This window comes from Vigna unguiculata, chromosome 6 (assembly GCF_037176805.1).
Source record: "Vigna unguiculata cultivar grain cowpea cultivar isolate G323 ecotype 2 chromosome 6, ASM3717680v1, whole genome shotgun sequence".
Classification (NCBI taxonomy): Eukaryota; Viridiplantae; Streptophyta; class Magnoliopsida; order Fabales; family Fabaceae; genus Vigna; species Vigna unguiculata.
The window spans coordinates 10,346,023-10,406,970 of record NC_140797.1 but is presented as its reverse complement, the minus strand read 5'-3'; the positions used below and the strand labels follow the sequence as shown (position 1 = coordinate 10,406,970).

Genomic DNA, 60,948 nt, shown 5'->3' with positions numbered 1-60,948 from the left:
AGTTACATGAGGAAACACAAAGTATATCACATTATTGGTCGATTTTGACAAACATTGAGCTTGGGTAATTAAGAGCTTCGTGTGTTGTCCCAAAGGAGTACTCACAAGTTTAGATTCATGCATCCTAGACCTCTCAATAACCTTCAAATAACCATGCTAACACTTCAACTGAAAGATCCCTCTATATATGTCCATCCCAAGTATTCACCTTATCGGACCAAAATGTTTCATCTCAAACTTTAAGCTTAATTTTCCCCTAAGTTTTACTATATCTTTTTTACGCAATCTGGATATAAGAATATCATTTATATATAAGTATAAGAAAAATACACTCTTCATTCTTTTTTCAAAGTATTCACCTCATGGGACCAAAATGCTTCATCTCAAACTTTAAGCTTAATTTTTCTCTAAGTTTTGTTATATATGTTGTAAAATCAACAACAAACATAAAAGTTGTAGAACCAAAGAAAAAACAAAGAGAGTTTTTCTGCACTATGCGAGAAGGGAGAGACAAAGAGTCTACACAATATATGAGTGTAGTGGATTATGTTTCTACAAAGGATTTCTCTCTTATTTATAATAGAGAGATATAAACCTAGTTTCCCCCAAAATTTAATAAACAAATTTTACAAAACTTAACAACTAAGTTTTTTCAACAACCAAGTTTTCCAAATTTTCCGCAAAGTATGACTTTAGGAAAATCTCAGTTTCCAAGTTGTTTTTAGCTTGAGACTTTTGCCCTGCAGTTCTCCCAACTCCATTTAGAAAACTCATCAAATTTCACATTTTTAGAAGTAAGATTTTTTTTTTTTCTGTTAATGGATTGTGTATCCTATAATCTTTGGAGTTATTACAATACCTCAAAGAGATGCCAACTTTTGACTTATGGTCCAGCTTGTCACTTTTTACATTTGAAACAAAAGTATAACATACGTAACCCAAGATTTTGAGATGATTTATTGAAGACTTCCTTTCATATCTGATGAGATGCCTCGAGCTAAGGGACCTACAACAAGAGTCATGGCTAGGAGAATACAAGAGGAATGGGCCTTAAATGCGCATGCAAGGCCCAAGATGAACTTCACATGGGCCAAGGAAGATGTGAAGACCTAGCCTAAGACATTTTGCTTGTAAATACTAGATTAGGATTTTATTTTGGGCTTTGTATTTTGGGCCCAGAAGAATAGGGTTTTCTTTGGGCCATGTATTGGGCCTTTGAGGAAATTGGACTTTAGAAGTAATTTTGGACCAAAAAGGGGAATTGAGCCAAGAGTAGTGTGTCTACTCTAGAAAAGCCTAGAAGCTTCTCAAACTTGCTCTCCAAGGATGAGAGTTAGCTTCCCATGGCAAGACAAGTGTGACTTGCTTAGGTGGCAAGTCACACCTCCCACATGTTCCTTTTTGGCTCTAAAATTCAACTTTCTAGACTCCTTTTTCCCTCCACTTTTTAGAGACTCTTTGGTCTCATTTTAGCCTATAAATAGAAGGCTTAGGAGATGTATTTTTCAGCTTAAAATTGAGTAATGAATTGCTGCCCAAATTTGTGCACAAATCTCTTTTGAGCTCACCTTAGAGTAAACTGTTCTCTAGTTTACTCTAGTCTTCTTCCTTAGGAGTTGGCCTCACCTCTCTTAAGAATCCTTTCACCTACACCAAACCAAACACCTTAAGCTTCTTTCCTTCATGCTTCCGCATCCAACACCATTCATGGAGCCTCCATTCTTCATGCAAGCTTCAATGGAGACAAGAAAAAGCCATCAATACCATGCTTCAAAAGGTGTTTTTTCATTAAGGCTTCTACTTTACTTGGAAAAGCTTGAGAAACAGTTTGATTCCATTCTAAAGGAAAACTTTTCTCTATCATTTTAACATACACTATCTCACATCCAAAGGATTATATATGGTAACATCACATATTTTCATAGTGCAAAACAAGTTTCTTTTCAAGCATTTGTCCCGCACTCAAAGACTTTGACTTAAATCGGACACAAATAAAACATTTAAAATGTATTTAGTACATGAAGGAGTTTCAATAACAACCACTCCTTTGCCTTTGACATCTACACTTTCTTCATCGACAATTATGACTATGGAGAAATAGGACTAATCAAGTTCCTTGAAAAAACTTTCTATATATATATTTTTGTAAAGATATAAATATATCATACTATTGTAATTTATATCATTAAGACTTATAAACTAAGTTCTAATTATTATTATAATAAAATAATTTAACATATAAATATAATAATATTTTTAATTTATCCAATTAGTTAATCAATTAAAAACTTAGAAAATATTTCTATGATTAAATATGTTTTTAATATTTATTTATAGGTATATATAAATAAATTTTAAAATAATTAAAAAAAATGATAGACTGGCTCGGTAACCTGCATTGAGATAGGACGAAATGTAATTTTTAACCTATTTTTTGACAGATCAAAGACGAGACAGGTTAATCCATTTTTCCATCCGTATTTGAGTCACTATTGGGTTCTCTAGTAAAGGGGTGAATTAATTCCATTTTCCACCGCTTCCCATAATGTTTAAGCTCTCAAATATATCTCATTTTCAACCCACAAATCATAATTTTCTCCTATAGAAATAAGAAGTGGATGTAAAGAACTACTTCTTGATACTATCCTTTCTCATGAGTATATTTTTTTCCGATGTGTACATGGCTTTCTCGTTGGATTTGACTCTCTCACGAGCCCATAAAAATGAATGAGCTCTTGATACCACATAAAATAACAACAAACAAGGTTGTAGAATCAAAGAAAAAATAGAGAAGTGAGCTTTTATGCACTATGAAAAGGGAGAGCCAAAGAGTCTACAGAATATGAATGGAATGTAGTGACTCAATTTTCTACAAAGTATTTCTCTCTAATTTATAAGAGAGATATAAGTCTATGTTTCCTCCAAAACTTACTAAACAAGTTTTACAAAACTTAACCTCTAAGTTTTCTTAACAACCAAGTTTTCCAAATTTTTCAAGTATGACTTTAAGAAAATCTCATTTTCTAACAATATCATTTTTAAGCTAGCTGGGTATAAGAATATAATTTACATATAAGTATAAGAACAATGCACTCTTCATTTATTTATTTATTCTTTTCAAAATGTAGACACATTTCTCATAATTACGTAATTGAAATCGCGTCTGTTTCAGAAAATCATCAAATATTTTGTACCACTACCTTAAACTTTATTTCAATTCATACCATGATTTCTACAAGATACACGTCTTTCCTTAATTTTCAACAAATCTCCCAGGTTCTTGGATGTAAACTAATCTTAATACGGCTCTATAATAGAAAGTGTTTTATGCTTTCATTTGACATATGATCATGATTTAGAGTCAGTACATCTTCCTCCATTATATTTTTATGTGGGAATTATATTAAAAATAAAAATGAAACAATTAATTTTAAAAGTTCTGAAACATGAACATAAATGATTGAAAGTAATGAAATTTTAAAGAGCAGATTTAAGTAAGAGTTAATTTAAAAAACTAAATTCAAATAATCTTAAAAATAAAGTGTTTCAAAATTTAAAAAAAAAAAGTTTCAACTAAAGAATAAAGAAATATAAAATTCGAGATAAAAGCATAAAAAAACAAAGAAATACAAATTATAAATCATTGCCAAGACCATAGGAATATCTTGAATAATTTGAAAAATTGATACAAAAGACCCATAAACATATACATAAATAATCTTATTTTACTAGTTTTTTTTTCATTTTGACGTTGCATATATTAGTTAGTCCATTTAATTTGTGATATGTTTGGACGAGTTAATTTAGAAAGCTAATTCACTTATTTATAGAATTTAAATTTCTTCATACTAAAATGATTTGTTTGAGTAAAGTAATTAGAAAGAAATTTTAATTTAAATTATGAAAGGTATTTCAAATAAATAAGTACGGTAATTTCAAATACACTACAAAATATAAGAATCTCAAAATCTACTTTGTTTCATCGCACTCACACCACTCATTAAGATCGAGCCGAGTCAGCTCAAACTGAAGGATTAGTCGAGTTAGCTTATGCCAAAGGCTCAATCAAGTTAACTTGGACCAAAGATCGAGCCGAGTAGACCAAGACCGAAGGTCTTGCTAGGTTGGCTTAGACCACAAGTCTTGTCAGGTTAATTGTGCTGAAAGTCAAGACTAGTCAGGTCAGGCTAAAGGAAGAGACGATTTGACATGTGTCGAAGGTTGATTATATAAAGATTGAGTTGACCTGATCTAGGTCGAAGTTCGAGCTGAGTAGATCAAAATTGAGACCAAGATTAAACGTCTTAATAGGTTGGCTCAGACCAAGGTCTTGTCAGGTCAATTATGCTGGAAGTCGAAACTAATTAGGTTAGGTTAAATGAATAAACGATTTGACCCATGCTGAAGGTCGATTCAATTCGACCCAAGACAAAGGTCGAACTGGTTTTACCTAGGTCAAAGGTCGACCAAATTCAATCAGACCAGATTGAAGATCGCGCTGATTCTATCTAACTGAAAATCAAACTAATACATCCAAAGCAAAAGATCGAGTCAACTCGACTTGCCTGAAGCACGAGCCGAACCAAGTCACAACCCTAATGAACTTAACTACAAAATCACAACACTTAGAGACAAACATTGTCTCGAATATGTTAGCCAACCAAATAACTCATTTGCTTCGCACCATTACAGAATCAAACTAAATTATGGGTATATATTCACTACTATAGCTTTTGTGCTAGTACCTATCAAACTAGGCCACAAAATCATATTAACATAATATGATCATGCTTCCAACAATGAGTCACATTTTGTTCTTTTGATGTTTCACAATTACTTCTATATTTAAAAACTATACAAGAGGCTGATATTACCAATGTTTACCAAAATATTATTGATTTATTAATAAAATGGTAATAATTTGTTTTAGTTTATAATAAATTATTGTGGCCAGAGATGGTTTTACTTCTACTTCGAATGAGAATATATATATATATATATATATATATATATATATACGGACTATGATGCACTGATACTTTAACTTGGGTCACGTATCCGTATCTGACACGTATCGTGTCCGATACTTTAGGATACTTTAACGATACTTATCAATGAAGTATCTAATTTATAAAGTAGTTGTACACTACAATAAAATCTTTGAATAATGACCAATTTTAGTGACAAAAACTAATTAGTCACTATATAGTGACCAAATTGACAACTAAAATAGTTCCAAAAAATTATAATCGATCTCTAAATTGATAATTAAAATAGTTTCAATAATGAATTAATTTTTAAATTGGTCACGAACTTAACTACAAGGTTTTGACTACCAAAATAATTGGTCTCTAATTAGAAAATTTGAATTGACACATTAACAATCATATATCTACTATGTTTGTAAAAATTATTTTACATTTTTCATTATTCACATATCACGTATCTATCACGTATCGTATCATATTATTTTAAAAATAAACGTATCGATCGGATACGTGTCATATCTGATACACATATCGTATCTGTGCACCATAGTATACGGAGCTTGGGAGAGACAAGGAGGGGTCTTGACTCCAACTTTTTTTTATATATTAATTAATTATATATAATTTAAAAAATAGTTTTAAAACTTTGATATATTTTTGATAAATTTTATATATTTGGTATTCTAAAAATTTTTGTACATTTATATAAAAAATTTGGTATTTTCAATTTTTTTTTCATGGGTTTTAATTATAATCGATTTTTAATTATGGTTTGATTATCATAACTTCTTTTACTAATTACGTCTCGTAATTTTTTATTAGTTTCTAATATATTATTTTAAATTTTAATTCTTTTTAAATAGGTATATTAGTGAAAAATAAAATAATATATTCATTTTTTAAAGGTGATAAAAAAAAACTATTTTTAAAGATGAAGATATGGCACTATGATTATTCATCACATAATAATGCAATGAAAGATAGTAAAGACTTATTGAATCAATCTTAGAAGATGAATTTCTTATTGACAATATGGTATGTACACTAAGAAAGAATAGTTGAAAATTTAGTTTTGATTCTATCATTGATCAATTCAAAACTCTAAAAGAACAAACAGACAATTCTTTAAATTCATACAATATCTTTTATAATTATAATTATATTAAAATATGTATTTATTTTTATTACATTAGTGACAATAATTAAATATATAAATTTTATACATTAAGTATAACTTCTCATGCTTAACTTTAAAAGTATATTTTAGATATAAAAATTTGACCTACTTGACTCGCATTACTGAACCAAAATGACTTAGGTTCAAACCTCAATTCCTGAATTCAAAATGCAAAAAAAAAAGAAAGAAAAAAAAGCCAAAATTCAAAAAGAATACCAACTTAACTAAGATGTTAAGTTAGATAACGATATCTAATATGAATTTATTAAAAGAAAAAGTTTAACGAAGATGTCAAAGTACACTGAGTTTACTAAATAATAAAGAGCATCAACTTATCAAGAGTGGCAAAATGGATGACCCGTAGAAAGGGTGGGTTGAATTAAGAATTTGACCAGTTACCCGTATTAACCCGCCTATGTGGCCGGTCAGGTTCCAGGACGAGTAAGCCGCCGACTGACCCGTGACCCTTCAATATCAAGTAAAATGAACTAGTCCGTAACCCATATCAATGTTTTTTGTTTTTTTCTTCATCATGAATAATGAAATCCAAATTTTTAAGAGTTTATTTTCATGAATAAATATATAAATTTTATCTCTATATATCAATGTAGTGTTCTCCTTTTTGTCTTTTCTCTTCTAATCAATAATTTAGTAAGTAATCAAATTAAAAAAACAATTTATTTTTCTTTAATAAAAAAAGGACGGGCCAAATGGAATAACCCATTAGCCCGTCAACCTGACACATGACGAGACGGATTCCATTTTCTAATCCGTACTGTGTAAAGGAGCTGGTCGTCTTGACCTGTTTTCAACGGGCCAAACACGGGCCAAGTCAAAACGGGTCACGTTTTGCCACCCTTCCAGCTTATTCAATATCTGTCAAACCTCTAGAGAGATTAGTCCACAAAACTCTAGCCGAATGAGTTTGGAAAACCTCAGGTAGAACAAGAAAACACTAGAAATCCTACAAGACATTCTCATATTTCCTCTAATGAGATACTTTTCCACTCCATTTTTCAAAATTATCATTACAAAATTGAAACAAAATTTGAACTAGATCTATCCTTAGATGAGAGTGATAAAAGAACTACGTGGTTTGTTATTTACTGGGGCAAGCTGAGGAAGATTTGACTTTCCGTTTCTTAATTTCTGAGAGGACTATATCTCACTTTATTAAAAGAAAAGTGTATCTCTTGTGATCATCATCAATCACAAAAAGTGTGGAGCTGAATCATTCATTGCTTGTAATGAGGGTTGGTGCAAGCTATACCTATATATCCTTTTGGACTTGGGGCAACTCCAAGCTTCTCTAGGTGGATGCTGTGATGGATGTACTGGAAGAAGCACTTGAAGGGGTCCATGCATAAATGAGTAACCCCATGATAAGAATGGCGGCCCCTGCAACAAAGCCTGCTGGAAGAGAAGGCCCAACACCGAGGTATGGCAATGGCAGCGTGAACACATAGATCGCTATTGGAACTGCCACAACCCAAATTGAACCACTTCAGTTAAATTTTCCTTAGAATTTTCAATAACCAAGAATTTATAATAGATTGTAAAATTACAAAAAATGGGTAAAAAGAAAATAACACTTTCATATTTAAGCAAATCCCTCCTCTTCTAAAGCAAGAAAAATCGCCTATACCTCCAGACACCCACCATAGAAATCACTATACTCAACAAGCCTTTCTTCAAAATACACACACACACCCATGTATTCAAATTCAGGCCAATATAGTGAAAATCTTTGAAGTCAAAGACGGGAGCTACGAAAATAACTTATGACTTCCATAAGCTCCTTTTAGCTTATCTCCGTATTCCAGTATGTTTACTCAGTATCCCACGATGTTTACGGTCAAATTTATAGCATAAGTCCACATTTCAGAGAAACTATTTAAAATGGCACCCAATAATGTTATGCACCAAAATGCAGACTAAAACATGTGACTAACTCTTATAATCACTGTAGTTAAAATTGAAATTTAACTCAAAATTGTATGATCTTACAATTTACATGGTATTTCTAATTCAAAAGCCACACATGATTGTAACAACAAAATCGTTAGCATCGGCGAACAAAATCATAAAAGAGTAGCTGTATAGTGGCCACTATAGCATTATATAGTGTTGATTCCCAAATGTCCAATGAACAAATACATTGGGAATTTTTTAGAGACTATTTTTGAGATTTTAATTACCAAAGATGAAATCTATAGATGTAATAATTGTGAAAATGATAAAGAGAATTTGGATTTAGAAGATTGTGATAATTGATGATTCCTATCTACAAAACTTGTATTTGACTTTTGATGATAGACACCTATGACTTTTTATTGTAAATTATGAATAGTAGTTAATTTTGAGTAATTTTTATCATTTTTGAGAATTCATATGCATGTAGTCAACATTAATAGAGCTAGGTTTTGGCTAACTATTAACCGTTCCTTCTGACTTTGGTCAATATTTCAACATTGTACCCATGATTTCCTACTTGTAACGGGTTACAGTTGTCCATTTTTCTCCACTGAGACATTACTATTATTCACTTTATATGTCTCATGAATAATTTCCTCATTAATGTATATATATTTTGAAAGAAACAAATCAAATACCTGAAAATGTGGAGGCTAGACAAGAGACAACAGCTGAAGAGATCTTGATGAGATGAAGCAATGAGATATTGAAGCCCATGTTAACAACAATAAACAACAAGGGCAGCAGGGGCGCACCGTCACATCCTACAAACCAATTCGAATGCAAAATTACTTTCTGCAATTTTTTATTACTAGAATTACAAAAAAGAAACTAAAAATTGGATTTGAAACCTACCTGGCCCAGACCAGTTTACAATATCCATAATTATGTGAATGTAATAACATTTTATTTAATTAGCTACCATCTACCACTGTCAGCATTGATAATGACGACCAAACCCTAAGGCTTAACCCTATCAATAATCATATATATCAAAAGCTGCCAGACTTTCTATAAATTAGGTTTAAAAAAGTATTGGAACTTTTAACAAAAAAAAAAAAAAAACGAAGCACAAAGAAAAGGAGAAAAAATAATCTGACACTAATATGTTCCAATGAACAACAAGCCTTTTCCCACTTGGTGGATTTTGCTACATACATCAAATTATGCCATTACATTCTATAAAAAGCCAAATATTTGGAAAGGCATATAAATTATAATTCTGCTAATTGTTTCAATTAGTTCATTTGGTTTCTAATTACCCTTAGTTATTGGATTATTCACCATTTGATCAACTCTTTTTATTTTGGCTTCTTCCTGTATTTATTCTTCTCAGATGGCCATACCATCTTAGGTACTATCTCTCCTTAACATGTGTTTCTCCTACTTTCCTTCTAATACCTTCATTGAAATCATTCCCAATCTTATCATGTTCTTGTATGTCTACTCATCCATTCCAACGTCCTCATCTTTGGCTCTTGGCTGTATATCAAAATTTTCCTTCAGAGTTTGAGCGACACATTTTGATCACAAATAACCCTTGAAGCACTCCTAGATATTACTTTGTAATATAGATGCAAAACATCTAAACTGTGCATTTTGTGGTATGGTATAATATCCTATTCTTCAATTTTCAATCCTAACTCAACGTCTGCACATTCAACTTACAATCCAAGTACTTTGTCTTACATCTACTTAAACAGAGAATACGTGTAGGTTCCCCCAAGGACTATATGATCAGAAAAATGCATGCAAGCTACTACAACACTAGGTTTTGCTTAAGAATTTCACATAACAGCTGAAAAATGTATGAAAACCAAAAGACTAAGATATTTGAAGGGAAAATAATCTTTCCTTTTAACTTGAGGGTAGATCTAGGTCATCAATATTATTGATGAACTTTGATTCTAAGATAACACCATTTGAGAACCAAAAGAAAGTCTTCGGTTATCACCTTCTGTAAGAAATGACAGTATGGAAAAGAAAATAGCTACTTACCTCTTGACAGTGTCCCAACATTCAGAAAGCAGGCAGCGCCATCTTTAAGATAGTTTGATAGTTGACTAAAGGGGATGCCCCATAATTTTGATAAGAAGGGGAGGAGAAGGCATATGAACAGTGCCTACAGTCAGCATAGCATCATGTATTTAGGCATCCATTTTTAATTATATCCTAAATAGAAAAAAAAAATAGAAAATTTCATGACCATTGCAATGCACCTGGAATGCAGATCCGAATGAATTAACAACAAACATATCTAGAGAACCCCCCTGTTTCAGAAAACATTGGATATTGTTTACAACATTATCATATCAGAAAGTGTAACTACAATAATTAAAAAGCATACAAAAAGGGATGGTTTTCATCTCAGAACCTTGAATGACAAAAGGGTTTATCGTTTTAGTTCCCAATATAAATAAGTCTATCAGCCATGTGTATTTTGACTTCTGATTTGTAAGAAGTTTCAAAAAATTTAGCCAATAGTTTTCAGTTACTTTTGGGGAGTTTCTACGTGAATTTAGTGACATCGTTCTTTCTCTATTGAAGTTTGAGGCATATGTCTTATGTTACCCAGTGCGCCAGCAGTACTATTAGTCCAAAATAGCCATGTGCTATGCGTTCCATTTCCAAAGTCATATTTACATTACATATGAATGATTAATCAATGTACGCACCTTCAGTTTTCGAGTTGCGTTCAAAAAAATTATTTCCTACAGAGTATGAAAAAGTCATGAGTCACCATAAGGAAACAATTCAAAATCTCAGAACATGAAACAATCACTAAAATAGACAACCACCTTCAGAACAGTATCAGCTGCTTGGAATAAAAATGAAACTATCATTAGAAGACTCCAAAATATACCAGCCTCTTTCAATGAGTGTCCAGCACCAGATCCACTACAAAGTAAAAAAGGTCTAAAATCAGAAAACCAGAAGCATAAACACAGTTTACATTAATTGTGAGCAACCATTAATTGTGGCAGAATGTATGTGACCATTCAGATTTATATGTTGATTTATGTTCAATATCATTGTAGACCAAGTTCTCTTGCCTAAAGGTTCACGGTTGAAGAGTGCAGTTAAATGAGTCAACGTAACCTAGCATCTACAAAATTAACATGGACTGACCTTGCTACAGTGAGAATTACACCAATTGCCACAAGAAAGCATCCAAGTAGTTGGTTGAGTTTATATCGCCTACCAAGAAAAATAAATGAGAGGAGAATTTGCCACACAAGAAAAGCCTGCAAGATAATAAAGATAAGTTAATTAATTTGATAGGTTAGATCAAGATGGTTACATTCTATCACCATGTTCTCAAGGGAACTGTTTTACGCTTGGACCTGTGAATTTCTTTTGGTGGTTACATAAAGCATGTCACACAATCGTGCTTCTTTAGGTGGTAATTACTCCATGATCAACTTCTATGAACATATCTAATAGAAAAAAATTTACATTTTCAATTACTTTTCATTTACATCTAAAGTCTGAATAATTCTGAAATTTTTATTCTATTATAGCAATGCAATATAAATGTAGAAGTAGCAGCATTTATCAACAAAAGGCAAAGAACAATGAATTCTGATGGTTTTTACCTGAGACAAAATTGGAATTGATGCTCCAGATAGCATTGCTGATATAATAGAGGGAAACAAATAATTAAAAGAAATTCAGAAATGAACATTTTATAAATTAATCAGAATTGTACAATCCAATCATTTATCTTCCTATCTCCAACAGTATTTACAAAATATGGAAGAGACAGCAGGAAAAGATCCATTATAAATTATATTCGAAGGAGACAACATAAAATGTGAACAACAATGAAATAAAAAATCATCAAAATATATCACATCTTATAGTAACTAATGTTTTTAATTCAACCAGAAAAACTACAATTGATAATACTAAAACTCCATAAAAACCATTTGCATTTTAAACAAAACTGCTAATAGTAAAGATACTGTATTTTATGATAAATTTCTGTTGTTAAAGATTATAAGATTTAATTTATTCTCCTAACAGAAGTTGCAGTGTGCGTAGATTCACTCTAAAATAAATAGTCATTCTCAATAGTCTCCAGCTGCTTTTCTTTTCTATTTTCTTCTTGGTCTTAATAATTTTTTTAGTTTACAAAAAGAAAACATGAAATTTGATGGAATCGACTAAAACAATCACAAAATGTGGCACATAAGCATTTTGATTATATGGAGAAGTCAGAAGTATTTGACATGAAACAGAAAAATAATTCAGGACAACATTACCTCCTGCTGCCATTCCTGTGGCAGCACCCAGAGCTTCCAAGAGACCAACAACTATAAATGGAGTTTTAGGCATTGATAACATCTCGTCAGTGACAATGCCCATACGATACCGGATAGACAAAATAGAGAAGTATACAATTACATATCTGAAAGAAAGAAAATATCATTATAGTTATAATAACTCTTGTAAACACTAAAACCTTCAAGATAGACTGCATTCCATACTACTGAATAGAGTAAAAAATGGATAAACATCATTTTAGTCCTCAAAGTGTAATGAGTTCTTATATTAATCACAAAATTACAGAAATTTAAAACAAGGTTTAAAAGTATTTAATGTTATCACAAGTCATGGAACTTTTTTGAATTTTGGAGTAATGGCATGTTTGGACATGCCGGACATGGATCAACTTAAAGCAAGATATACTTGCTACGGCATCATTTAAGGTTTTTGAACATGAATTTGTTATTGCGTACATCCTAAACTCATCAAAACATGCTATAAACTGACTAACAATTTACACTTTTAAGAGCTTATTTTTATGACTAATGTGACACTTAATGGTATCTACCCTGTAAAAGCAACTTCTTCTCAGATAGGATTGCACGGTGCCAGATTATAGCAAAATAAATTAAATAAATTAAATAAATATGTGGCAGAAAAATATAATAGAATAAAATATTTGTTAATCCAGGTTTCTAAAAGGATTGGTCATTTTAATCTTCATAGTTTTATAACATTTTAAAACTAATGCTTGTTTCCGTATGACCGTTCCAGTGTCCACAACTGCAAGATAGCTTATAATTTTCCCTTTACCCACATTGTTTGCTTTAAGTGAAAAATATAAAATAAAAAATAGGAGGGAATGAAATAAGTAGGATAGAAAAATTAACTTCCATTGTTTGGTTATCCTTGATATGGAAGGAATATGGGTCTCGTGAAAATTGCATCAACCCCTCTAGACATGAAATTGGTTCCATCAATACCCATATAACAACTTTTTAAGATGAATAAACAATTTTTTGTAACAATTTCAATTTTAAATAATGTAATAAAAATGAGCCATTAATATAAAAAAAATCATTAAATTCTTGATTTTCTTTTTTCATCAATCCAAACAATTAAAAAAAAATCACAGATACTTTATTTCTAAATTTCTTTTTTCTATTTTATTTATAATCCAATCAAAACACAATGTTGTTGCTGTACACTTTTATCTAACAACAGAAATTACGGAATGACTCCAAATTCTTACCTGACCTTACACATCTAACAGTTCCCTTTTCTACCAAATACTGAACACTAGAAACTAAAACTCGTTCCTCAATATTCACCCGAAAATAGAAAAGAAATATAGTGGTCAGCCACAAATAATGCTCTGACCCACACGAAAAGGGTCGGGTAGGACCCATCAAATTGATATTTGCAAAACAATGCACAAATCACTACCTCCAAAACCAAAATAGAAAAACACGTATAGTGCTCAGCCTTTTCACAATTTTTATTTCTTGGTAAGAATAGAAAGATGAAAACAAACAATTAATTTGACACGCTACAAAATCAGTCCTGATTAAACAGTTAAGTAGCAGTAAAAGAGCGAAAAACATGAACATACTCAAAGTTAATAAGGATATATAATAAATTAATATAACAATAATAATAAAAGCAAAAACCATTTTGGTTTATACATTTCTATCTATTTTACCCTCTATCTGCACACTACAACAGATTCTATATTTCCTGTTCTCTATTCAATTTTGTACCCTTTCTTCTTCCCACTTGTCCTTACCCGTGAATGCGGTTCCATTTTCTATTCAATATTTTTCTCTCAATTTTTCAATTTTCGCTTATGATATTACCTAAAAATATAAATGCACTGTGTTTTCCATTAGCAATAATAGTAACTAAAAAACAAAAATAATCTTGTTAAACCCAACAAAAAAGATTGAAGAAGTTGTTTGTTTCTCAACTAAAATGTGAGAGCTCCATTACATATATTTAAACCGAATCATAAATAACCAAATACGTAATTAAATTAAAATCTAAGCACCGAATTAATCAATTCAACTAGAACAAAGAAAAACAAACATTGAGTAAAATGAAGTACCCGACGGTCGCAAGCTGAGCAAGGAAGAACGGATAGTTCTTCAGAGGAACCAACGCGAGCTTGTACAGTACTCTGTTTCCGACCCCCATAACCACCGTCACCGCGGCGGCGATAATCACCTCCGCCGAACGATTCACGCTCTTCCTCCCACTCTCCGGCGCGAACTCCTCAACCGCGCACAAGCGCGGTCCCGCCTTCTCTCCCTCCTCTTCTAATCCCGATCTCGCCCATGCGCCGCCGTACTTCGCGGCGCATGGCGGCTTCGCCAGGCGGAGCTCGATTCTCGGCCTCCTAGGTGAGTAGCCGTAGCGGACCGCGGCGGTGCTCGGCGGACAGAGGAGGCGAATTTGCCCGCAAGACAAGGCGGAGCCGGCGGCGGGGGAGCGCCGGAAAAGTGACGTCATGGTTGCGTGACGTAATTTGAGAATCCGAAGTGTAGAGAGAGAAAGAAGAGAGAGAATGGGAAAGGAGTGAATGCGAGTCACATGAGTCACGTTGGTCTGAGCTCAGAACAGAGGGAAGGAATCGGAAACTGTGTGTTTTGTTTAAAACCAAGGTTTGTGGTGTGTTTTAGGATTTTTTTAAATGAAAGGTGGTATCTTCAATAATACCTTAAAATAATTTTAATTTTTCTTACCATATTTTTCTTTTTCTTTTCAAGAGCACCATAAAAATACAATGAGTGATTTTTTTTTTCTTTCAAAAACTTTTACGTAAATAATTTAATATTAGAAAAACAGCTCAAACCTAACTCTTTTAAAAAAACGGCACATAAAATAAGGATTATCTTAATTAATATATTATAAAATAGTTTTATTTCTAATTAACGTAAAATATAGCATATATAACAAAACAAAAAGTATAAGTCATGGTTTAACCTTAACAAAATGAATGGAATGAATTGAAAGAGGAGGCAAAGAAATGCTTCTAAGAAGAATGAAGAACAATGTTTTTTTATGATATTTTTTTTTATGTAAAATGTTGTACGAATAGTATGTGTATTTGTTGATGAATTTAGTGACAGTACATGATAATTTTGTTTTGTTGGTGAGAGGTATGACTTTTATTGGGAAGTTGATGTTGAAGTTGATCATTTTATGCATGAAACTATGGATAATAAGGGATTATCCTAAAAGAAACGATCAAATTTTTCAAAGAAAAAAGTTGTTAAATCCTTTTTTATAGACAATTATAAAAAAAGGGTTTAGTAAAAACAAGAGAAGATATTTTAGTTTAGTATATATGTATGCGATGTATGTGAAGGAGTGTTTGTTGTATCCAACCGAACTAAAGACTTACTCTCGTATTCACTCTCTGGCTCATCGTTTCTCAATCTCTATCTCTCCCGTCTCGGTCGTTGCATTCAGCTTCAGTGTTCATCTCCAAAGTTCCGTTTCGTTGCACCTTCCTCTCCGTTGCGCCTACATTGCAGGTAATTTTCATCTTTTGTTTTTATTTTGCACTAGAATAGTGGGGAACGAGAATGGATTTAGGGTTTCATTGTAGACAAAAGCGGGAGAGGTTTTAGGGTTTTGCTGTTGACAATTTAGGAACTGATTTAGGGTTTTATAGTATTATCTCAACTCTAAACTAAAATACTCAAGTTGAAAATGCTTTTATGTGCTGATGGTTGGTGCTCCCTGGATCTTTATTAAATCACTTTTACAGTGAGTTGACGTGGTATATCAAAAGCGTTGACATTATTTTCTTTCCGGTATCAATGGTAAGTGCTTTTAGGGACTAGGAATTGTGAAACCTCATTCAAGCTCCATTGGAGAATTTTCAATTGCATAATAACGACTTTCTTAGACTTCATGCGACCGTGAGACTACTTCTCTGCGGAAAAAATGAATGGGTGGGTGTAATGAGAATGGTTTGCTTAATTCTATAATTATTGATTTGACTGTGTATTTTTGAGCATTTTGTGTATGTGTAGTATACGTCTTCAGAATCTGAATTATAACTCGTATATAAGCTAAATTTTATTGTATGCAGAAGTTCGTTTCAGCTTTTCTTTCTTTCTTTTTTTTTTTCTCTTAAAAGCGCTTGTTGAGAAGTTTCCTCCAAACAGGACCTTGTCATTATTAATTAAGCATTTGGTGTGTTATACGGTTTTCTCCCCCTCTGATTTATGCTATGTTATATGCTTATTATTATTAGTTTTATATATCTTGTAAATGATTTACGATTCTGTATCCACTTCCTAAGTCTGAATAGAATCTTGAGTTTGCTGCTTAAATAGCTCTACTATGTTCAGCCGTACTTTTAGGCAGTCCATGTTAAATTCCGTTTCTCTATATCTTCCTTGTATTGCTACTCTTTTTGTTAATATTGTTATTATTATATGCTGTAGATTGGTGATTGTCCGCCTAGAATCTATTACTATATCTTTTGATTTGGAGACAAATATATCTATAATTTTGACTGTGTATTTTTGAGCATTTGTATAAGTGTAGTATCAATCTTTGTCTTGCATTCTTAGTCTTTGATAAAGCCTCTTCTCATTATCAGCTATAGCACAGATAGCAGTTTTTGAGGTTGCTGCTATCTGTGATTGGTAATAATAGTCTTGGATAGTAAAGTAAAACAATATATTAATTATTCAGTTAAATAACTGTTTCTATGTAAGTTTAAAGGTAATTAGATGAATTGAAAGGTATATTTTATATGATTTTGGCACCTTTTATTATTAGAAGTATTTAGGTCTGCTAGTGTGTGTTTGTGTGTGATTTTAGTAATTCCTTCCTTTTTCCCTCCTGTGCTTGCAATTTGAATTTATTTTGCTTCCATTTGGTTGAGTTCTTCCAATTTCTGCTTTCCTTTAAAAAAATTTACAATCATGAAATTCATGGCAACCTTTTCCTTCAACTGTACTTCCTTTGTACAATTTATAATATTGTAACAATGACAGTGTCTTCAACTGTGCTTCTAGTTTCTTTGGAGATTGGACCTCATGATAATAATGCTAATTGCAAAATCAATTGATAATGGATTTTAAACAGGAAAAATTCATTTAGTGTTAATCTACAATGGCCAGATGGGATGCAATCTTATCTCTTCCAGTACAGAATCCTCCCACATTGGAAATTTCTTCTTTTGACCTAGTGTGGTCAAAAGTGGAAGGTTGGCATGATAAATTAGATAAAGTTGCTCTAATCCCATTTGCTAGAGTTGATGATTTTGTGAGGGGTGAATCAAATAATAAAGAATGTCCTACAAGATTTCATGTTGAAGCCAGGCGTCGACGGTCTCCATCAACGCCTTTCAAGCAAAAGGTTGATGGCATACTAGAGTACATTTTGTAAGTTGTAATTGTCTTTATTGGGAATCACTTACTCGTTGTTACTGTTTTTTCATTCTACTGCAGTGTAGAGTTTAATACCATCTCAATGTAGGTATTGGTGTTCCTTTGGTCCTGATGACCATAGAAAAGGTGGTATTGTCCGACCAAGTCGAACTACATATGTTCCAAAGAAGAAAAATGCAGGTAGACCAAATACCAAGAGAGGTTGTACTTGTCATTTTATTGTCAAGCGCCTTATAGCTGAACCTTCAGTTGCCCTAATCATATATAATGATGATAAGCATGTGGACAAAAAGGGTTTGCCATGCCATGGTCCACAGGACAAAAAGGCTGCTGGAACACGTGCTATGTTCGCTCCATATATCTCAGAAGATCTCCGACTTCGGGTTTTATCTCTTCTATATGTTGGAGTCTCTGTGGAAACCATTATGCAGAGACACAATGAATCTGTTGAGAAACAAGGTGGTCCATCTAACCGTGATGACCTTTTGACCCACCGTTATGTTCGACGACAAGAGAGGGCAATCCGTCGTTCTACATATGAGCTAGATGATGATGATGCTGTTAGTATAAGCATGTGGGTCGAAAGTCACCAAAATCAGGTTTTTTTCTATGAAGATTTCTCCGATTCAGATCCATTTACTCTGGGCATTCAAACAGAATGGCAATTACAACAATTGATTAAATTTGGAAACCGGGGTCTGCTTGCCTCAGATTCAAGATTTGGTACAAATAAATTACAGGTTTGTTACTTCCATTTTCCCTTGATTTGAAGTAACCAAAAACATATTTTCTTTGGTTTACTTTTCTTGAAACTAAAAGCAAGCACGCCGGTAATTTTTTGCAGTATCCCATTCATAGTCTTCTAGTGTTCAACTCAGACAAGAAGGCCATTCCAGTGGCATGGATAATAGCACCAAGGTTTTCAAGTTTGGATGCACATCGATGGATGAGGGCTCTTTACAATAGAGTTCACACCAAAGATCCTACTTGGAAGTTGGCTGGCTTCATAGTAGATGATCCGTTGTATGATATTCTAGCAATCAGGTTGGTTCAAAATTTATCTGCTATTTTCTATTGTTAAAGGTAGCATTCTTTTAATGTTGAATAAGTATAGCAATACATTGCGAACTTTTATTCTTATAGTGACGTATTCTTGTGTTCTGCTTTTTCTGTCAAGACCAAAATTAACATTTTCATCTTTTTAAGTGTTTTTGGTCATGTCGCTTATTACTGTAAAAATTCAAATTGCGTGCTTGTTTGGGAAAGAATTGAATTTGGGAAATAATTGCTCTTAGAAAGTGTCTTCAATGCTTGTACGGACCTTATAGGTGCTTGTGTAGTTTGTGTCTGTGATGATGCTATTACTGATGATGACTGGCTCTAATGCTGATATAGAAGTCTTTTTTGCATTTTGAAATCTGAAGTATTAAATCTAGGCGTGCTTTACTGCATCAGTTCAAGGAATTTATTTTACCACAACAACCTCTTTGCTAACAAGGATGTATATTCTATATTTTTTCAGGGATGTGTTTCAGTGTACAGTAATGATTAGTTTCTGGCGTGTTCGTCATTTATGGCATAAAAACATAGTAAAGTGCTTGAAATCTGATATGCAAATAAAGATATCCAGACGGCTAGGGTGGATAGTGGATAATATTTGCCGCCTTCAAGGAAACATATCACTCTTTGAAGAATTCATGGAAGAGTTTATTGATGAATCCAAATTTATGGACTATTTCAAGGCCACATGGCATCCTAGAATAGGTTAGTAATACCTAGATAGTGGAATGCGGTTTATTTTCTATTGAAATTGCGAAGTAACGGTGCGCCCACAATCTATTATAACTGTTCTTGTTCTTATTAGATTTAATGCCCTATTAAGGAATACAAGATCAGCATTTTCTTTGATACTAGTCTGTGCTCTAATTAAATGCTAAAATTGTGATGTCAAAATTATGTATACATGAAAAATATTATTTTAATTGTGGGTACAAAATTAGTTTAGTTTTTCATGGTGTACTTAAAGCCGTTGATTGCCATCCGTTTTCTTGCTGGAATCTTTTTCTTATTCTTAATATAACCTGTCCTCCCGGGGCTCAAGGGAGAGGCCTGACTGTCTTTTCTATAGAGTTGGAGTAGTAGTTGGACAAAAGAACTCTCTGGCCGGAGTGTCCCGTCGTTACTCCTCTTTCTATATATGTTTAGGGAGAAAGAATTAGGCTGCCTAAAAAGAAAAGGTTATGAAAAAACTATTAATAATGTTTATAACAACAATATATTATCCTCTAAAAATAATTTTGACAGTTTAGTCACCCACAGACCCATTATAATATACCATATTAAATAAAGAAATAGAATCCATTAGCTGTCCCAGATATTAAACTTCATTTCTCAAAGACGTAGAGGCAAATTGTATTTCTTAGAAAGATTGTAATGGTTTCTCAAAATAATATAGATTCATTCATATTATGGTAAAGATTTTGTTACTATGACAACAAAGAGTTGGTCAACTTGATTGATGCCAATATATTATTGTGATGAATATTATCAATCATCAAGTGTAGTAGTTTTGAAAATTGACTTTAATCATGGTGTGCTATTTATGTAATTTTATTAGTGGTAGAGTATTTTTAAAAATTTATATGTGCGAGGATGTGATGTTCAAGGCTTCTTATCTACTGGCTTACTCTTGTTGGGTGGGAAAAGCCACTGCATATAATATACTTATTAACTGGTTGTGACTGTTGCTGTTTGTTTTGTTCAACTTGTTATATTTGCAGGATGCTATTTCCTGAATATTTCTGTTAATATAACGTCAATGAGGTTGAGGATAAAATCATAATGTTTGTATGGGATATTTTTATAATATGAATTTGTTATTGTAACTTAAAGTACATTGAAATTACTGTCCCTTTGATATAGGAGCATGGCTCAATGCACTTCAAACTCTTCCACTTGCTAGCCAGGAGTCTTGTGCAGCAATAGAATTTTACCACAACCAATTGAAGATTAGGCTGTTGAATGAGAAAGAAATTGATGTTTATCAGCGGGCAGATTGGTTGGTCGACAAGTTGGGTACAAAAGTCCACTCTTATTTCTGGCTGGATGAGTACTCGGGAAAAGATGATTTTGCACGATACTGGAAAAATGAATGGATGAGTGGTTTGACATCATGGCGCAAGGCACTGAACATTCCAGACTCTGATGTCTCAATAGAAGATGGATGTGCTAAGGTTACTGATCAAGATGATCGAGAAAAAGTTTTTGTTGTCTGGAATACTGGTTCAATATTGAGCATTTGTGATTGTAGTTGGGCACAAGATGGCAACCTTTGTGAGCATATCTTGAAAGTTCTCAGTATCTGTCGAAAGAGAGGGTCCGTTTTACCATCTGTCACCTTGTTTCAGTATCACCAGGCACTGAATAAGATGTTGCATTGCCCCCCTTTTGATTCTTTAATTCGTGATCACGCGGCGTCATTGGCAATTTCAGTTCAGAAGCAGTTAAATACTCTACTGGATAAAGAAAGTGTCCAAACTGTCACTGATTCCATGGAGAAACGGATCGATATTGATATTCCACTGGAAAGTTTCAGGGTTGTCTCTGGTAACCGGGGTCAGGACATGGTTATTAAGAAGCATGTCATCAATGATGTTTTATCTTTGGATGGTGATGAGGATAGACATGATTCAAATGAAGCCCCTGGATGTACGAGTGCGATGCGTGATATCACCGATCAGGATGAGGATGGCGAACGTTTTGAGAGTGCTGGAGTGAACAGTTTGACTTCTGATATGGATGTTGATCCACCATCAACTTGTGTTAACCCTCTTGTCTTGCACCCTATCGATGATACCGTTCCAAGTGACACGTTGCAAGAGAACAAAGAGTGGGGCTTGGCTACTACAGGAAATGAGATTTCACCTTCTGAAAGTGGTGCTTTTTCTAATGATAAGATTGAAGATAATATTTTAGATAAAGGTGGCAAAGACTGTGCTATGGATTTGGATCCCCCAAGATCCCCCAACCTTGGCTACACCCGTTAAGCCACTTGCAGTTGATATGGGTGAAGAATATTTAGGTACCGTCAAGGAGGATGTGAGTTTGGGCTCGAATTCCCGAAATTAAATCCTGAATCAGAACACACAATGGCAATTTAGAGATATAGATGCCAATAAAGATAAATTTTGATACACACTGTAAAAAAATTTCGTTCTTAGTAATTAGAAAATCATTATGGCAAAGATCAATAATTTTTAATTATATGACAACCTATAATTGAATGAGTGTATAGAACTTATTCCAGTAGTGTATTTCAATTTTGAGGTGCATAAAGCTGTCAATGGCGATGGCACACTGATGTTGCGCACTTGATGCTACCTTCGCATTCCTCGTACCCATCGAAGCTCAGTATTTCTCTATTGTAGTCTATTAATCAAAAAAGCACGTCACTATTGCCTTACAAGATCTTTAATGCTAATGGTTATACGATTAAAATGTTCTCATAAATTAGAACTTACGTCAGCACCGTTAGCCAAATATTCTAAATTATTGTCAACAAGTGCTGGAAAAAAGAGCTGATGGTTTTCTTACCCATAGTGGAACTTGTCTTCTGGACTTTATATCTCATCTGCGTGTGCGAAATCGTCATCCTCTTTTCATCCAATCCTTAGGTATAATTTTTTTTTCCATAAATAAAATGAAAGGATTAATTTCTTTTTATGGACTAAAATATAACATAAAAAGAGTTGAATGAGGAAACTTCTGCAAAATCACATTGGACTCAAAGCTGGAAAGGTCATTGGAGGAATTGTTGGGAGTCAACAAGGCAGTGTCCTTTTTTGTAGAGTTTGTGTATCTTTACTAATAGCTCTGTAAGAGTACCTTCAATTAGTTCATCTTTAAATTTTTTACATTTTAAAATAATTGAAAAAATAATGAAACATGTTTCTCATCTCTCAATCTTTTTTATATTTTACAATTTTAATTTCTCTACTTTTTTCTTTTATTGTTTTCAGTTTTTGATATTTAAGAACATGTTAACATGGTTAAATAATCATGTGACAAACAAGTACTGTAATAATTAAACATAATTTACACGTGTATTTTTATAGTAAAATTTGATTTTGGTTTCTTACTATAAAAAAAACACGCCATTAGTTCTTGAGCTTTTTCTATATTAAAATTTTGTTTATTTTTATAACACAGTTTACTACTAATTGTAATTGTAAGAGCAACATTGACAATCTAATGACCTGACTCATCATTTTAAAGTCTTATTAGAACAAACGCTTTTTGTTCGTTAAAATATAATTTTGGTGTTCACACCAAAATTCAAAATAAAAAGTAATTTTAATCATCTTTACCAAATATTATGTCATAAGAATTAACATCGTTATTGCATCATCATCAGTTAACATTTTAACTTGATGGCATAGACAAAAAGATATTAAGAACCAAGACCAATTACAATTTTGATTATGAAATAAAAATATATATAAATTCAAGAAAAAAATGAAAAGCAAAATGATATAAAAAAATTTTAAATCAAAACTCAGACACATTTTAGTCAAAGTTTACAATTTGTTTTGAAAATTGTGTCTATCTTATGTATTAGGGACGTATTCTAAAATTCTTATTCAAAAGTTCTGTTTCAAAAATTCTATTCCAAAGAGAAAACAATATATTTTAAACATTTAATGTAACTCTATTTATGAATTTTTTCAGTTAGCTTTATACCTTTATTTATCAATCTTAGTTTTTCACGATTACTTAGCGTTAGTTTTAGTTTTTCTTCTCAAGTATTACCATCAAATGATGATGTGATAATCACATTTGTAGTCATACTACTTATTATGTGTACTACTAGTTTAACTTTAACAAAATACTTAGTACACTGTTGTTAGTTTAAGATATTTTCTTAGGTTATAAGGTGTTTCAATTGTTCTTCTAGTGGTGTGAAACGTCCAAAAGAGTTTACAAGTAAAAATGAAAAATAAAATAAAATATGAAAGATGTAAAACCGTGACTCCCTTTCCCCTCATTTCATCCTTTTTTCTCTTTTTCTTTTTTCATTTTTCCTTTTCTTTCTTCTCTTTAAAAGAAATGATACATATGAGCAAACTTATGTATTTTTGGAAACACATTTTTGCAGTAGAGCTTCAATGGCTAAATCTTGAAATGTTAGGATAGATACACGTTTTACCCACATATTGCCTTTAACTGTGCATGAAACAATCATGTGAAAGAATTATCTGATTCATCTATGTACAACCAAACAAAATTTATTGATAATGATTATTCAGTCCAATAAATGGCGCACACAACACAATATATTCACTCTTTTCAAATGTTGTATCAAAAGTTATAGCATCTCCAAAATGGTAAGCTATTCTCGATCTATCATCAAATCAAAACTATAAGCTAATAAATTTATTATATATCTAAGACAATGTTATTGTATGTAAATTACTGAAATAGACATTCCGTTTAATTAACACATGTCTAAAATTGAATCTATATTTGTTTTTTTGATGTAGTAGTGTTTTGTTGTTGAAACACTTTAATTATACATTGATGTTGGCTTACAGTAGGATCCTTCTTCTCTAAGGCAATCAATTTCGTCGAGCTAATTTATTTTTTTCTTCTTCTATATTCCTTTTTCTTTTTCTTCAATCCTTCTTCTTTCTTCTTCCTCATACCAAGTTAATTTTTTTTTTATTTCATGTTTGTTGTTGTTGAAGGTTGATAGAACTTTTGGTTTGGTGTAGGTAATTTTTTGTTGTTATTTATTTTTTCTTCTATTTTCTTAATTTTATTCTTTTTCTTCGTGGATCTTTGTTCTTTCTTCTTCTTACTCTGTTATTTTTTCTTACTTCGTGTTGATTGTTTTTTGCGAAAGATTTAATTTTTGCAATGTTTTTCGTCTTGAAGACAAGGTTGAGTTTTTGTTTTTAGAAGATGTTTTTGAACAAAATCTTGAACATGTTTTGTTGTTGTTGATGGTGTTATATTTATTTTTTTATACTTGGTGCAACTATTACTGTGAGTTGAAGAAAAAGTTCAAGTTTTTGTTTTTAGAAGGTATTTTTGAACAAAAAGTATACGTGATGATGATTATGTTTTTGTTGGTGGTCTTTTGCTATTTTTTTGTCATCTATTTATGTTTGCTGAAGCAGACATGGTTGTTCATATTTTTAAGTTGTTATGTTTTTTTGTGCTAAAACGTATGAACTATTTTATTGCCATTTATTAGATGGTAAAGAAATTTGATATGATCAAGGATATTGATGAAAAAAGGAAAACTTTGAAACTTGTCAGAATCGTAGATTTGTAGTTTGTTGAATCATGGGATTCCAAATGAAATATGGAGATGGTTTTGACAGATCAAAAGGTAATGTATCATTTCATTGTTTATATACATTATATATTTTTTATTTTAGAAAATAAAAAATAAATTTAACATTATATGCATGATTGTGATGCTCAGGGTGATGTTATCCCTGTTATGATTAAGAAGGAAGAAATTAGTACGTGGGAAGACAAGTAAAAGGAGGGACAAAGTTATATAATGCATAACTTCAAAATCTTAAAGAACAGAGCTCAATATAGAGTTTGCGTCCCTTTAAGATATTGTTTATAGGAGCTTGTACGACCACAACCCATTGTGTAACATCCCTATGGGAAATTACTTAATTAAATAAATAAATATAAAAATGAAATTCAAACGTCGTAATATTATTATTCCCAAACGCGGGAAAGTTTAAAATAATATCCAGTGCGCCAAAAATTCAAATGAAATTAAAACACAAAGTTATTATAAGTTCCAAGTTTCCAATAAAACAAATGAAAACATAGTAAAAATCCCTAGCTCAAGTCCCCAAGCTAGCCCTCTCTTCGTCGCCTATGCATCCACAACATCACCTGTATTATCATCTGCTCCCGTGTAAAGAATTACACGATCATCGACAAGCACAAACAGAAAGGGTGAGCTTGTAAAATAAAACAACATATAATATAATAGAATAAAAGTAATACACCCATCTTATTCATCCTAATTAGTTTTTGGTCAAGACCTTAATCCCTAAGGATTTTCAACCTTCAAACCACACAATTAGTTAGCCTTGTACTCAGGATTTATGATGCTCACATGAACCTGCCCGCTCGTGATCCTGCCTCTACGAACCTCCCCGCTTGTAATCCTACTCTACGAACCTCCCCGCCCGTAGTCCAACACACGTGATCCACCAGCTGCGTATCTCCCCGCAAGCAACATATCTCAAATGTGATCACGAAACATACGAACCTACCTCGCTCGTATCCCCACACGAGAGTAACATGATATGAACCTACCTGCTCATATCATCATGTGTTCACCACCATCCATGAACCTATCCGCTCATGGCACAACATCTCCTGATCCAAGTATAGCATCACTGCTTGAACGCAAGAAACACAAGCCACATTCTGTAGCATTATCGCCTGATGCAGCCTAAGCACCGCCAGGCGAAACCTGTGCAGACCGCCTGGCAGAACGCCTCTACCGCTAGGCGCCAAGTCATTGCAAACCCTTTGTTTTGAAGTCTATCGTCTTACGAACCACACTCTGCCGCCAGATGCCACGCGTGAAAGAAACCCCCTAGTGCTCCTATTTGGCGCACACACCCGTGTCGCCAGACGCTATACCAGTAGCGAAAATCCTACTGGTTTTTGCACCCCAAAGCAGGTTGGCTTACCACCCAAGGTACTTCCACAAGTATAGAAATACACACATCAATTAAGATTAAATTCTTGGAAATCTGAAACCCTCACAAGGTTTGATTGCCTATCAACCCTAATTGTCAATACCTTGATTCAAGGCGTATGGATTCACTATGTACTTTAAAATTGCATAATGCCTCAATCACACTTATAGAAAATACCACTAATCTAGTATTTCAATATAAGACCACAAGTTTCTAATTAAACCCAAAAATGTATCCAAGTCTTGCATTCCAAAACCCCTCCCACTCAAAATTCCATAGCTAGGATTTATACCTTAAGCGACTAAGGCATGACCTTCTCGTGTTCCAATTGTACACACCCAAGAAAACCTATGCTTTCCAGAACTTGAAACTTTTGATTAGAATTAACATTCTCCCTCTCATTCATCAACGTTTCCACAACTGTATATTAATATATACATACTATCACACTTCTCAATTATTCCCATTCTCAATTACTATATATATATATATATATATATATATATATATATATATATATATATATATATATATATTGTTCCTTCCCATTTTATCACCTAATTTCTATTACCACTCACTTCCATAGGTCTCTCCATCGTTACCAAATTACACAATTTTGCAGAACTGTGCCTGTACCTCGTCATCGCCTGGCGGCAAGCAAGGTGCTGCCAGGCAGTGTATCAGAACCAGACAGAACCTCTTGTTTCTGTACCTGCGAGTAGCCCAAGGCCCTAATCCAGAATATTTCCAATTTCTAAAGGACCACAATGCTTTGAATCACACACGCTGCTTTAAAACTTCCTCCCCAATTTCATTATTAATGTCCATTAACCCTTACTCTCAAAAATTGGATTCCAATCACTCTTCTCAAAACTCCTAACATATATTCATGCTTCATCACTCACAATTTTTCCCAAAGATTCAACACATACTCAAATATCATTAATATCACGACAATAAATCATTCAATATGATTTATACACCCAATTTTTCCAGAAGTCACATTGACTTTCACACAGAACACAACAAAATGAACTAGAAAACACGAACAGTGTCGCGCCGCCTGGCGGGTATTCATCGCCACCAGGCGGTTCATGTTAAAATGCAACAAAATCAGGCATAGACTGATGCGTCACCTGGCGGCTCGGGCTTTACCACCAAGCGTTTTTTGGGCAGAAACCCAGAAATCACGAAAACAACGCTTTTAAGGAGGGAATTCATGCAATAAGATTCATTCAAATACAGTACATTGTATAAGATTTAAAACACGCAAAAGTTGCTCCCCTTACCTGAAATTCTTACTTCAAAAGGTCTCTTAACCCTTGTTTTATGATGCCAAAGAGCCTTCCCTTCCTTCTCAAAAACTCAACTCTCCCCCTTCTAAAATGCATGGCCCAGTCCCACAAATTGCCTTCAGATTCCTCTTTCCACGAATCCACCTCATTTCCTCTCTTCCTCTCTCATGTTTTTCCCTTTTTCCTCTCTCTCCAAAACTACCTTAGTTAATTCTAATTAAACCCAAAACCGAAATTGTCATTAAGTTTTAGGTTAATGGTTAATCAAAGACCATTATTTGGTTGTCTTTAACTCACTAAGTTGCCTCTCTATGCAACTAGGGTTTCTATGCCTCTTCATTTCCATGCCAAAATAAAATTAGGCAAAAAGAAAGTTTAGTTTCGTTCCTAACAAGGTTTGAACACACAACCACTCAATTACAAAGCCAATGCACAACCAATTCAACAAATTCATTTTTTGTGATAATTATAAAAATTTTAGGATTACATTATCACTAACCACATTCAAACATATCATTAAAATAATGCACAAATTAAAATAACATACAATTGACATACATAGGACTTAAACCCAAGTCCTCTCACACAACTAAGTACTCTCAACCACTTGAGCTAGTACTTTTCCACGTCATAGAACTCCGCATTAAATGCCTTAAAGGCTTATACTACCTGCATTTATTAAATAATTATTTAATTGATTATTTAAATTTCTCGGGTCTTACACATTGCCAGCATACCTGCAAAAGTTTGGAAGTTCAAAAGTATAAAGGATATCATTGATGGTCAATATTCTACGAATTTGTTGTTTGGTAAGTTATTTGTCATTTCTCCATATGTCTTATTTAATTTGTTGTGTTGATTTACTTTTTAGTTTTTGCGTGATGGCATTGGTGTGGTGGATAATGTGGAGGAGAAACCCAATGCGAAAAATGTTGTCTCTAACCTGAAGGATTTGAGGTTGGTTTATGTTCCGGTCAAAAAAAGGTGTAAAATAACCCTCAACCATGGGAGTAACATTCTTATTTATAGAAGGTAAATTGGTTACAAATATTGTCGATATACATAATCAGTTAATGAATAACAATAGCCTTAGAGATAACCTAAAATTATTCCCCTAAATAACAACTAACGTATCTTTTTTAAACATTTTCTTAACAAAATAATTACTTTACATAATCTAAGATTTTGATTCTATCTTCACGCACACCATCTCCTCGATCCTAGCTTCTTACAGAGAGGTCGTTCCTATTAAGACATCCTTCTAGCTTCTTGCAATGACCTCGGTTTTGTGGCGATGCTACTCTTTTTCTTCATATATCACCAACTCTGCCTCAGATTTATGATGACACTACTCTTTTTCTTCATATATCACCAACTCTGCCTCAGCTTTATGACATTGCTACTCTTTTTCTTCATATATCACCAACTCTGCCTCGGCTTTATGACGATGCTACTCTTTTTCTTCATATATCACCAACTCTACCTCGGTTTTGTGATGATGCTAATTTACATCTCTACTCCTCGTCACTCCCACGTCGGCAGCAGACCTACATGTCATTTCGAGATAGGTACAATTTAATATTAATGTTATTTTCTTTGATAGAGCAGTTTTAATATATTAGTTTAATTGTGTTTTGAAGTTGTTTTTTTTTTATTTCACTAGAACTTTGACTCGTGCAACGCACGGGGTTTATTAAAAATAAATTTATTGGTATGAAACTTATAAGACATGCTGGAATAAAGAGTCAAGTTCATTATTAGTTTGAATCTATATCTAAATACAAATGGGAACTAACAAATAGCAACTTTTTCAATGTTTTCTTGCTCCATATTATTTCCATTTTCAACTATATTATTGCCATTTTAAAAAGTTGTCATTTAATTCAACACTACTCCATATCTTTCTCCACAATTAAATATCTTTTCAATTTATTTAATGTCAGACACCAAAATGTCTTATCAGTTAGTATTTTTTTTTAAATGATTTTTTAATTTTAAATTTGATTTTTTAATTGTTGATTAAAATGACTTTAAAGATTTTTTTCATTTTTTGCGCTATTCAAGACACTTTTGCAAGTACTTAACGCCATACTCAACCGTCAAAACTCTCTCCCATCTTTTCAATTTTAATAATTTGTAAACTCTGGTCTTGAAACTGTGTAATGTTATGATTGTCTGTACTTCTCAATATATTTTGTATATATTCGTCCAGATTTTTCAATGCTCATAATTAATGCATATCAACACGTCATATAGTTTTAATAAAATAAAGTATTAAATTTATTCCGTCAGATCTTTACTTTACTTCTCCATGAAGTTTTTATCAATATTGAAATTGAAATCTGATATGTTTTGTTCACCACAATCTTTGTATACACAAGTTTTCTACCAAATTTCTTAACAATCGCAAGGTACGCACTTCATCTTCCTATGATTTCATCTGTATATGAGCCTTAAGTTTATCGGAAATTTTGAAATTCATGTTAGGCATTGTTTTACAAAACAAATTTCGAAACCCATGTTATTAATCTAATAAATTAAATGAATTGGAGCCATTTTGTAGTTTGCTTCTCCAGCAAGTTTGTATCCTTATTGAAATCTTTTTTGTTATTTTGACGACAAATCTTCTGTGCACAAGTTTTCAGCCAGATTACTTATCCATAACAAAGGTATTGACTTCATCTGTTGTTCTTTATTACGCTACGCTGTGCACAAGTTTGTTATTGTATTCTTTATTACAATACAAATCCTTCTATATTTGGGAATACTACGCTACGCCGTCCACAATCGATGACAATATGGTTGCTTGACAGCTAGTCAATTTCTAGAATCACTTCCAGGCCCTCCATTGGCAAGCATATGAGATTCGCCTTGAACCTGCGACATGCCACTTCCATAGGGCATCCCACACAAACAGAAGTGGTAGATTCCTCAACAGATGCTCGTGTCACAACTATCGGCTCGCACCCCAGCTCTCGTAATATAAGTTCGAGTCCTCTCACACATTCATTAGACATGAATGAATGGGTGGCTCCTGAATCAAACAACGCCACCACATTGTTACCAAAAACCATACAAGTTTTCTGCACGAGATTACCTGATTGAGTCGTCTCGGTGGTCGTCAATGCAAACATGCGCCCTAGTGCTCTAGGCCGCTCTCTAACTGGCTTCTTTGCTGGCACACCTCCAGCTGGTTTCTTATTGGGACACTGTCAAGCAAAGTGTCTTGTCTGATCACACACCTAGCACTTACCAGTGCTAACACCACCCTAAGCTGCCAAAGGGTTTTGGATAATCCCTCCCCAGATGCTCTCCCCCACAGTTAAGACACTATAATTTCCTAGCTGAAGTTTGCGGACAATTGTAAGGCTTCTTCTGCTGTCGTGATTTTGTAATAGTCTTCTGTGATCGTGCCACTCTGTTGGGCCCCATCTCCAGCTACTCGATCGGAGTGGTACTAAGAATCAGCGCAACTCATGTTTCAGTCTGCCCTCATATTTTTTGCACCTCCACTCCTCAATGACAGCGGGCAAGTAGAATCTCGCCAAGTACTCAAACTTGTCTATGTATGCTTGCACATTCAGTTTCCCCTGCTGGAATGTGAGGAATTCAACTTCCCTCTCATGTTTGGCACTATCAGGGAAGTATTTCTCCAGGAATCACGTCCTGAAGGAGTTCTAACTTATCGCTTCCTCTCGAGTCTACATCAAGTGCTGCATCCCGACCTAGCAATATTCAACATCTGTCACCAGCAGGAAGGTGACGAAAGATAACTTATATGCATCCGCCTCATCAGGAGTGGCCTTGCCTGAGAATTTGGTTGGCCTGTCTCTCATAAAGTCTCCCATGGTCATAAGACGAGTAGGTGCGACCACAGCTTTGGTTTGCGCTGTAATAGGCTGTATGGCATCCACCATCCACTGAATCACATGCGTGATCTCATCAGCTCCAACTTTATTTCTTCTTCTTAGATTTGTCATAGCTTGTGCGCGCCACATTTTTCAGCTGTTCAAACCACACAACTTAAGTCATGACTATATAAGCCAAAATTACACAAGCTTACCCCCCTTAGACCCCAAAAATCATTTTGAAAACAAAGCTCTTATACCAAATGTAACATCCCGATCGGATATTATGGGTTTAAATAATAGAATAAAGAAATAAATAATACACTTCATTTATTATAACTGAGATTCCAAAAAAACATGGGAAAATTAAAACTTTATTCCCATTATCATATAATAAACTTTGTAACCATAACTCCATGGTCATAAAATTCTCATAATATATCGATGTCTGATAAAGTTTACAATTTAATCTGAACATAGTAAAATAATCAAAACTCTGATAATCCCGATCTATCCCCCTCCATCTCTAGGCCTCACCAAATCCACATGCAACATCATTTGCTCTCGTGTACCGCGTACACGATCATCGCCAAACACAAGCAAGTAGGGTGAGCTAACATAATAAAAGATATGCACACAATTCATATAATTTCAAACACACTAAAGGAACTCATATCCTTTGATTTCACACACATGGCTATAACCATGTCACCCGTGTTCTACGTCTTCTGATGAATACTTGAATATGTCTTGCTGCCACACCTACCAGCCACAACTGGCAGAGCACGTGTAGGAAACCATGCTACGGATCACACACTGTAACCCAGGCGGAGTTCCCAATATGAATAACATTCGTAATATCCCAAGACTACCAATCGTTAGCTTGTTACTGAGGAGGACAATCTAACTGGACCAATCAGTACATGCCACAACATGCACACTCATACCAACAACACTCGCCAACCCGAGTCACAACTCAAGAGTTCCTCGTGTTCATCCGTCATCTCGAGCCACAACTTAAGAGATGTCATTCCGAGCCACAACTCAAGGAATGCCACGTACTTAACCCTTATCTCGAGCCACAACTCAAGGGATTCGTTCTAAGCCACAACTCAAGGAACACCAGCAAGTCGACCTTTGAAGTATCATTAAAGCCTTATAGACCATGCACATCAAAACAAGCAAACCGCTTTTGCCTCACCAAGATCTCCTGACGCTGCATGCGAGTCACCAGGCGCAACAGGCCTCCAGACCGCCTAGCGGGGGATGCGTACCGCCAGGCGCCAAGCACCTCTGGTGTCACTCTGCCTGCAGGTGTCGCCTGACAGGTATGATTTGTTCAAACTTTTGCCCCCAATTAATGTTAAATTTGGGGATTTAATATATTTTTTGCGCTTAAGGATTGATTTAATTAAGATTTGTGATTATTGGATTTATTCATTGTTACAAAATAGGTCCAAAAATAGAAAATTTCTAAAAGAGAATAATCAGGAGCTAAATGCACCTCCAGTTTTTATTTTACACACTCCTCCTGCAATTGGGCCACCTAATTCTTTTTTGCACCTCTAATTTTTACTAATTTACACCCCTACTACCACATAAACTCCACTCAACCAGATCATGCCACGTGGCAATCCTCCACTGATTAAACTGACCAATCAAAGCTTGCCATGTCATCATCTGCTTCCCAAACAGAAACCCTAACCCTAATCTTTCTCCTTTCTCACCATCACCATGTCGGCAGCCGCCACCCTCCACGAAAGCCGCTACAAACGGTTGACCACTGCTGCAACTTGTCGTTTCACATCGCGCCATCAACTTCATCACCTGTAGTAGCCAAAACGGACCTTCATTGCTCCGTCTTTGTGCCACCATCTTCTCCAAATCATCATGTTGCCACCACAGCCTGCACCATGCTCGAGTAAGCCTCAATTCTTCACCGCTTTAGATTTGTGTGACTCCTTATCAACGTTGGACCATCAAGCCGTCCACTTCCACCGTGACCATTAGCTACGTCTTATTCATCGCGACAACACTCATGGCAGCAGAAAACACGAAGTCACCATGCTTGACTCCTTCAATGGCAGCACCACCGTCAACCTGCAGCCACGAACCTTTCTCGCAACCACCATCACCGCTCTAGAACGCGAACTTGTTACCATTGTTTTACAATAGTCGCGGACCTAGCACCTCCATCGTTTATGTGTTCTGTAACATTTGTAGCAACTCGTGAAACTTGGAGAAGTCGCAATAGCAGAGCAACACCTCCCGTCCACCACTGATCCGCTGCAACGTTCATCTTTTCGCACCAGCATCTTTGTTGCCGCAATACCACAAATCTGCACTGCAAATGCCCACATCGCACATGTGAGTTCTCACCAATTTTGCAATACCAGAGATCACGTATTCAATCGTGCAACGTAAACGCAGCCACAAACCTTGCGATACCATCAGATGTAGATTGAAACGCGACATACACAACAACCATCATGAGAACCCATTGCGGTTGCTTGGTAATGTAATAAAACGTCCCAGCGGCAGAAACCACGGTGAAGGAAGAAGGAAGGAGGAAGAAACCCTAGTTCTGAAGAGAGAAAGCAGACTACCACATGTCAACTTCTCAATGGACAGTCAAAGAGTCAAAACTAGTCAAACAATCAACTATAGGCAAAGACTGGTCAAAGTTGGTCAAATAGACTATTTTCCAAATATAGTTGGTAGGCGGTTCCTCTGTAGGAACCCAAAATTGCTTAGAAAATGGATGAGTCGCTTGACGACAGTTCATCGCCCGCTAGGAAGTTTCTGGAAATTTCCAGAAACACGAGATTAAACAGAGTAAACGAATTTCATGCATAATCATAATATATTTATAATTCAATTCAGACTTAAACACCAATCTAACGAGTAAAGCTCCCCTAACATGGATTCCTTAGCTTAAACTTGGGGTTCTTGGCTTCTTCTTTGATCAAAATGGACGCCCCTTGCTTTTTCACTTTAGCTCCCCTTCTCACTCAATTATCGCAGTACACTCTCCAATTTCGTACTCCTCTCACTAAGCAACAATGGCCAGCACAAAAACCTTTCTTCTCACTCAAATTTTGCCTTTTAATGGTGTCTTAATGATATGTTAATGCACTAAAACGAAAATGGTTTAATGTTGATGATTATTGTCATTCATTAGGTCATTATGGACTGTTTATCCAGCCTCCCTTGGTCGCCCATTGTTACTAGGGTTTCTCTACTCTTTCAAATTCATGCCAAAATTAATTTTAGCAAAAATAAGTTTAATATGGTTCTACTAAGGTTCGAACCCACAACCATGCCAATGTCAAACCAATGCACAACCATTCAACCAATTCATGTTTTGTGATAACTCATATAATTCTATAATTATATTATCACTCAACATGATCAAACATATTGCTAAAATAATAATAAATCAAATAGCACAAAAATGGCATACATAAGACTTAAACCCAAGTCCTCCAACACAATTAAGTACTCGTAATCATTTGAGCTAATACTTTTTCACGTCATATTAATCAATAATTAATGCCATAAATAATACTTTTTCACGTCATACTCGTAACCATTTGAGCTAATGCCATAATTAATTAATTAAATTAAATTTCACGGGTCTTACAATTTTGATTTCTATCAGGTTTTTGCTAGATTAGTACGAAAAAAACAAAAAAATAATAAAAGTAAAATAATTTTGGGTGTAAGAGAGAATTAGAGGAGTATTTGGACCAAACATTTTAAAAACAAATAGCCATTTCTTTTGTAGCAATTTCAACATGTAAGATTCCAAAGACAAAATTAGCCTTATCCTGTACATAGAGATTTGCCAAATATATTTACAAAGATAGGAGTTAAAATGGATTAATGATATGGAGCAATAAAGTAGCTCAAGAAGATGATACTAATGAGCTAATGGATAGGAATGAAAAATCCATTTAGATATACAAAAAAAACAATGAAGTTAACATTCATTTGAAACATAGATTAATAGAAACAACAAACACTCAAACAAACAATTAGAGAAGGAAAAAAAACCAAAAAACTAGCCATTAAAGTTCTATTTTACTCTTCAACTCCTCTTCTGATAGTAGGACTAACATAAAAAAAAAATCCTTGCCTGCCAACACCAACAGTAAGTATCAAAAGTTACCCATCAATTAACCAAACAAAATTGCATATAACAACTTGCACACCAAGAAGTGAAAACTCATCAAATGGTTGCAAACCAAATAAAAAGAAGTAAGAGTAGGTTGATAAATTAACATTCAGAAAAGAAAATAATTGAAAGAAGAAAGATAAGAAGAAAACTGAAAACTAACCATTCAAGTCCCTTTTTCCTCTTCAACTCATCTTCTAAGAGCTCCAATAACATTCAAAGGATTAAGACACCAAAGATGTAAAAACCTTAAATGATAGATTTATAGTTAGAAAGAAGCCTGGCCAAAAAAAATCCTAGATTAATAATAAAAACTAAAACTTTAAGGTATTAAGCTTGTTGCAAATAGTGAAAGATCGAGCTTTCAAACTTACCACGATACCCAAAATGCTATAGAAAGAAGGCAAAGAAGATGAGGTGGATAAATTAACATTCAGAAAATAAAATAAAAGAAAGAAAAGAAAAAAAAAAGAAAACTAACCATTCAAGTGTCTTTTCCTCTTCAACTCATCTCCTAAGAGCATCAATAATGTCCAAAGGATGAAGATAAAAAAGATGTGAAAATGTTAAATGATACATCTGTAGTTTGAAAGAAAACTGACAAAAAATCCTAGATCAATAATAAATACCAAAACTTTATGGTGTTAAACCTTGTTGCAAATAGTGAAATATCAAGCTTTGAAACTTACCACCATGCCCAAAATGTGACAAAAAGAATATGGTGAGAAATTTAGTGGAGGAGATAGGGCGAGAATAAAATGACAATGAGAGGGGGAGAGGAAGATGAAGTGTTTTGCATTTGGATATTTGAAGAATGAGGGAGGTGTGTAAGAGGCGTGGAAGGTGACTGATACATAGAAAAGAGTAAGAAAAATATATGCTCGCGAAAGAATTCAAAATTTAAAAATTTAGACATGTGTCACTCACATAAAGCATCACGTTCTTGCATGTTAGAAAACCACGTTCTTTCAGCTCAACACTTCTACAATTTCCCATTTTAGTAATGAAAAGAAGATGACTTTTGTTAGTTTTTTTTTAAAACTTGCACTTTGTGCTACCTTGAATTATATTATGTATAGATTAATTTAGTGGTGTGTCAATCTGTTGCACTCTGTGGGATTCATATTGTATAAGATTGGTGAGTTATTGGAGGGAAAGTCGTGAAACACCTTATCCTACTATTATTCTTACTCTAGAATAGTTAAAGGTTGCATAAGGTTTTATTATGGAGACAAAAAAATTTTATATTCTTTATTCTTATTGAAGCTAATGTGCATAATTTATGAATTAATTTAAATTATTTTGTATAGGTCCATGTCCGGTGTCGTTGTGCAATTGTTGGAATGGTTTGAAGTTGATAGTGGGAGATGATATAGTTGAACTAATTGAATTTAGGAAGGAATTTGAAAAGTAATATTTTTATATTACCCCCTGTATTATTCAATAAAGCTTTATATTTGATAAACACTAACTAATGTTTAATGTGTAGAAGTTGTGCACTGAAATTTTTGAGTGGGGAAGTCAATACAATGGGTCTTCCCAGATTAGTCATGTTGATATATAGGTTTATATATAAAATTGTTGTTAAAAGTGTTTTAGAGATTCTAACTGTGTTAGAGGTAGTTGTGATTTTGTAAACTTTTATTCACAACTTTTTGTTGTTGTTGATGCTATTCTTAACACTTTTATTATTGGTTATAATGAGTATTCAAGAATGAGGTTAGTAATACCTGCCAAATATAATAAAAAAAATTAGTAATTCGTACTAGATGCGTAATAGTTTACCTATGTTACAATCTTATTTATGGTTGAATTGATGTTTGTAGATACAAGCTTGAAATTCAAGTGACTAATGGAAAAAAGGTTGTTAACTTCATGCTTTGGGACCAAGACTGCATCAATCTAATTGGTGTATCTGATGAAGGCGTGACCCACCATACCACCTCCTTAGAAGCTCCCTCAAGAAGGATCACTAGAAGCATGTTTAGAAGGGAGTCTTTTATTCCATCACCTTTATCTTTGTTTTGCATTACTTTAGTTTGAATTCCCTAAGTTGGTTTCTAGTTGACTTATTTTGGTTGACTTGTTGACTTTGACCTAAAGTTGACATTTGACCAAGATTATATTAACTTAAACCAACATGATAATCCTTGTTTGTCTTGTTTTGTAGGTAATTAAGAGAAAGTAGAGCATGGCTAGGTGGCACATGGTGATTGGAGCACATGGATGAAGTGGAAGAGAGAGGAAAGCATAAAGCATAAAGTAAAAGGCATAAAACAAGTGTACCTATGTACCTTTTGGTCTTATTTGTTTTTAGCACACTTTGGCCACTTTTTGGAGACATATGAGACACATTCTTTGTCTCCTTTTGTGTTAGAACGAAATTAGCCTTGCACACACCATAGTTGGCTCTTTTGTCTCTCATTTTTGTAACCTTATTTGACCTAGTTTCTAGAAGCTAGGGTTAGGTTTTTGTAGAGACATCCTTAGGTATCTTTTATTTGCTTAGAGGCCCCTAAACTCTTCTATATAAGGGGTGATCCTAGACATGTAAAAGGGTTGATCATTTTGTTATAAACTTTGTGTATTCAACCACCATTGCCATGAGCTCTCCTTCCTAGAAGTGAACTCACCTTTGCCTTATCTTGCTTGTAAGTGGCGGCACCATCACTCATCTCTAGAATTTGGTTGGCTTAGATCCCCCGTATGAGTGGTGTGCTTCTTCCATTGTTCATCTTCTATACTTTCCATTTTTATTGTTTCTTTCTTTAAGTGTTGCTATTTCCGTGTGTGTTTTAAGCTTGAATCCAACTCTCTTCTTCCTTTCATGAGCTTGAGAAATGAACCTTCACATCTAGATAGCTTGCTATCTTAATGTCTAGTGGGAATTTTCAAAAAGCTTTCTTAAACAACTTCACCATATTCATAACCCTAAAAGAAAACAAGATAATCCTTCATCATTTGGTATCTAGAGCCTAGGCTATCTTGAATATGGTGTTTTTCATGTGCTAACCTTGTCTTGTTGTAGCTATCTTGTTATGGTTCAAATCCACTTCCATGACACACAAAAATAATGCTGGCAGAAAACGTGACGATTTTAAAACATTCAACTGCACCCGCTCAGCGGTCCAAAAATTACGTTTTTGGTGTCAAAAGAAAGATCTTTGAGTCTAGTTTCCATACAAAAAAGAATCAACGCATTTGAAGTTTTGTGGAGAAAGTTATGATCAAATTAGTGAGCAAAGGTCAGATCTGCCAAGAATATGGGAATCAACGTTTTCAGGTTATGTTGTAGCAGTTTGGCTACGGTTTTTGCACCTCTTTAAACTCTTAAATGTGTTTGGATAACATGTCTTTTGATGCTTAGTATTTGAGCCTCAAATCCATGAGTTTAAATGCATGATAGCTACATGTTTGTGTCTTTGTGTATGTCATGTTGAGTCTTTAAATGTGTCTAACTTTTGCTTGAGTCATATGTCATATGCTTCTTTGAGTTTTCTTATTCTTGTTTCTAACTATTGCATGAGATCTATGCCTTTTGTTGTAGCATGCTCCTTGTAATTGATTTTGACCTAATTTTTAAGGAACTAAGTGTTCAAGACACCCTAAAATATCCTTCTCATCATCTTAAGTACCTAGTTTTGAAAAGAAAAATTATTTTCATGACCAAAAACAGTTTGGCTGAGAGCTAATGTGTTGCTTGGTGAATCCATTTGGACATTTTTACTAGGTGTTATGCTACCAAATTTTATACTTGGATTTTGGGTGAAATTGGCAAATTAGTTCCATGCTTTAACTTGGTTATGGTCTTTCTTGGTGATGAGTTCAAATTTTTGCCCTCATTTAATATTTAAATTTGGGGATTTAATTGAATTTTTTGTGCTTAGAGATTGATTTAATTAGGATTTGTGATTATTAGATTTATTGAGTAAGTTTGGTAAAAGTGGCGTAAAAATTGATTTTAGTTGCATAAAATATTATTGGATATTCTAACGTTTGTTAATGCAGCTGGAATTTATTTTTGGTCATTAATAGTGTGGATTTAAAATATTCAAAGTTACAAAATAAGTCCAAAATCAGGAAATTCTGGAAAAGAATAAATCAGGAGCTAAATGCACCCCCAGATTTTATTTGCACACTCCTTCTAAAGTAGACCACCAAAAACCTATTTTGCACCCCAGTTTTCACTAAGTTGCACCCTCCTACCACTTAAACTCCACTCAACCAGATTATGCCATGTGGCAATCCCCACCTTTTGAATCAGGCCAACCATAAGCTGACACGTGTCATAATCCTCCACTCACCAAATTGACCAATCAAATTCTGCCACGTCACCATCTCCCAAAATGAAACCCTAACCCTAATTTTCTCCTCTCCTTCCATCACCATGGCATCCGCCGCCACCATCTCCTCGCCGGCCACCGCGACGCATCACCAACCTGCAGCTTGCATCCACCGCCTCTCCACCATCAACCATCGCACTGGAGACCACACAGCAGCCAAGGAAGCCGGAAACCACCGCAGTGCGCGACCATCATATCCGCACCTTGCACCATCTTCCTTCTCGCCGGTGAAGCCACAAACCTGCACAGTCTTCATCATCTTCACCACGCCGCCACCAGTCATGGCAGCCACCATCAACACCACTGCACCTCTTCGTTCTCGCCGGCCACCGCACCTGCAACCTCCATTACAGCAGCTACACCGCGACGCGCCACCACTAGAGGAGAAGAGAAGCTGCCACCCTCGCGCCAATATCGCACACCACTGCACCACGCCGCAGCACCTCCACGACAACCATCCTCTTCGTTCGCACAACTGCAGCTCGCGTTCAATCACCACCGCAAAACACCATCACTGCACCAGCAGATTTCCACGCGAGCAACCACGCTGCAGGAGCAACTCCACCATCCATGGAAGCCACCACGAGTTCTTATTCCCGCAAGCGTTCATCACCTCTGCAGCACCGCGCCGCCTCCATCTTCTCCGTACCGCGCCTGCACCTGCTCCATTTCTGCAGCCACCGTCGCAGATCAAACCAGATACAGATCCACCACCACCACATCTGAACCTCGAGCCACCGAGAGCTAGAACCAGAAACGCGCACCGCAGCAGGGCACATCACCACATCGCACTCCATAGAAGCTTGCAACACCACCACAGTTCCGACGCAGATCTGAAATACCATCAACCACCATTTTCGCGCAGCCAGATCGGAGAAGAAGAGCTCGCCGGAGAAGGAGGAGCCGCGCCGTCAGCCGCGCTATTGCAGCACCCACAAGCCTCCATGAAACCCTAAACGCAGCAAACCCTAGTCTGGAGAGAGAAAGTGCACTATGCGCCACGTGTCAGCATCTGATAGGCAGTCAAACTCTGGTCAAATTGGTCAACACTGGTCAATTGGTCAAAGTCAACAGTCAACTCTGGTCAAAGTCAGCAGTCAACTCTGGTCAAAGTCAGCAGTCAACTCTGGTCAAAACTGCAAAAATGGTTAAATAAGAGGGGCAGAATTGGAAATTGGACACGAATTAAGTTGCTAATTAATTAAATAAAAATAAAAGATCTTAGCAACTGACAGATAAAGCCCAAAGTCCAGTGGAAGCCTATATAAAGAGACTTAAGGGAGTAGAAGCGGGGAACACACATAACTTAGACACTTAGAACTCTTTGGTTTTTGCAGATACCGTCTCCACCACATCTCTCATTCTTTCTTTTATTTTCTTTCCTTCATATCATCATGTATTCCATCAAAGCCATGGAGGGCTAAGCTTTTAGGGTTGATTCCACTGTAATTTCTTAACTGGATTCTGAAGTTAGATGAATTTATGTGTTTGTTATTTTGATTATTGTTGTGGTTTTTGTTTATCTATGTCCTTTGCTTCTTAATCGAATAGAAAATAATGATTTTAAATCTACATGCATGCTAATCATATGAGTCAAAAGGTTTTTAAATTAAATTGAGACTTTACTTTGATTTTATTTAGAAACTTTCATTTGATTAAATAAGTTTTTGCCAATAATTGAGACTATACTTTGATTAGAGGTAATTACTTTAACTAAAATTAGTCAAGACTTTACTTTGATTAATTAAGTTTTCGTACTTTAATTGAATTTACTATGGACAATCTAACAATTCTCATTTTTAATTGAGACTTTACTTTGATTAAAAATGAGAATGCCAACAAATGAATTGAGTCTTTACATTGATTGATTTGTAAATCAACAACAATAATTAATTTAACAATAATCTCTAGATAACCAATGAAGAATCTTATTTAGAAAAAGCAGTGGAATTGACCTATTTACTATTACTGTGTTTACAATCTTCCGTGTCATTTTCTTTGCACATCAAAATCCCCCTATTTTTATAGTTGCTAGTTTTAATTGCATTTTTGAGAATCAAATATTTGAGATCAATTCTGTATTCGTTGTGAGACGACTCAGGGTTATCTTCACCCTAACTATTTTGTTCACTACTAATTTGGCAATACTGAAGTTGCTAAAGTTAAGTGGTGGTAATTTGATCGCCTAACGACAGCGATATCACTTGGTGTATGCATAATTTGAGGTATAATCTTGGCTTGTTCAAATGCTTTCCATAGAGTCTTTAAAAGTTTTTTTTATTGCTTTAGTCTTGGTCAAGTTTTGTCTTTAAAACAAAATTTCCTTAGAAGTTAAACTTTCTTGTTTTTTAGCTTTGTTTGCTTGTCTTTAGGTAATCTTTGTTTTGTCTTAGTTGTTTTCATTTCCTTGTTTTCCTAGAGTGTTGTGGCCGAGCCACTTGTTTTGCTTTTGAAAGGTTTTAATCTTTTTTTTAAGGTGTTTTCACTTGTTTGGAAGGATTTTGAGTGCTAGCCTTGCTTGTGTGCTTTGGGAGTGTGATAAAAAACACTTGGGTGCTTGTGAAGACCACACTTGGTCTCGGGTTTGGCTTGTTTTATTATCTAACATCTTGCTTGTCTCGGTTTTTGGTGAGTTTTGGTGTAGGAGCATGAATATAGATCCAATCTTGGAGGTAGAAGAGGAGGAGGAATCAGCTTCACCTTATTCCCCTCCCATGGTGACTCCTATGGCCCAAGAAAGTGAATAAATCACCCTTGCCAACATCCTACATGAGATTGAAGTGAGTAGAAGGGAAACTTTTGATCAATTGAGGGCGGATATGAGACAAAGTGAGATCTTCCTACAAGAGCACATTCAAAGACTTGAGCTTAGAGAAGATGAGAGGAGAAGGAGGAGGTCCTCTTCCGAGGACTCTAGCCATGGTGGAAGAAGAAGAAGGCACGACCATGATGGTGGTGGAAGGCGCAATCAACTCCCACAAAGACAACCTCCACCAATCAAGATTCGAAAGTTCAAGGGGGAAAATGACCCAAACTTCTACATTGAATGGCAGCAAAAAGTTGACCAAATATTTAATATTCATTTAGTTAATGATCAAGAGCAAGTAGACTTGGTAGTTTTAGAATTTGAAGATTACTAGTCTTTCTACCCGTGCAACGCACGAGATTTTTTAAATGTAATATTTTTGGTAATAGCAAGTGGTTTTATGGTATTTAATAACCTATATGATTATAATATAATGTCTTTAAAAAAATAACAATAAAAGAAGACTAAATTACATACCTATAATGTCTTTTTTGTTAATCAACTTCATAACTTCCTTTTGTACACAACTTTTATTACTTTTTAATGAGCCTTTGTTTTAGCATGATGTTCCTTGTAAGCCTTGGACTTTAGGCAATAGATCATGCATTGCACAACAAAATTATAACAAATATTTTAATTATAACAATAGATCCTGCATCTATATTTATACAAACTTTCAAATTAAAACAAAATTATAAATTACATACCTATAATGTCTTGTTTGTCAAAGAGTTTCAAAAATTTCTTTGTACACAACACTTTTAGTTGTGTTTGTGACATTTCCATCTTCATCCAATATAAGTATTTTCAATCATCTCTTGGTTTTCACTTTAGAAATAGCAACATATAGTTGGCCATGTGTGAATACAGGTTGTGGAAGATAAAGGCCCACTCTAGAAAGTGTTTGTCCTTGACTTTTGTTAATCGTCATTGCAAAGCATAAGGAAATCGGGAACTGTCTTCTTTGAAATTTGATAGGCAATCCTGAATCAGATGGCACTAAATCCATTCTTGGTATAAAAATCCTGTCACCAATGTTTTTTTTAGTAATTACAGTTGCAGAGATTACATTTTTTCCCAAATGGTTGACTTGCAATCTTGTGCCATTGCAAAGACCTTTTGCTTGATCAATATTTCTCAAGAGCATAATTGGCACACCTGTTTTGACCTTGAGTTTATGATTTGGTATCCCTGAACATTTGATATCATTTAAAAATTCAGATGTAAACCATTCAGATTGAACTTCATCTTGTTCATTAGATTGGCAAGGTGTATCTGAAATCATTTACTTGCTCTACAGAATCATTAGCTGGGCACAAGATTGCTCCATCATCAAAATAATTAGGCTTCATCATGTTAACCACAAATTGAGGATAGACAAATTCAACCAATGACAATAAAGGTAAATCTGTATTTATAATCAGCAGCAGCAAATTCTTTGATATCATTGGTTGTTTGATTGTTTGTTGTAGTACTTAATCTCATGTTCTTGGACAGTTTTAGCACTTTACAACAATTCCATAACTCTGAATAGTTGATTGCTGATTTGATGATATCAAACCTAGATCCTTTCTTGATAACGGGTAGAATTTGTCTGAAGTCACCTCCCAAGACAACTGCTTTGCCATCAAATGGTTTGTCATTATTGGCATCATCAACATTTCGCATAATATCTCTTAGTGTTCTATCAAATGCCTCAAAGCACATTCTATTTATTATTGGTGCTTCATCCCAGATAATTAAATTGGTTGCCATCAGAAGTTTTGCACGGAGACTACCTTGCGCTATGTTGCAAGTGGATTCATCATTAATTAACAGTGGGATGCAGAAGGTAAAGTGTGTTGTTTTTCCACCAGGAACTAGTAAATAAGAAATTCCACTTGATGCTACGTTCAAAACAATTATGCCCTTACTTCTTAGAGTCGCTGACAATGTCTTCCACATAAAAGTTTTCCCTGTACCACCATAGCCATATAAGAAGAAGAATCCTCCCTTCTTTGAAACAACTACTGTCATGATATCCTGATATACATGAATTTGTTCATCATTGAGTGCTTTAAACAAAATGTCATGTTCTTTTGCCATCTCTTCTTTATTGTATTGCAGCTCATCAACAATAAATCTATTATTGAATGTTTGTACATCTGAAATATCAAGTTGAGGTAATGAAGGATAATCTTTCAAACATCTACCATTTGACATTAGCATTTCCTGTATTTGAATGAGACATATTTTTTGTAATTCAGCAGTCTCAATTTCAAGACCTGCATGAACAAAATAATGCAATTAAAAGTTATATTTATATTGAATTAAATAAATCACAATATAAGTTACCTGGTAAGTTCATCTCCTTTCTTTTTTGGTACAAAATTCCATCACATAAGATACTCCATGTAGAATTCCAAACTATATCTAATTTAGAAATTGTATTCATGGACAACAAAGTAACAAATAATCTTCTATGTTGATACCCAGAAGAAAATTCACTTGCTTCTTTGATTGCATCAATATATTCTTTATCGTCAGCCAACAATCCCAAAGCATAGCAAGCATCTTGGTATGTTTCATAAAGTTTCCCATCAATGGTCTTAATGCTTTCATAATCAATACAACCTTTTTGAATGGTGAGTAATATCCTCAAATAATAAAGTTCTCCAGAGCCCGGAGGAATATAAGTAAGTCTACCAATGTTGTAGCCTTTCTTCCTTGGTTTCCATTCTTTTTCTTTAGCAAACCACACAAATTTGCTTGGAAATTCAGAATAAGTCAATTCTTTTCCTTGTGTATAAACTTTGTTAGCCTCAAACCAAACTAGAAACATTGTGTTAGCATTTTTGTATCTGTTGAAATCACATTAATATCATCATCATCTTTAAACAAAGTTGATTGTTGGCCAGGAAGATGGAATGTCAATCTCTGAACAGGAGGCCATCTGTGATGGATGTCAAAAGCAAATATTCGCCAAGCGGCTTCACATGGTGATAGATACCTATAATCATAATACCTCTTGATCTTATCAATAATGGTTTCTTTGTCACATTGTGCAGAGTTGTTGCTTATTTTAAGAGTAGCTCTATCAGGACCCTTGTTGACATATTTGAACAAATATTTTATTGAATTGGTCTTGTTGCAATACTCTATATTGACGTGAGCTTGATAATACGTGGATTGTAAGGAACAACACTTCTATTGTCCAGCTTAATTCCATTCTTCTCAACAAATCTACCATTATCAAGTCTTCTATAGCATGGATATCCATCTTCATCAATAGAAGTTGAAGATGTGAATTTTTTAGGATAAAATTTGGAACATCTTCCTTCCTTCATGCATGGTGAATTATATCTCGCAGGTCCGCATGGTCCATGAATCATGTAACTTGCTACATTTTTTTCCAATTTGGGATACAAATCCGTATTGGGCAATTCAGCTGATATTACTTTATCAATATCAGTTGAATTTTTCAATTTGCTTTCTCCATCCAACCATAAAAGTATATACGCATGAGGTAAACCTCTCTTTTGGAATTCTACTGTGTACATTCATGCATATATAACAGAACAAATAAAATAGTTTTAAAAATATAATTTAATAAATATCGATATAATCTATAATACTTCCTATAGAACATACCTACAATGGTTTTTCCAAAGAAGTCATTTTTTTGAAATCTGTCATCATTTCATCCAACTTCATTTTGAAGACTCTACATACAATATCAGGTCTATCTGAATGTGATAACCCTTTTGCTAAAACAAAGTCTCTTATTTCGCTCCAATTGACATTGCATGTTATAGTAATGAACAAATCAGGATATCCAATGTTTTTACAAATTGCCATAGCATCTTGACAATTGTTGAACATGTATCTTGTACCACCAGTGAATGAAGTAGGCAGTACAATACGTCTTCCAATTAAAGAAGGATCTATCTCTCCTCTATTAACAACCTCTTGTAATCCATTAAGAATATCACAACGAATTAATTTTTGATTAGCTCTAATGAAAGACAATCGTTGTGCTTCCACCATTGTATAGCAATCAACCAAAAACTGTTGGAATAATCGGCATGCATTCACAATATTTGCAGGTTCTATAGATCTTTGTTGTATTCTAAATGCAATAAATTCTCGCAACGAAATTCTAATTCTCACCCTGGATTTACTTCTTGAATGAGATTCTCTTATTGGAATATCTTCTTGATAACCATCTTCTCCATATGGAAACATGAGAGGATATTGAAGTGGAATGAAAAGCTGTGTGAGTTTCATGTAGTCTTGTTAATTCACCAGAACATTTGTTGACAATTATATCTCTGCCTACATCCATATTGCCAAAATCACCAACTATTAGAGCAGCTATTTCATCACATGAAGGTGTGTTGTAGACTCTAGGGTCTTTGTTTCTGCCTCTTAATAGTCTTAGTGTGAAATCTGATTCCATATGTTGCAGTGACAATTCTCTTACTCTTCTAAAAGATTTCGCAAGAACATTGTGAGTGTCAATCATTTGAATCAAATCAGCAACCAATGATTGATCTATATCAGATTCCTTGTTGTTAGACCTAAAACATAATAAAGAAAAGAAATGTGAACACATGTATTTAAATATTTCATTTAAGCAAAGTACTTGATCTGTTAACTAACCTGAAATGCTTTAGTCTGTTACTCATTTCATTTTCGGTATCATATATGTAAAGTTGTGCAAACTTTGGCTTTGATCCATGTTCTAGCAATAAACTTCCAATACGATGATAGTTCTGACCACTAAGAATAAATTGTGGTGGAGCAGAACCATTGTTCATTGAAGTATCTATCTTACCACTAATTGAAGTAAATGAAAACATGCTATTGTATACTCTTATATTCTGTAAAAATAATTTTCTTCTATGATCTACACCATTTAACAAACCTTCAAGAAGATTAGGTGGTTTTTTTAATAGTGGAATTTGCATTTTTCCCTTTTGACAACATAATGAGAACTAAACTTCCTTTGATGTGTTACTTTTTTCTGCTCTTTCTTCATACCACAGTTGAGCTTTACAGTATTGGCATTCTGATGAGTGCGTATTTTTGCCCTCATTTAATGTTTAATTCTGGGTATTTAATTGAATTTGAGTGCTTAAAGATTGATTTAATTGGGATTTACTATAATTGGGTTTATTGAGCATGAGGTACAAAAGCATGTTAAAAATAGCTTTTTAGTTGCATAAATTTTCTTTGGATATTTTGAGGTGTGTTAGTGCAACTGCAGCTAAGTTGAGCTCATGGAGGTGTGGAAATAAATTGCTCAAAGCTTCATGACACCTTAAAGATAAATCCAAGAATAGGAAATTATCAAAATCACAAAAATCCAAGCCAAGCATTCCATGAAGACGACAAGAAAAGCTTGAAAAAGTGAAGAAGTTTGGCTAAGCCAAGAAGAGAGCAACAAAAAATTGGACCTTGCGATTTTCTTTATCTTTATGATAGAAGATAATTTGGGAAAAATATATCTTAGATATTTTATTTGATATTTTTAAATAATGATCTTATTTAATTATATCATAAAATATTAAAAGATAATAACTACGAAATCTTTTTAAATATGACAAGATCTTCTTGAATCTTTTTAGTTCCACAACAAACAAAAATATCTTGAAGATATTGGATTATTTAGAAGATAATTTAAGGAGATTGCAAAAGGTTGATTTGGAAAATTAATACAAATACTAATTTGTGATAATTTATCATATATCTTTAATTAATTAATTAATTTAATTATATTAGATATTGATATCATCAACCAATTATATTTGTCAAATAGTCTATATCTCTCCAAATATTTTTAAATATTTATCTTTATCTTTATTTTAAAAGATATTTGAGAGATTTTAGCAACATAAAAGCCTAGTCCAATTCCTATATAAAGAGGCCAAGGGAGAAGCAGAAAGAACAAGCTCGGCACTTCGGAATTTAGGAACCCTTAGGGGGACCTAATTTCTTTCTCTCTCTTTTCTTCTCTTTATTATTCTTTTATTCTTATTTTGTATTCCATGGATTGCTAAACTTCTTGGGTTGATTCCATTGTAATTTCATTATGGATTCTGAGGTTAGAATGAAATAATTTCTTTGTTCTTTTTATTATTGTTGAGGTTTTCATTCATCTATGTCTTTTATCTTTGAATCACGTAAGAAGTAATGATTTTAAATCTATATGCATGTTGGTCATATGAGTCCAAGGGTTTTTAAATTGAATTGAGACTTTGATTTTATTTAGAAACTTTCATATGATTAAATGAGTTTTTACCAATAATTGAGACTTTACTTTGGTTAAAGGTATTTACTCTAACTACAATTAATTGAGACTTTACTTTGATTAATTAAGCTTTTTATTTGGTGAGGAGATAAAATAATAGACATGATTAGGCATAGTAAATTTGATTGAGACTGTACTTTGGTTGAATTTACTATGGATAATCTAAAAGTTCTCACTTTTAATTGAGACTGTACTTTGGTTAAAAGTGAGAACGCCAACAAATTAATTGAGACTTTACATTGATTAATTTGTAAATCTACAACAATAATTAATTGAGCAATAATCTTTAGATAGCCGATGATGAATCTATTTTGAAAAAGCAATGGAATCAATCTATTTTCTTTACTATTGTTTATATCTTATTTTATCTCTTAATCTTTATCCCTCATATTTTTAAAATTTTATTTGACTAACTCTTGTATAGTTTTATAAGAACTAACTTGTTAAAAATCAATTCCGTGTTCGTTGGGAGACGACTTTGGGTTACTTTACCCTTACTATTTTGTTGACTACTTTCTTAACAATACTGAAGTTGTTATAGATAAGTAGTATTAATTTGATCGCGTCAACGACAACGTTATCACATTCCAAGCAAGGGTCTCCAATATTGAGTAGTTTTAAACATCAGCATAAAGCATTAGCCTGAAATGCATATTTTATCTCTGAAATTCTGTACAATTGTGTGTCATATTACCTTGTAACTCCCCTTTCCAATACAATTCATTTGTAATTGTAGTACTTGTACTATCTCCTACAATATTAGTAAAATGATAAGTAAGTAATCATTTAAAAAAGGAATTTATTGACATCAATAAGTTAGCAATTCAATATCTGTATTACCTTCATGTGTTATTGTTGCTGAATCATCATTTGTTGTGTCTGAACACTGTTGTTTTGTTGTTGTTTCATCATCAAGATTGAATATGTTATGAAGTGATTGTATGACTTGAAAAAGGTATTTGACAACTTTATTGTTAGAGACAAAATATGAATCATTTACAACTTGAGATGTGCCACCTATGGAAAAGAATTATTAAAACAATTATGTTACATTCATTGGCATTTTGAGTATGAACATTTGTATATATGAATAAGAACCTACTTACCTGCACTGCAATTGTAATTATTTTGTCCATAATTTTTGTGAATGTTATTGCTAACAACTGAATTCATTAAAAAACATTAATAGAATTTTAGAAATTGTCATCTTCCTCTAATTACAATAAAGATGAATGTAGAAATAAAGCTGAATGTAGAAATTTACCGCAAGGAGTATTGTATGTTATAGTAGAAGCTGCGGATTGTGAAGTCATTAAGTTTATTTGGATTGGATCTTCAACTAAAGTAGTGGAAGAATTTGATATATTATTTTTAGGCACTGCATTGAAATAAAAATTTGTTTAACATTTCTTAAAATGATATTTCATTAATAATATTGAAAAAAAAACCAAGATAACTTACCAATTGTTGTCTGAAATATTAAATTAATATTGTGAAGGTTGTTTTAGTTGTTTTGCAGATCTGAAAAATGATTATTGTAGCAGCATTGAATGTCCAACAATAAACAACCATACTTCAGTCATTCATGTAACAACAATGTCTAAAGAAATAGGTAAAAAGAAGAATACTTACTAAGATCCAACTCTTGTAATGGCTTCCTTTGGATAGTGTTCTGGAATAATTTTTCAGATTGACTTCTTTTATCTGTCATTAACACAACAAAGATATTTGATTATCAGTCTATGTTGTCAAGTTCAAATCCAAATAAAGATTTTCAATATAATTATAAAAAGAAAACCTGATATTTTGATAGTTTGAGAAGAATGGTTGGCGATTTTTGATTTTTTTCTTGCAGTCTCTTCTTTGTAATCTGCAAAGAAGATATAAACATAGAAATGCAGAATTTTTAAAATAAATGTTTGATGAACAGATTCTGTAGTCAAAATTCAAGGTATATGTTAGAAACTTACATGAATGTTGATTACTTCTTGCATTCAACCTTTGTTGTAGCACCAACTTCCTCCTCAGCCTTGCATTTTTACAATTGTTTTTCTCCATTTCAGCAAAAAACATATGGAATACTTTTAAAGGTGTCAATGGAATAAGCAAAAACAAAGATAAGTTGACTCAATGGATGAAAAAGTGTTTTCTATTTTATTACTATATTGGTGAATGATTTTCTTAAACTTTTTTTGGGAGATTGTACCTCTAATCACCATTTTGGAAAGAAAATTATTTGTAATGGTGATAGGAAGCAATTGTAAGACTACAAAAATTTTTTAGTAGTAGACAAAGTTTAAAAATAGAAAGAGCATGCAGTGTTGAGTGGTAATAGATCAGAATCATTCATATATATAGTACTTCTTTCATAGTTGATTTGTTCTTGCAGGTAACAAAACATTTGCTTTTTATGTAGGTACTACAACACGTCTTTTTTATGCAATACTATATATAGTACAACAAAGAGTACAATTTCATAGCAAGTATCTGCAATTTTTATTTCATTATGTCTGAAAATTATAACATAGAATTAGTGTCTGCATATACTAAACCAACATACATCCATACATGTATGTTTACTTATAACATATTTCATTATGTTTAATTATAACATATTTCATTATGTTACATTAAATTATAATATGTCTCAATTAAACTCGATGAATTAAAGTTTTAGAATAAACTTTTTATTGGAATTCATAGAAATTGAGACAATCTTCAAAGAAATTCCATTAATAACAAAATAGAACTATACATATGCATTGCTGAAAATATAAAAACTTGTAGCTTGACAACTACCTAAGTAGCAGACATGAAAAGAAAACTATTTATACTCGGCAGTTCCAAATAACACCATAAAACAAACTGAAAATTAAAGATTACAATATGTAAGCACTTTGACATTCTGATTGCTTTTCATCTAGTCAATTTCAAACACCAAGTCAATAGATTGATCAAATCCATGAGCAGTATCCTTCCAGCCACTTCCTATTTTGTTAGACTTCTTTGGATGATTTCTCAAGAGTAGTTTGCACTTCACTATTTTGCGCGGTCCATAAAGAAAAATATTTTTAAATCTTCCTTCACAAAGATAATTGCCAAAATCAGCTGGCAAATCCTAACACATTGAATGAAATTAAAGAATTCAAAATGGATTAAATTGTTTAAAAGAATTAGAAGACATAAATATAAATATCAAATAAACATCCACCGAGTAACTGAAATGAATCTCACCAGATGGCTAGCATGGCATTGGTTTGGATTTAGAAATATGCAAAAATGCAACTTCGGTCCATTGAAAAGTGGTTCATCTGCTTGAAGTCTTTTAAGAAAACGTCCAATAGATAAATGTTTGCATTTACTTGGAAAAATAGTGATCTGGAAGCAAGAATAACCGACATATCCAAAATAAATAGTGTGGTTATCGTGTAGTTGATAAAGGTCCCTTAAATCATTTCATCCTCCAATTAGCATTGGTTTCTGTAAATTCTTGTTATAAGTTACGACATGTCTATTGCCTTCAACATCTGTTAACGTCCATTGACGATCAAGATCGTGATCATACAGAATGGCGAATGCACGATCCACAAACCCAAAACCTCCAAAGATACAATTTTTTGAACAACAACATAGATTAGTTGAAGATAAAATGATGATATCATTTGAAATCCGTCACACAAATAAGAAGAGTAGAAGAATTTTTGTAAAACCAAAAATGTATGCAAATATTTACCAAAGGCGCACCTCATCCTGAAGGTGAATAATAGAGAACTGGTACTTACTCATTCTATTAATAACTTCTTCGTTGAAGTTGTTCTCCATTTGCTTGGACTTTCAGAATGAAAGTAGAAATAGAGTTGGACAAATGGAGAATATGATTGAACTTATCTTGAAGTGTGATTTTGATGGTAGAGTGGAGATGAATATTTATAGAAGAAAAATCCCACATGAAAAGACGGAACGATTATAATTAGATTGCAAAACAGTAATGTAATTATTATTTTGGAAAACGGACAAACGATTAAAAAGACAATATTACGTTATAAAATATTTTATAAATATAATAATATCATAATATAATATAGTATATAATAAAATTAAGATATTTATATATAATATTAAATATGTTTGATAGAATAAAGTAGCAACAAAAATTAGATACATATATCTATATATCTATATATCTCTATATAATATATATATATATATATATATATATATATATATATATATATATATATTAGGATCAATCGAATATAAATTGACGTATATCTATATATTTAATAAACTTAGTAACCCTTACAAAGAAAAATGATTCAAATTTGTGTATGGCAGCCAATTTTGTTATCATAACTTAAAATGTGTCAACATTTAATTGGTTTGCCATATATATATATATATATATATATATATATATATATATATATATATATTTATGAAAAGGAATGTAAATAAGAAATGCAATTTCTAAATTCGGTTTTTGAAGAAAAATATATCTGTCATTTATGAAAATAAATATAACTAATAAATTGGAATTTCTAAATTCCTTTTTGCAAAAAGTTATTCGATTCTACTTTCATGAATTCATGGTAAAAAATAATATCAATTTTGATAAGTTTTTATGTAGCTGGTAGTCAAGTTTGTTGACAATACTTGAAAAATGTCAACAATATTTTACAAACCAGTGGATGAAAAAAATAAAAGTATACAAATTGTAACAAATAAAAGCATAATATAGTTATCATAAAATTTAACATCAAAGTTATAGTTTAAAGAAAATTAAAGACAGATCCATGCGTAGACATATTACAGTCCCAAATTGTCAAACATAAAACAAATTGTCTTCAAATATTAAAACTAAAATAATATATAAAATAACTAATTTTTCCTTCTTAATATTTCTTTTTAGCAGCTTCAATGGAATATTGTCTTCTTCGATGGATTCAAGTGATGCAGTCTTCTATGTAGATTCTCTCTTAAGTGAATTGTTACCATCCTCATTCGTTGTAGTATCTTTGATTAAGTCAAGAGATTGAGATCCACACTCAATTGTTTCTTTGGTGAATCTGACTAATAAATCCTATAGTACACGTTAAAAAGAAATAACATTAATAAAATAATAAGTCATTAACAAAAAATTGAAATTTATGAAATTTGTATACCTCTGCAATATCAACAGTTGACTCATTGCCTACACGTTGTTTTCCCCTGCTAAACTCACCATTGCCAACATAAACATCCTTCAAAAAGGTAAAGAAAATTAAATGATTAAGAACTTAAATATATGTAAAATCTTGAATGTAAAATTTATATTTTAAATTATATATTACCACAGGTTTCATCGAAGAATCATTGAACTTCTGAATTATATCATCATCAAGACTGTTCAAGTTTGAAAGTTTGATTATTCCTACTTTCAACTTTAAACAACAGACTTTTATCAACTAACTCATCAAATTCCTTAGGAAAATTTCCAGAAGCATTCATCTACGATAACAAAATAATTTAATATCATATTCAGAAATATTTATCGCACTGTCATTGTGTATGTATATATATAAATGGATATATTGAAGAGTATACCTTATCATGAGAGTCTAACATATCAGCACAAGTTTTTTTAAAAATGGTGGTTGCATCCCTATCAAACAGCACAAATGTGGTGGAATCGGATGAGTCAATAACTCGAATCTTAATCCTATATCTGTAAAATAGATAAAAATATTAATTAACAAAAGTCTAAATTATAATCATATATATGTAAATGGACATTAAGTTTAATACAGGTAAAGTTAACCTTGGAAAGACTTTTATAACATGCTTGTTACAGTTCTCGCAAAAGAACATCTTTGAATCTGGATAAACAGATTTGTTGCAAACACAAGCCGTATACCACCAGTCATCCTCACCCAAGATATGCTTAATGGTTCCAAACAATATATAAGTGCCAACCTTTGAATATAAAAAAGACTAATGAAAACAGGTATTACGAACAAAAAAATTTCATGTAAGAATTTAGAAGTCATTCTAACCTCTTTACAATCTTTAAGACCTTGAATGGTCGTCCTAGGTGTAAGAGTTAAAAAGTCTTCTTCCACAGTATGTTTGGAAGTCTGAGAGAGCTGCTTTAATCCTTGAGAGGGAGATTCATTGTTCTCATACATTCTGTGCAATAGAAATTAAAGTTACAAAAATGGATTAAATAAAAAATTATAAAGTTTGAAAAAAAATGAAGAACAATTTGAATATTACCTTGATTTTAGTTCAGATGCTTCCTTGAAGTTAACATTGTACTTAATCCTAGTGCAGAACTTACAATTTTGAACTTGAACCTTATCTATATTTAAAAAGATAGTGTATGTCAAAGTACCATGGAATAAATTGTAATATAACAAATGTATAAAAGTAATAACAGAAGTTTACCTTGAAAAGTTTTGACTTTCGCAAATTCTATACTTATAGCAGAATTTTGTACTTCTCCACTTGAAAGAAATACATTCAGTTCATCCACATAAATACCAAACAAAGTACATTCTATTCGAAACCTAAACATTCAATAAATGTTATGTGAAATCATTATTTAAACAGAAATAGAAAGGTATGTAGTATAGCATAGAAATAAAATACCCATCAGCTTCTATTGCAATGACATTTAATTTTGTTGTCTTTCCATCAACTTGCAATTCTCTTTCAGTACCCACTTCGACCAGTAATCTCAATATATCTAAATAAAAATTATTAAATGTGAAATCATATAAGGTCAAAATAATTGTTGAGAACTAAAAAATATGAATGGTAGAAAAACTAAAAATATTAACTTACCAACTACATAATCAGTATCAAATCCAGTGGTTGTCAATAAGGACAAAGGTGTGTATTGTGGTTTCAGATCAGGAACCAAGTTACCATGAAGCAAACTAACTTTTGTACCAAACTGGAAATTAATCTTATAAGGGTGGTGCATAGTTCTGTATATTCCAGAATTGGGAGCAACACTGAAATTTTGGATGACATAAACATGACCTTCAGAAATTTCAATCTGAAATTTGTAAATTAGAGTACGTCTGATGGAAACATGTAATTTAGAACCCTGAAATAGCTCAATAAAATAAATATAAAGATGTTTAAGATACACATATTTTGTTCATAACAATGATGGTAAAGATTAGAAGAATAATAACCTCTTTTTCTTGAATAACCAACTCCATGGAAAAAGAACACCTCTGTTTACTGAAATCTGGAACGAACCATGAACGTATCACCCTAACGATGATATTCCAGTTCTCCTTTTCTGGAGTAACTTCGCTTACATTTTGACTTTGCTTTTGAACTTCAAAGAGAGACATGTTGATCTCAACACAACAATATTGAAGAAATGAGAAGTAAAAAAGTGAGTATTAGATTGGTGACATATTTAAACTCAGACCAAGAAGATAATAATTAATATTAAAAAATTTAATTCAGAAAAATAAAACAAATACAAATAAATAAAAGGTTCAAAGCAGGTATAGAGTAATATATATTTGTTTGGTCAAGGATAGTAAAAGAAGGCTAAGGAATAAAGATAACATGGATTTGGCAATTTTTGAAAAAGTAAAGGTTCATATGTTATTGGATTAAAAACTTTGAAATGGTTAAAGAAAGCAAGAAGTACAAAAGCATTAACTAATTTGCAAACATGGAGTAATAGACATGAGATGTTAATAGAAAAAAAAAAAACTTTTGACCTACGTTTACAGAAATCTTACTAACATATTGAGGTAAAAACTGCGAAAAACAGTTATTGATGTCAGAAACCAGTAATCTGTTGCAATTGATTTATTCACAGGTTTCATAGAAAAGGAAAAAAAATCATTCTGATGAAGATGAACCATGAACAACTTACTTTTAAATGAAAACATTACCTCTTCGCGTGATGTATTGAGCAGTGAACCATTAATTGAATCACTAATATGGAAACAACGAAGATCTGAAAAAAAGTATGGTTGTATAAAGAAAGAAGCAATGTGCGAAGATGGTTTGTATGAATCCAGACTTGCCAGAGAAAAGATAAAAGTTATTTGGCTGAATAATAATTAATTAAATTCTACAAAAAGTGAACAAAAAAGTGTAGTACACAATATACTTGATGAGAACAAAATAGATACAAAATAGATGACATACAATACTGCGAGAAACTTCCTAGAGAAGACAAATGTGTTGGATGCATTGATTTAATAATATCTAATATCAAATTTTCTAAAAAATTATATTCTTATAATAAAAAAGGTAATCATACGAGGGATTGGTACAACAGAAAAAAATGTGGAAACAATTAATAAAGGTACTCGAGCAGTGCAAAAGTCATATCAATCTACTTTTTTAAAATCATATTAAGTTTTGGTTGAAATTTTAATAAATGAGATGTATATGAAATAAATTCTGGTGTTATCTTTTAAAATATAATATTTATTTTAAAAAGGCAAAATCAATGATATGACATTTTGGTGTCTGACATGAATTAACTGGCAAAGATATTCGTATATGGAAGAAGATATGTAGCAGTTACAATTATATCAGATTTCAAAAGTTGGATTTACCAAAATATATATATATATATATATATATATATATATATATATATATATATATATATATATATATAATAAAGGTCTATAATAATTCATACAAAATATTACAGTGGTCATACAAAATACGTAATCCGTTAAAATAATATTGTTCATGGATGATTTTAGTGGCCATGATAAGATTCATATATATTAAGCAGCACAATCACATCCTTGTTTGCTTTTTCACTGTCAACCTCAAGAAGTATTATATCTCTTTCCTCTAGTCCATGTAGTTGACAAAACTTTTTCCATCCACTGCCTATCTTCACCGATTTAGCTCTAATTAACAACTTGCATTGCACTTCTGCTTTTGGACCGCAAAGCACAATTTCTGAGAAATTACTATTGCGAAAATACTTACATAGGTCTGAATTCAAATCCTGCGGAAACAAAAAAATTAAATAATTTGAAAAAAAAATAATTTATATTAAAGCGAAGATAAAGAGAAGACATAAATAATGGTATACAAATTAAAAAAAAAAAAAAGGTAAGAAAGGTCACCAGAGAGCTTGATTTACAGTTGTATTTAGAAAGGAGGAACTCAGAGTGAATTAATTTTGACATTGTGAGTGGAAGATTTTATCGAACATGACTTTGAAATTTTTGCAAAGTTGATTCTGAACAGTGATCGTAAAGGTGTATTTGAAAAACATAATTTCCAGTATGCCTTAGGTAACATAGTCTCGGTGGTTTTAAGTCATAGAATTTTCTTATATCACACCAGCCATCAGTAATCCTCGGATTATAAATATCCATGTTGAAGGTAACATGGTGCATATTACCCTTGTTATCAGAAATTGTCCAAACTGGACCAGTTCACGGCCTAATGTGATGACAAACAATCGGTTGACATCACCAAAATCATTGACAAAAAAGAAAGTTCATCAACAAAATATTATTTAAATTCAACATAGAAGAATAATGGTGAATAATTTATAAGTGATGAATTCAAAAAAACCTGTTCTTCGATGAACATAGTAAAGAATCCACCCTTCCACTTGCTCGCAAGTATGGATTGATCACCGAGTATGCATTGTGTCGTCATCATCTAAGTAGATGGTATAAAATATTTAAAAAACATTGAAAACAGAGAACATGATGAAATGAGGAGATGATGGTTATGATGATGATGAAAAAGAGAATATCATGAAACATATTTTTTTATGTGGACTGTGAAGAGAAGTGTGGTTGATAAAAAAGTAAAAATTTAACATGAATACCTTTTTGTAATGGAGAAGAAGTTGGTGATGATGAAACGGAGAATATGATAAAAAAAGAACATGATGATGATGATGAAACAGAGAAGATGATGAAACATAGAAGATGATGAAACAGAAAAGATGATGAAACATAAAAGCGTGTTGTTCATAAAAATCTATAAGTTAAAGATGCATACCTTTGTGTAATGGAAAGCACTTTTGTAAATATGATATACACAAATGAACCAAGATGAGTATGAGAAAAAGAAGATAAGTTGAAAATTGTAGAGGAAGTTGCGTTTTTGGACTGTGAAGAGAGGTATTGGTAATCAAAGCGTTCGAGTGATAATAATATTACGTAGAGCAATCAAGATTATGAAGACTCGGTCGACGTGTCCAAAGTCCTTAAAAGATTAGCAAGTTAAGAATAAAGAAATAAATATATATAAATAACAAAAATAAATGAGTTTGATCAAAAAATATACCTGGTCTTTCAAAAACATAGAAATGAATCCGCCAACCATTTCTGAAGAAAGTATGGATTATGGTGTGGGCATGGGTTCCATTGCAGGAGAATAGGTTGGTGATGAAGTAAAATTGTAAAAGAACAAAATGGTTAACAGTAGAAAAATCATATGTCTGACTTTGAATTGGTAAACATAGGCAATATATATATAAAAAGAATAGGAGAAGTCATAGCTGTTGGAAGTATCCGTACATACTGGTAAGTCTGAAGTGGTAAAAGTACATGTTAATAAATACAAATTCAAAAATAATACGTTAAATAAAAAATAAAGAATTATGAAGCGTCGTAAAAGTATAAGAAGAATTATTTAATGTAATTTAGTAATGTTGATTTTTTTCAGGATGGTGTATTTAATATTGGAATATAATAAAGTTTAATAATTATAACGTGTGGCAGATGATGGAGCAGTTTATTCATCATTATCTCGAGCAGTTCAAAATTTAATGCGTTTGAATACTGATTGACAGGTTAACTCTTTTTCGTGTAGAACTTTGAAAAAATATAGTGTATGATGAACTCTTTGAAAAATGTCCAAATAAAAATGTAAATCGAGTAACAATAAAGAGATTTGCTGATAGAATGCATTATTAAAAAATACCATGAACGAAAAAAAATGACACAAAGAGAGTCGAAGGTAGAAAACTGAAGAAGATGAAGGGTTTGCTTGTAAAAGGTGAAAAAATACAGATAAATTGGTAAAGAAAAAGGTCGATTTTGATACAAATTACTTACCAGTTACGTTGTACAGCGAAAAAGACTCTTGAATCAGTTTGAAATCTTGATTTGAAGCCTGTAAACAGAAGAAAAATATAAGAAACGGTTAGATCAAAGTACATAAACGCCAAAAATAGTTAGATAAAAAGTTTTTTTAAACCTGATGTTAAATCTGTCACAGTGAACCATATAAGACATGTAGCAACCCTAGAAAATACCATCATCGCAAAAAAATAGTTAGATATGAGAAAATAAAAGATGAATATAAGTTGTTTGCTTGAGAAAGGTAAAAATGAAAATGAAATCTGGGTAATAAAACCAAATGTCGCAGTGAACCATATTAGTCCTGTACAAAAACGAAACAAATAGTTAGATCTGAGAATTGAGAAAGGATTGAGTTGTTAGAAAGCAAAAAATAGTTAGATCTGACAAAATATAAGAAGAAAATGAGTTGTTCGCTTGAGAAAACTAAAAATAAAATGGACTTCTAGGTTTAAACCTGTAAAAAAAAGCAAAAAATAGTTAGATCTGACAAAATATAAGAAGAAAATGAGTTGTTCGCTTAAGAAAACTCAA

At 33.0% G+C, this 60,948-nt stretch overlaps 3 protein-coding genes and 1 long non-coding RNA gene across 4 annotated transcripts; 1 reads left to right on the top strand and 3 right to left on the bottom strand.

Moving 5' to 3' along the window:
* Positions 1–952: 952 nt before the first annotated feature.
* Positions 953–2,852, bottom strand: LOC146885506 (uncharacterized). Its single transcript, XR_014995717.1, has 2 exons — positions 2,394–2,852; positions 953–1,732 (listed from the first exon to the last, which is right to left on the bottom strand). It is a non-coding gene; the product is annotated as an uncharacterized LOC146885506 (long non-coding RNA).
* Positions 2,853–7,125: 4,273 nt separating this feature from the next.
* LOC114186786 (protein CLT3, chloroplastic-like) lies at positions 7,126–15,147 on the bottom strand. The gene is made up of 10 exons (XM_028074802.2): positions 14,513–15,147; positions 12,405–12,550; positions 11,736–11,773; positions 11,269–11,384; positions 10,938–11,037; positions 10,815–10,850; positions 10,359–10,409; positions 10,138–10,261; positions 8,778–8,903; positions 7,126–7,644 (listed from the first exon to the last, which is right to left on the bottom strand). Exons 1-10 carry the CDS (start codon positions 14,914–14,916, stop codon positions 7,475–7,477), a joined length of 1,311 nt encoding a protein of 436 aa, XP_027930603.2. The 5' UTR covers positions 14,917–15,147; the 3' UTR covers positions 7,126–7,474.
* A 608-nt stretch (positions 15,148–15,755) lies between these two features.
* Positions 15,756–22,240, top strand: LOC114186785 (uncharacterized). Its single transcript, XM_028074801.2, has 6 exons — positions 15,756–15,944; positions 17,550–17,813; positions 17,908–18,559; positions 18,664–18,863; positions 19,342–19,583; positions 20,742–22,240. Exons 3-6 carry the CDS (start codon positions 18,164–18,166, stop codon positions 21,863–21,865), a joined length of 1,962 nt encoding a protein of 653 aa, XP_027930602.2. The 5' UTR covers positions 15,756–15,944; positions 17,550–17,813; positions 17,908–18,163; the 3' UTR covers positions 21,866–22,240.
* A 22,175-nt stretch (positions 22,241–44,415) lies between these two features.
* LOC146885505 (uncharacterized) lies at positions 44,416–56,670 on the bottom strand. Its single transcript, XM_085674958.1, has 23 exons — positions 56,506–56,670; positions 56,147–56,414; positions 55,952–56,048; positions 55,748–55,869; positions 55,577–55,661; positions 55,357–55,489; positions 55,122–55,276; positions 54,908–55,028; positions 54,756–54,811; positions 54,655–54,706; positions 54,487–54,564; positions 54,317–54,404; positions 51,123–51,194; positions 50,957–51,028; positions 50,431–50,487; positions 50,165–50,341; positions 50,019–50,075; positions 47,674–47,839; positions 47,351–47,591; positions 46,744–47,283; positions 46,037–46,116; positions 45,367–45,872; positions 44,416–45,296 (listed from the first exon to the last, which is right to left on the bottom strand). The coding sequence occupies exons 1-23, from the start codon at positions 56,668–56,670 to the stop codon at positions 44,416–44,418; spliced, it is 4,269 nt and encodes a 1,422-aa protein (XP_085531084.1).
* Positions 56,671–60,948: the final 4,278 nt, after the last annotated feature.

Coding starts and splice junctions, on each gene's coding strand:
- LOC114186786 (XM_028074802.2), bottom strand. CDS start 14,916: ATGACGTCACTTTTCCGGCGCTCCCCCGCCGCCGGCTCCGCCTTGTCT. Junction 10,262..10,358: donor CATTCGGATCTGCATTCCAG/GTGCATTGCAAT, acceptor TGCTGACTGTAG/GCACTGTTCATATGCCTTCT. Junction 7,645..8,777: donor TCTAGCCTCCACATTTTCAG/GTATTTGATTTG, acceptor GGGTTGTGGCAG/TTCCAATAGCGATCTATGTG.
- LOC114186785 (XM_028074801.2), top strand. CDS start 18,164: ATGTTCGCTCCATATATCTCAGAAGATCTCCGACTTCGGGTTTTATCT. Junction 18,864..19,341: donor TATGATATTCTAGCAATCAG/GTTGGTTCAAAA, acceptor ATATTTTTTCAG/GGATGTGTTTCAGTGTACAG. Junction 19,584..20,741: donor CACATGGCATCCTAGAATAG/GTTAGTAATACC, acceptor CCTTTGATATAG/GAGCATGGCTCAATGCACTT.
- LOC146885505 (XM_085674958.1), bottom strand. CDS start 56,670: ATGTCTCTCTTTGAAGTTCAAAAGCAAAGTCAAAATGTAAGCGAAGTT. Junction 56,415..56,505: donor TGGTTATTCAAGAAAAAGAG/GTTATTATTCTT, acceptor GAGCTATTTCAG/GGTTCTAAATTACATGTTTC. Junction 55,870..55,951: donor ATTGCAATAGAAGCTGATGG/GTATTTTATTTC, acceptor TTGAATGTTTAG/GTTTCGAATAGAATGTACTT.